This window comes from Primulina tabacum, chromosome 2 (genome assembly GCF_025594145.1).
Source record: "Primulina tabacum isolate GXHZ01 chromosome 2, ASM2559414v2, whole genome shotgun sequence".
NCBI classification, from domain to species: Eukaryota; Viridiplantae; Streptophyta; class Magnoliopsida; order Lamiales; family Gesneriaceae; genus Primulina; species Primulina tabacum.
In genome coordinates, this window is record NC_134551.1 from 28,886,807 (window position 1) to 28,958,895 (window position 72,089).

The following is a 72,089-nucleotide window of genomic DNA, read 5'->3' on the forward strand; positions in this document are numbered from 1 at the left end:
CTGTACTAAATAGAAACTTCGTCCTCATGGCTGCATGCAAACTCTTCCAAAAGGACGATGTAAACCTCGGGTCCCTGTCGGACACAATAGAAACTGGGATCCCGTGCAATCGGACTATCTCCCTGATATAGAGTTCCGCATATTGCGTCATGGAGAAAGTCATCTTTATTGGCAAGAAGTGTACCGACTTATTGAGTTGATCCACTATAACCTAAATAACATTAAATCCTCTGACTGACCTCGGCAAACCAACTACAAAGTCCATGCTGATATTTTCCCACTTCCACTCGAGGATAGGGAGTGGCTTAAGAATTCGTGCTGGCCTCTGATACTCTGCCTTCACCTTCTGACAAGTGAGGCATTCAGACACAAATCGACGGATGTCTCGCTTCATACCTGGCCACCAATACAAAATCTGCAAATCCTTGTACATCTTGGTATCTCCTGGGTGGATAGAATACGGAGATGCATGTGCCTTTGTCAAAATATCCTCTCTGATCGAATCAACACTAGGCACCCACATCCTTCCTCTGTATCTCACAATACCATCGGACACTGTGTAGAGTACACTGCCCTTGGCTTCATTCTTTAGTCTCCATTTCTGCAATTGCTCATCTAAAGACTGACCTGCACGGATTCGGTCAAGCAACGAAGACTGAACTGTCAGATTAGACAGCTTAGGGCTCTGCCCTTAGGATAAAACTCTAACCCAAATCTCTGTATCTCTGACTGAAGAGATCTCTGTGCTGACATATGTGCTACGACTGCAACTTTACGGCTTAAGGCATCTGCCACAACATTAGCTTTCCTCGGAATGGTAGCTAATTTCACAATCGTAGTCTTTCACTAACTCTAACCACCGTCTTTGTCTAATGTTCAATTCTTTCTGTGTGAAGAAATACTTGAGACTCTTGTGATCAGTGAATATCTGGCATTTCTCGTCGTACAAATAGTGTTTCCATATTTTCAACGCAAAGAAAACTGCGGCTAACTCAAGATCGTGAGTCGGATAGTTCTTCTCATGCACCTTCAGCTGCCTGGAAGCATAAGTTATAACCCGACCATGCTGCATCAACACTGCGCCTAACCCGAGCTTAGATGCATCGATGTATAACACAAAATTTCCTTTTCCTGATGGCATGGCTAACACTAGCGCTGAATTGAGAGCTTGCTTCAAAGTGTCAAAGCTCTCTTGACATTCATCAGTCCATACGAATTTAGCATTCTTCTTGGTCAATGAAGTGAGTGGCGCTGCTATCGAAGAAAATCCCTGAATGAATTTCCTGTATTAGCCTGCTAAGCCTAGGAAACTGCGGATCTCTGACGCATTCTTCGGCTCAACCCATTCCTTAACTGCTGCCACTTTGGCTGGATCTACCTCAATACCACTGCTAGATATTATATGACCCAAAAATGCTACCTTCTCCAACCAGAATTCACACTTACTGAATTTGGCAAACAGTTTGCGACTATGCAAGACCTGCAAAACTGTACCCAAATGCTGAACATGTTCCTCATGGCTTTTCGAGTAAACGAGAATATCGTCAATGAACACTATGACGAACTGGTCTAGGTAGGGCTGAAATACTCGATTCATGAGGTCCATGAAAATCGCTGGAGCATTCGTCGGTCCAAACGGCATTACTAAAACCTCGTAATGCCCATATCTGGTTCTGAAGGCTGTCTTATAAATATCTGCATCTTTCACCTTCAGCTGGTGATACCTCGATCGAAGATCTATCTTAGAGAACATTGTAGCTCCCTGCAACTGATCAACAAGTCCTCGATCCTTGGAAGTGGGTATTTATTCTTGATCGTTACCTTGTTCAGTTCTCGGTAATTGATACATAGCCTCATGCTCCCATCTTTCTTCTTTACGAAGAGCACTGGTGCGCCCCATGGTGAGAAAATAAGGAGGATGAATTCTTTGTCTAGGAGCTCCTGAATCTGCTGCTTGAGCTCTAACATCTCAGCTGGAGCTAACTAGTACGATGCCTTAGACATTGGCGCAGTGCCTGGCAAAAGATCAATTGAAAACTCCATCTCTCTCTCTGGTGGAAGGCCTATACGTCATCCGGAAAGACGTAAGGAATTGTCTGACTTCTGGCACATCAGCTATAGACGGAGTGGGTACGTCAGGTGCAGAAACAATGCAGGCCAAGAAATCCCTTACAACCCTTGTGCATAAGTCTCCGCGCCTACATGCAAGAGATCATGCGAGGGAAACTCTTCCATCTCGCTGGATCAAAGAGAAACTGCTCCATGCCCAAAGGTCTTACCAAAACTGACCTTTTCTGGAAATCGATAAGAACTCTGTTCTTCGTCAGCCAGTCCATTCCCAAAATGATATCAAACTCTGGCATTGGCAGCACAATCAAATCGACATACACTAGGTGGCCCTGCAGTTCCAAATCGATGTCTCTGACCATACTAGTAGCTGATAATTCTTCCCCTAATGGGACTATCACTGAATAGCCCACGTCGAGTCCAATAGACTTGACGTCTAGATGATTTGCGAAAGTCTCTGAGATAAAAGAGTGGGTGGCCCCTGAATCTATCAAGGCCTTCGTGGCGACTCTTTTTATGAAAAATGTTTCCTGAGAGACGTTGGTACAACACAAAACTTATATCCCAAAATTCTAATCTTAACCTCAAGCACAGTAGAAAAATCTCTATCCCAAGTCACCAAAATATTAACTAGCACACTAATGATCCCAAATAAAATACAAAACATGCATAGCAAGAATAATGCCCTGCTTAATTAAATAATTTACCGGTCAATAGTGTCGTGTCTTGGTTTGCCTCCTGATCATGCACGGCAAACACTCTTCCCTGGGTCGGCTGCCTCCACTGTGGGCACTCCTTCAACATGTGATCGTTGGCTCCGCACTTAAAGCACTTGCCCGATCCATATAAACGGATGCTGGCGGTGCCACTTCGGGTACACCGGGTACTCACCCGGCCTCTGGGAGCCTTCTGCTGTGGAATAGTACCCTTGCCCTTCGGTGGTCCCCGAAATGGCTTCTTCCCTGGCTGCCCCTGGAATGGCCTCTTGAACTGAGGTCGCTGCTGATGCTGTTGCTGCGGTGCCTGATAGGGCCTCTTGCCCTGCCTGTCGACCTCAATGTCCTTTTGGTCCTGCTCTGCCGCCAAGGCTCTAGATACTGCAACGGCATAAGTAGTCGGACCAGCAACCCTCACATCACGGCGCAAGATCGGCTACAAATCGTCCATGAAATGCCTCAGCTTCCCCTGGGCATCATTAGCTATAAGGGGCACAAAGTGACACCCCCTTTCAAACTTTCTGACAAAGTCTGCCACCCTGCTGTCTCCCTGTCGCAGCGTCATGAACTCCCTTGTCAATCTGGAGCGTACTTTCTCAATGAAGTACTTGGAGTAGAAAACCTCCTTGAACCCGTTCCAAGTCAAAGTTTGCAAATTAACCGACACAGACGCACTGTCCCACCACATTCTAACGTCCCTTGTCAGGAGGAATGTGGCACACCTGACCCTATCTGCATATTGCAGCTCCATAAAAACTAAGATCACTTCGATGGACTTAATCCATCCTTCAGCTATCATCGGGTCAGTAGTGTAGTGTCCAAATTCAGTATACGTAAAACCCATGCATTTATTTAATTGTCAAAATTATTTATTTAAGTTTAATATGTTTTTTGGTGATGCATGATTTATTTAAATTGCATTATTTTAATGTTCACGTGATGCACGTTAAAAGATTTTCTTAAGTTTCATGTTTCAGGCGATTATTCGATGCGGGATCGAAGAAGGAGACCGGTGACGATTTTTGGGTAATTTTAAAATGCGGTATTTTATGTTAAATTCGAAAGGAGCATTTTAAATGATTTATTAGTTTTAACAATTTTAATAGCCTAAATTGTTTATTAAATGAGTTTGAAGTTTCAAAATTTTAAATGTTTAGTGGCTGTGTGTTATTTTAATTGGGGAATAGTGTTGTGAAAATTATTGGGGGAAACTTTTAATTAACTTTTTAGCCATTAGTTAAGCAAAATTCTTTTCCCCTAATTACTACTCAAACACACGCACACACACCACTAACACACACATTTACACACACATTTCAACACACAACACCCACATACACATTCATTTTCATTTTTTTTAAGAGAAGAAAACCTAGTACTCCTTGCAAGAACAGCAGCCGCCCCCTTCCTCTAAATTCCAGCAAGGCTTTGTTGCGTTTTATTCAAAGAAAATCGTTCCACGATCGTCTCGGATCAAGTCTCGCAATCGTTCCGCTTCGGTATCACCAATTCGGTAAAATTTTCATATCAAAGCACGTATATTCTATTTTCCTACGTCGATCTAGTCATATTATGTATTGTGATGTTTTGATGCGTAAAATTCATGTATGATGTGGAAGTTTGAGCTGAAAATTGTTTGGATCAGTTTTGGAATAATTTTTAGATCTGAAATTTCGAATTCTACTGTATTTTGAATTGCTGCGATTTTTCAGTCGAGCTTTTGAGAAAACTTTCAACGTATGAAACGTAGAACTTTTTGATATCTTCGATTTGACATAATATTCGAATTATTTGGATAAAAATTGAGTGAGTTATGATATTTTTCGTGGGACTGCTCAAACTGCGTTTTTATGAAAATGTGTTCTTGACGAATTCTAGAAGTTTATCTATTGCAAGCTTCGTTGGGAACTGTTGATGGATCGCTGCTGCATTTGAGTGTTGTGAGTATGACATTGGGATAAATTTTGGTGCTTAGTCTTGTGTCGGTAGGCACTTGATTGCATTAGAAGTCGTAGGAAGTATTTTGGTGTCAAAATTCATGTTTAGGGATTATGTTGCGTAGTTGTTGTGCGTCATTGTTTTGGGGACATTTGTTTGAGTTGAATCCCTCTCATAGCGTCCTAAGATGAGTCTTGTTGCATCGGTTCGAGTCGTTTGAGCGTGAATTTTAAAAATTGCATCAAAATGTGTTATTTTGGGTTGGTTGTGCGCAGGATTAGCGCCGCAGCGCTCGCCAAGGAGCACCGCAGCGCCCGTTCTGCGCAAGCCTGGCGCCGCGGCGCTGCCCTTGTGGCGCCGCAACGCTCGGCCTACGGCATTACTAGCGTCGCGGCGCTGGTGCCTAGCGCCTGCCGCAGCGCATCACTGTCCAGCGCCTAGGCGCTCGTCCATGACTTTTAAAACACTATTTTAGGCTCATGTCTTCTATGCTTTGGGAAATGTTCACACATCATATTAGGAATTGTTCCGGGTGTTGATGTCATAGTTTAGTACATTGATTAAATGAGGTCAAGTCCCGAGTGATTTTAGACTGTCATAAGAAATTGTCATTTGGGTGGTGAGCAATGACAATTACGTCTAGGCTATGAAATACTAAGTGCATGAAATCATGTTAGTATGTGCAGCGTTAGTTGCAGAACCAATCCTCTCAACTCTTTTCGAAAGAGCGACATATAAATATTTTCAAATAGTTTAAAATACTTTTAAATAGATTTTAACACTATTTTAAAAGTAATAAATTTTAAAAACACAGTTTTCTTCAAATGTTCTTCTTAGAACAACCTGCTCTGATACCAAATGAAGGATCGAGTGTGCTTGTGTCTTGGAAGACATTTCGAACACTATATTCTCCAATGAGCTGCAATAGCTCGTGTTCTAAGAATATTAACACCAATGAATTAAATCGAGTTTGGTTTAAAACCAATCGGAAGAAACTCGAATTAATTCTTCGTGAAGAAGACTATTATATTAGAAAATATTTTATCTTATGTAAACTGAATAACTGAAAAAGGATAGATTACTTTTTGCTTTCATCAGTTCAGTTATGATGACAGCTGAAATGACGGATACTCTAACTGATCCAAACAGTTTGAAAACAGCAGTTAATCATTTTAATACACAAGATTTGTTTATGGATGTTCGGAGACTTCAACTGCTCCTACGTCAGCCCTTCTACCGCCTCGGGTAGGATCCACTAGAAGACTTTGATTTATACAAGACTTTTTACAAACCCACTCAGCTAGAACTTACACTACTGCCTAAACTGAACTCCTAGCTACGACTGAATGCAGCACCTTCCAGCCAACACTTCTCTAACGTCTATGTGTCAAAGACTACATACACAAGTTTAAAGTCTTTGTGCAAGACTATATTTGAGTGGTTGAAAGTCTTTGTGTGTGAGAACTGAATAAGGATGTTCTCACACACTGAGGGAAATAAGCTTCTAAACTAAGCAGATAACACATTAAAGTGTCCATCTGGGCTGATTGCTTCTGAAAGCTGATGTGCAATGTGCGTGCCCTTTCTTTTCTCTCTTGTTTGTGTTGAAGCTTTTTGTGTATTTCTTTTTTTTTTTCCTCTGCTTCAACTACTTCTCTTCTTGTTGAGTCTTCACTGATCTTCTCTTTATATAAGCGGGAAAACTGAACGTACAGTGAGACTCATTTATTGTATCCGTTGCATCTTGAATTCGTTTCTTGAACTTTGTGTCTCGACTTTTTGACTGCCCTTCTGAAACTTTTTGTCTTTAATGCTCTGATGCAAAGTCCATTATTGTCCTTTGACTAGAAAATGGCTTTGTACCTTCACGTACAGCTGGAATCCACTGAAAGAGTTTGTCTTCATCTATAACTGAAAGATTCTGACTGATGCTTCGAAATGGTCAGCTGAACTGTGTTAGAGTAGGTGTCCGTCGAGCCAAGTGTTGGCCGAGGGTTCATGTTGAAACTCTATGTATAAACAATCTTTATTTTAATAATATTTGAAATTATTGTTTTGACACATCTTTATCTGTATACCCATGCTAGTTGTATAGATAAAGTCCTTGAATATACAAATAGTTTAAAGAATATGAGATGCTCATATGATGAGTATCATGAAACTCATATTTGCAATACTGTATATTCTAAACAGTTCCTAGTCGATTCAGCCGCAGCTAAGAAGGATATAGGCCGCTCGAGTTCGAGACTAGTATCTGCGATGTGAGTACCATGTTTCATTGGTAGGGCACATTGTGATGTCCGAACATGCAGATATGTGCTCTTTGTAGAGTGCACTGAACAACCTTCCCTAAAAAACATTCCAAGTGGTTCTCACTTATCGAGTGAAAACGTCCTAGTTTATGGTTGTACACTATTAGTCCTTATGTCCCGGGACAACATTGAGACTCTATATGCTAGCATTGCACTTTGACTTGTTTACCGACTCATATGGGGTCATCAGGTGGCAAGGTTGGGTGTTTTGTCGAAACATATAGAAGTCGATGTAACGGCCCGAAAATTCGAAAGTCCATGCGAACCACATGCATGCAATTATTATATTTCTTGTGTATTTTAATTAAATATTTTAATTTCATTAATTAATTATGTTGTGCATATTGACATGTTTAAAATATACTTTCCTGCATGGTTGCACTAAAATGTATTTTTAAAGGTTATTCGAGTTGTGATCGAGGGTCGGAGACCGAAGGCAGAAAAATAAAAAATGTTTTTATTAAATAATTGTTTTTGATTATTTAAATTATGGGTGATGCTTTTTCTTATTTTTGAAAATAAGGGGTTTTGATGTGATTTTATACACCAAGGCATAAATTTTATCGGTGTTGGTTTTTCAACAAAAATGGAACGTATTAGCAACCCGGCTAATAAATTCACAAACTTTCGTAAACAAAATTATTTTTAAAACCTTAATTAAGCACTAATGGGCCTAATGGCATTCTTAATGGGTCTAATCTTGTTTAAGGGATTAATTAAGTATTTGAAATAATAAAACCCTTTCCCCCACCCACATAATGGACGGCCACACACTTTCAACCATATCAAACTCTCCCCATCACGTAAACTCAGACCACACGAAGGATTTGAGAGAAAAATTATAAGCAAGCTTCAAGGGTTGTCAAGCCTATGTCCTCCGCATCGTCGTTCTTCGTCGTCAACGATTACTCGTGCGTTTAAAACGCAAAGGCACGCATATTTCTTTATTTCAAAACATCATCACACCATAGTATATTTTCACGCATGAAAAGTATGAAAACAAGTGTCACTTTGAATTATTTTCAGATTTATGGCATATGTCAAACTTTTGGCTTGTATTTTCCTTCAAAAATCATGTTTTTGTATGGTTTAAAGGCTGCCATGATATAGGTATTGATCAAACATTGTTTTACATGAATTTAGAGCCCTAGCATATCACATAAACACCGCACACAATCATGAAAATAATCTGAAAAGGAGGTTGCTGTCATGCGAGTTGAAGGGCTTCGGGTTTGTTCTTAAGGGCTCGGCTTGGGCTTGGCTTGGGTCTGGGCTTAGCCAAGGTCAGGGAAGGGTCAAGGGAAGACTCCTAGCCATGCTAGGACTGGAGCTAAGTGGGCTGGGAGAAGTCCTTGTTGGCAAGGACTCCTACCGGAGAGTGGCAAGAGGCATGCGCAGGTTGCAGGTTTGTGTAGGAGTCAAGGGCTCGACCTGGGGTTCAAGGGCTGGGCTAGAGTGCGTCCTGAGGGTCCTAAGTGAGTGCACAACAGGTTGGTTCAGGTGGTGGGCTCTCTGGTAGGGTCCTGGAAACTAGAACAAAGAGTCCGTTCACCATAGAAGTACTCAGCCAACTTATGCTTAGGGTTGAGGGCTTCGGTTTTGTGGTTTGGGTTGGTTCCTAAGGGTTCCAAGGGTCCAGTAGGGTGCCTTAGGGTATTGGTCAGGGTTTGGTTCATCATGGTTTGAGGGTGGCTCGAGGAAATCGAAAGATTGCTCGAGGGGTTCAATAATGGGTCAAGTTAGGGTTTTTAAAGTTAAAAATAATCGAAACACGGCTCACGGGGGTCAAGTCGTGGTTCATAAGGGCTAAAATAATACAAAAAGTATAATTTTTGAATTTAGGAATTTTATATTAAAGTTTGAGATTTTTCGGGATGAAAACGTCTTTCAAACGACAAATCGCGAATTAATTGAAAAGCCTAGTTTTAGGCTAAATAAATTATGGGAATTTTAAGGTAAGCTTAAATAATTATTTGAGACATGTTAGAGTCAATGAAATTAAGAAAATGTCAAAAACGAGAAATGTTACGTCCAGGGGTAAAACGGTCATTTTACGCCTAGAAATTAGTAAACGTCATAGCAATGTCCTGAATGTTGTTTTACATGCTAATATGATTATTTCAAATGTTCACGCGTTTTTATGACATGGAGTTTAAATGTTTACGATTTATTTTGTCAAAATGTTATTTTAAAAGGTTATGATTTAACATGATAAAAATGTGTATTTTAAATGTTTATGATTTAAATGCATATTTTAAATGTGTATGATGTTGGAATTTTGATTTAAAAGATTATGGATTTTATATGTTAAAAGGTTTCTTTTAAAATATTTATGGATTTTTGTGAGGAAACGATAACGTTAAAAGAAATGTTGCATGCTTGTTTTTAAAAAGGAAAAGGATATTAAATGAGTGATTTTTATAAAGTGATGAAAATGTAAAACGTTGAAGGAAGTGAAGCAATTGTGACTATTGAGGATAATATTGGGGATATCTTGAGGGAAAAGGCCCCAGAGGGAGCCCGACGATCGTATTTCCATTCGATGAGGATAGGCGAAGGCTCAGTTGACAAGAGATTGTCGCTGATGTCCCCGCCGCCCAGTACTATGGTTTCATGTAGATGGATCCATCGACAAATGAGGATATGAGGATATGATTGAGGATAGGCCAAGGCTCAGTTGACGATCTTATGTCGCTGATGTCCCCGTCGCCCGGTACTGTGGTTTCTTGTAGATGGATCCATCGAATTTTGAGGATTGAGGAAAGTCACAATTAACGATCTGAATTCAATAAAAAGGAAAAATGTTTATGATCATGATGAAAGGATACATGTTATGATTGAGGAAAAGGAAAATGTTGAGGTTTAAGTTATGCATGTTCATATGAATATGTTGAGGATGATAGGAAAATGTTTATGAAAAGGATATGAAAATAATTATGTTTAAAGTTGATGCATCATTATGAAAATTTTTTTATTTAATGTTTATGCATCATGAAAATGTTTATGAAAAAGGTTATGTTTAAAGTTTATGCATCTTCATGAAAACGATATTTTAAGTACAAGTATATTCACTGTTAAATGAGATATGTATATGTATTACTTGTTATCAAGATTATGGTGTGTTAGGTCTTTAGACTCACTAGGTGTGATTGATGCAGGTGATTAGGATAAAAATGTTACGGAGGTCTTGATGGTTGACTTTGTTGGACTGAAGGTGCACATAACCCGAGGACTGACGCTAGTTTTCCGCACTAGTTATAACTTCATGACTTTAAGTTATGTTAAGGATATTTTTACGACTTTTATTTATGTTATGAGAGATTTTTGAGAGGTTATAGTATGGGCTATACTTTTCAAATAATGTTTTTAGGTAGGTAAAACGTTTGACGATTTCATGTTCTAAAATATTTTCCTTTGGATTTTTAAATGTTAGATGGATTGTTAATTTTTAAAATGGTGTCAAGGTATTTTAAAGTATTTATATATATGTATATTTTGAATTATGGAGAATAAGCATAAAAAAAAATTTCTAGCACGTTTTTAAGCAATAAAAAGGGTAGACATTTCAGTCGATGCATTGTAGTCGGGGATTCATCGCTTACCTTCGGGTATGGATATCCTATGTGTATGTAGTTTGAAATCTCTGATCAGAGTATGGTGAGATTAAGAAAGGGGTTTCTTATACTACACCATCGATGCGACTACAACATGACACATAGTATCGATTCTTTGACAGCTTTCGATATACAATAGTTGTCGAATCGATAGAGATATATGAGATGAAGGGACCGTACTGTATGCTAACCATAATTCAATGGTTCTTGCAGGCACTATCATTTGATATTTAGGGAATCATGTAAGCGATGCTGCTAGGAATTTGACATGATTGGTTGCGTACTATCAGACTTGAGTTATGACTTTCTTATTATCAAGGATTTGATAATTAAGAATGTAGCAATTGGGGTATGCTCAAATAAGGACATGTTTAGTTCGAATCACATTAAGATGTGAACCCACGGCTAGTTGTACCAATAAACCATTGAGGGCCACACAAGTGCTAACTTTCTAAATCCCGTTAAGAAGTAAAAATAGTTCAATTTGTTGAATGGCTTATAAAGGAGTTTATAAGCGCAAAGAAAATTAGAAGTATGACTTCTATAAGGGGATGTGACTTTTAATTTAAGGAAGTGTTCCTAAATAAAAGTTGCCCAAACAAATAATGTATTCGAATATTGTGATTTTCATAAACATTATTATGGACTAAATTAAATTAATTCAAGTGTTGAATTAATTAGAAACTAATGGAACTAGTAGAGTTCAAATAAATAAATTAATTCAAGTGTTGAATTAATTAAACAACATTGGACCTTTTAGAGCCCAATTAGAAATAATTATTCAACTAGTGGGCTTGAGTAAAATCAAGTAAGGTTTAAATGGTCTGAAATATGTTTGAGACATTTAAATAAAAGTCCATAAGCTTTGTAATTGTTACAAGTCCAAATAGAATTGCATGCATGAGAGGTGAATGGTTGAAGGCTACTTTTTCAACATTCAAGACATGGCATGCACATGCTCACTTTTACTTTTTCATACACCAAGTAAAAAACTCCTCCCTCTCTCCTCCAAGGTTTTTGGCCGAAATTTGAAGACATTTTCCCCTCAATTTTGTTCTTCAATTGTTGAAGAAAAACATTCCCTTCTCAAAGAAAAATGCCTTACATTTTCTAGTGCAAGTGTAAGGTGGATCTTTTTTGTTGGTGGTGGGCTTGATTTTGAGCAAGGTGTGCTCTTGAAGCTTGTAGATCAATCTTGCCATTGAAGAGCTTAGTTGTTTGACAACTAAGTCTGAGCCATCATCAATCTTTTAAGATTGATAGGTAAAATCTTAATACCCTATGAATGTCATTTTATGTTTTATTGTATTTGCTACACGCTATAGTTTAGAGTGCTCGATTTTTTGCTAGAAAAATAATTTTGACTTCCGTTGCGCAAGCAAGCACCTTAATCGATCCCTTCAAGTGGTATAATGCGCTATGGTTACTATTTTGTGTAGCATATATATGATATTATATTGAGTCAATTTCTAGCCGCATGAGACAATCAAAACAACTAAAATCAAGGCCGGTTTTGGGCCGTTTGGGCAGAAAGTTGTGCCCGAAACGGACAACAAGGGCATGCCCCTTTGAAAATTTTTTTTTTGTAAGTTGGCCGGAATCCCGCGACGGCGTTGACGACTAGGGTTTCCAAAATTGTTTTGGAATATCAAAGTGTCATGGGCTTTGAATTTGTTGGACCATTAGATGGCTAACATATTTTGATAAATTTAAATGAGCCAAAATATTTTTCGTGAAAAATGATTTTTTGGGCCCTTAAGTTTAAATTTACAAAAGATGTACTTATTTTCTAATAAAACAAATAATTGAAGTTGGACTTTAATTATTTATAGTAAATGGTGATTTACAAGAAATTCGGTTATAAATAAATTAATTAAAAAGTAGACAAAGGAGTTTGTATACTTTGTTGATTTAGTTTATAATCGTGGCGATTAGTAATTGGATCAAGATATATAATATTGGATCAATTGATTATTGTGATAATTAATTGATGGTGTATGATATGTGATATTATGCATGAAGGATGTTCAAAAGCCCAAGCCCAATTTGCTAAGTGTATGCTATGATATTTTTTGTTGAATGATTGTAATAATTGTCAATTTATAAGTGAGCTTAGTTTATAACCCGTTCCCACCCCATGAGATGTATCCCTATTTGCCATGTATATTTATTTGTAAATATTAGTATAATGGAATATCAAGATTGGAAGATGGTGGTCTTGGTGATTATGAAGATCGAAGACATGTAAATATTAGAAGCTTATGTAATAGTTGCATTTGCATCCCTTGCATTTTCCTAGGATTGGACCTAGGCCCGTGCTTAGCTCACACGGGTCATTAGTTTTGGGGCGATTGATCATCTTTGTTTTGTTTACTGTTTATAATATATGCACGATATAACGTACCGTATTTTGAACTGCTTGAAATTTGCGGAAAAATAAAAATTTTCTTACATTAGAAATAAACTCTCAAATTTCGATTTAAAATAAACTATTCATCAAAAAATCATTGCAATAAAAAGATCGTAAATAAAGTTTGCAAAAACACTTGTTTAAACATTGTAACCCAAAACATGAAATCATGGTAATAAAGTTTGTCGTGCGTGAAATTTTAAAAACATTGGGCGGTCCTCGGGTTTAGCCTCCCACTCAGTCCAAGCCAGCTAACTGGTCCACACCCCTCGTCTCCTCAAAGTCATCTTCACTTGCATCGATCAAGTCTAGTGAGTCTAAAGACTCAATGAAACGTCTGCCCTTTTTATTGCTTTAAAAGTACTAGAAATTTTTTTTTTTTATAAACACTCAATTTTCGGCCATACACATAAACCTCATGAAAATATTTTATAAAATATTTTACCCTTTAAAACAAAACATCATCCAACTAGCATTTTAAAAATCAAGTGAAATAGTCATAAAAATGAAATCGTCTACTGTTTTACCAAACCTAAAAAGCAATAAATTTGAAAAGTATAGCCCATACTAAACCTCTCAAAAATCTCTCAAAGCATAAATAAATAGTCTTAAAATCTTTAACTTAAAATCATGAATCATAAATCGTAAATGCGGAAAAAGTAGAAGCGCTGGTCCTCGGATTGTGTGCGCCTTCAGTCCAGTCAAATCATCCGTCAAGCTCACCCTCAACCTCACCTGCATCCATCAAACCTAGTGAGTTTAAAGACTCAACACACCATCATCTTTATAGCAAGTAATACGTAATATAGTCAACATAAAACAGTGAAAAATATTTGTACTTAAAATATCGTTTTCATGAAGATGCATAAAATTCAAACATGAACATTTTCGTAAATATTTTATGATGCATGAACTTTAAATAGAAACATTTTCATAATGATGCATCAACCCTAAGCATAAACATTTTCATGACATGAATAACATAAACCTTAACCTTTTCTTTTTTCCTCAACATGACATGACATAAAACCTTTTTAACATGATCATAAATATTTTTTCTTTTCCTTTTCTTTTTTCTTTGTTGAATTCAGATCGTTAATTGTGACTTTCCTCAACATGACAAGAAAATCGATGGATCCATCTACATGAAACCACAGTACTGGGCGGCGAAGACATCAGCGACGCTCTCACCGGTCAACTTAGCCTTGGCCTAACATGATCGAATAGAAATACGATCGTCAGGGCTCCCTCTGGGGCCTTCTCCCCTCACGATATTCCCATTCTTCCTCAAACCTCATAACCTCATATTCGTAATAATGGAAACACGATCGTCGGGCTCCCACTGAGACCATCACCCTCACGACGTCGCCATTATTAACGAATTAGTCACAATCACTTCACTTCCTTTAACATTTTTCATTCACATCACTTAATAAAAATCATGAATAATATTAGCATTTTCATTTTGAAACCAAGCATGCAACATGTATTTTAAATGTCTTCCCTCAATCATAAAAATCAAATATACATTTAAAAATAATAATTTAATCATGAACATTTTATACACAATTAAAAATGACATTTTAACCTCAAAACATGTATAATAACATTTTTACATATTAAATCATAACCATCTAAAATTCCTTAAACATTTAAAAAATCATTTTAACATATAAAATCTCCATAAACATCCATAACTATAAAACAATAATCATATCAGCACATAAAACAGCATTCAGGGCACTGTCATGACGTTTACTAATTTTTAGGTGTAAAAAGACCGTTTTACCCCTGAACTCGACATTTTTCGTTTTCGACTTTTTTCTTGATTTCATGACTCTAAAATGTCCCAAATAATTATTTAAGCTTACTTGAATTTTTTTCCATAATTTTATTTAGCTTAAATATTAGACTTTCTCTTTGATCTTTACTTAATTGTTTTAACGGTGTTTTAATCCCGAAAAATCCCAAACTTTAATATAAAATTCCTAAATTCTGAATTTAGTCTTTTTACTATTGTTTTAGCCCTTATGGACCACGACTCAACCCCCGTGAGCCGTTTTCCAATTTTCATTAGTTTAAAACTCTATTTTGACACCTAAACTTCGACCCCGAGCCAACTTCCGATTTTCACGAGTTACCCCCGAGCCATGATGATCCAAAACTTGACCAACCTCATAACTTAACCTACTGGACCCTTAGACCACCAAGAACCCAGTCCCAACCGCAAAAACGAGGACCCCTACACAACACCATACTCTGGCCGAGAGTTGCAGATTGCATGGAATCTCGATTCATGCACCTAAGGACCTAGCCGACGCCCCAGCACCCGAACCAACCTCCCAGTGCACTTGCTTAAGACCCTAAAGAAGTACGCTAGCTTGGCCTTTAAACCACGGACCGCGCCCCGAGCCCCTGGAAGCATACCACACCCTGCACATGTGCTGCGCGTTCTCGGGTGGCAGTCCTTGCTTGCAAGGACTCCTCCCTGCACTTCCAGACCGAGTCCTAGCATGGCTAGGATTCTCCCCTGACCCAAGACAGACCCTGGTCGAGCCCTAGCCCAAGCCAAGGCCAAACCAGACCCCTTAACCATGAACCGCTCGCCCCAAATCCTTGACAGCAGGTTCACGGGTTCTTGCATGTTCTTATTTCTTTTTCTTTCTTTGTTTTAGTCAACTTATGTGTGGTGTGTGGGACTCAAAAACGTTTTAAAAACCTTCCTTAACCTTACCCTAAACATGGCAGCCCCTAAACACGAACAGGACATGAAATTTGGGCATAGAAATCAAAATTTCCAAGCATGCGCATGAGAAGTACGAAAATTCTGAATAATAATTCATGTTTTCATGCATACAACAATTCAAACAAATATTATGATATGATGGATGAGAAAAGGGAGATTAAGGTGTGCCTTTGCTTATTATACGCTCGGATAATCGTTGACGACGAAGAACGGAGGGACGACTATGGCTTCTTCTTGCTTGCCTTTCGAAAAATCTCCTTTCAAGTGGTGTGTGTGTGCTGCCGTGAGATTGTAGGGTTGGGGAGAATAGTTTTCAGAAATAAAACTAGGGTAGCCGATGGTTTGCTTTTTAGAATAGGGTTTGTGAATTAATTAACACATTATATATTAATTGATCACTATCTAGAACGTAGGCCTTATAAGCAATTAAATTAGGCTCATTAGTCTAATTAGGATTTAATAAAACATTAAAATAGTTTTCTTTAATTAAATATGTGAATTTTTTAGCCGGATTGCCAAAAAGTTCGTATTTTAGTTGAAAAATCAACACCGATAAAATTTACGTTCCGGCGTATAAAATCACCTCAAAACCCCTTATTTTTAAAAATACTAAAAAGCAACAACCATATTTTAAATAATTAAAAACAATTATTTAATAAAAACATTTTCTATTTTTCAGCCCTCGGTCTCCGTTCCTCGATCGCAACGCGAATAACCTTTTAAAAATACATTTTAATGCAATCATGTAGAAGAATATATTTTAAGCATGCAAATATACACAACATAATTGATTCAAGCAATTAAAACATTTAATTAAAATACAAAAGAATTTAATACTTGCATGCATGCGGTTCGCGTAGTGTTTTAAATTTTCGGGACGTTACAATATTCCACTTTTAAATTGAATTTCGTCCTCGAAATTCACTTATCCTAGATAACCCAAAGTTTAGACTTCAGTTCTAATATCCCAAAAATCCACGCTTCCGCTGCGCTACTCTGATCAAACTTAAGTTCTTAAATGTCCTTATTTTCCTTCTAAATCCTTATTTGTGAATTGCAACTTAAAAAAGATCCATAAGTGTTATTCTATTATATCCTCGAATTTCAATTTTTTCTTAAATTCCCAATATTAAAATATGGATGACCATACTTATCAATATTATTTTCCTTATTTTATACCCAAAATGTTCATCAACCTATTATATTTCAACCTTAAAATCCCAAACACGTTCGCTGACGCTTAGATTTTCAAGCCTAATATTGATTCATCCTTAAAAACCCTTGATTAAAATTTCTTATAATACTAAAACCAAGATATCCCAAGGTTCTGAATATTCTTAAAAGTCTAAATCATCAACATTCTTACCATATAACCCATTCAATTTTCGCTTATTGCTAAATTAGTCCCCAAATTCCTTAATATTTGCAAAGATAATTTCTTAATTTCCTCAAAAATTATCTTAATTGGTCCTTATTTTCGAAAATCTTACGATCAACCCATAAGTTCTTGGCAATCTTAATTTCCTTCTATTGATTTCCCATAACATAATTTCAAAAATTTTAAACTTATTTACCCAAAAATCAATTCGTATAACCAATCTTACCATTCATCAAACTTAAAATCTCAATTTATACATTTCTATACTCCCAATGTCGTTGTAAATCCTCGAATCATTATTACTTATGAGTAATTCCCAAAAATTAATTCAACTAGTAACCATGAATCATAAATATTTTCTTAGAAAATCTACGTAACCCAAAAAGCATTCATAATATTCATGATTAACTTATAGCCCAAAAAGTAAAACGTCAATACTAAAACCCAAAAAATTAACATAGTCCAATTCCACCACAAAACCAACATGCGTTGAAATCAAATAATTTTTCATTTCATATCGTATCACGTATAAAAATTCTGAAGCAAATAAAACATATAAAATCATAATGCTATTAAACATGTGACGTGAAACACATAATTCATATAATTATGCAGGTAGCATCATAAAATCATATAAAGCATGTAAACTTACAATTGAGGCTTGACGACTGATCTTTCCGGCGCTGATGGTGGCACAACCCTTTACAGGAACCATGGCTCTGATACCAACTGAAACGTCTGCCCTTTTTATTGCTTTAAAAGTACTAGAAATTTTTTTTTTATAAACACTCAATTTTCAGTCATAAACATAAACCTCATGAAAATATTTTTATTAAATATTTTACCCTTTAAAACAAAATATCATCCAACTAGCATTTTAAAAATCAAGTGAAATAGTCATAAAAATGAAATCGTCTACTGTTTTACCAAACCTAAAAAGCAATAAATTTGAAAAATATAGCCCATACTAAACCTCTCAAAAATCTCTCAAAGAATAAATAAATAGTCTTAAAATCTTTAACTTAAAATCATGAATCATAAATCGTAAATGCGAAAAAAGTAGAAGCGCTGGCCTCGGGTTGTGTGCGCCTTCAGTCCAGTCAAATCATCCGTCAAGCTCACCCTCAATCTCACCTGCATCCATCACACCTAGTGAGTCTAAAGACTCAACACACCATCATCTTTATAGCAAGTAATACGTAATACAGTCAACATAAAACAGTGAAAAATATTAGTACTTAAAATATCGTTTTCATGAAGATACATAAACTTCAAACATGAACATTTTCGTAAATCTTTGATGATGCATGAACTTTAAATAGAAACATTTTCATAATGATGCATCAACCCTAAGCATAAACATTTTCATGACATGTATAACATAAACCTTAACCTTTTCCTTTTTCCTCAACATGACATGACATAAAACCTTTTTAACATGATCATAAATATTTTTTCTTTTCCTTTTCTTTTTCCTTTGTTGAATTCAGATCGTTAATTGTGACTTTCCTCAATATGACATGAAAATCGATGGATCCATCTACATGAAACCACAGTACTGGGCGGCGGGGACATCAGCGACGCTCTCACCGGTCAACTGAGCCTTGGCCTAAATGATCGAATAGAAATACGATCGTCGGGGCTCCCTCTGGGGCCTTCTCCCCTCATGATATTCCCATTCTTCCTCAAACCTCATAACCTCATATTCGTAATAATGGAAACACGATCGTCGGGCTCCCACTGGGACCATCACCCTCACGACGTCGCCATTATTAACGAATTAGTCACAATCACTTCACTTCCTTCAACATTTTTCATTCACATAACTTTATAAAAATCATGAATAATATTAGCATTTTTCATTTTGAAACCAAGCATGCAACATGTATTTTAAATGTCTTCCCTCAATCATAAAAATCAACTAGACATTTAAAAATCATAATTTAATCATGAACTATTTTATACACAAATAAAAATGACATTTTAACCTCAAAACATGTATAATAACATTTTTACATATTAAATCATAACCATCTAAAATTTCTTAAACATTTAAAATATCATTTTAACATATAAAATCTCCACAAACATCCATAACTATAAAAAAATAATCATATTAGCACATAAAATAGCATTCAGGGCACTGCCATGACGTTTACTAATTTTTAGGTGTAAAAAGACCGTTTTACCCCTGAACTCGACATTTTTCGTTTTCGACTTTTTTCTTGATTTCATCACTCTAACATGTCCCAAATAATTATTTAAGCTTACATGAATTTTTTTCCATAATTTTATTTAGCTTAAATATTAGACTTTCTCATTGATCTTTACTTAATTGTTTTAACGGTGTTTTAATCCCGAAAAATCCCAAACTTTAATAAAAAATTCCTAAATTCTGAATTCAGTCTTTTTATATTGTTTTAGCCCTTATGGACTACGACTCGACCCCCAGTGAGCCGTTTTCCCATTTTCATTAGTTTAAAACCCTATTTTGACACCTAAACTTCGACCCCGAGCCAACTTCCAATTTTCACGAGTTACCCCCAGGCCATGTTGATCCAAAACTTGACCAACCTCCTAACTCAACCTACTGGACCCTTAGACCACCAAGAACGCAGCCCCAACCGCAAAAACGAGGACCCCTACACAACACCATACTCTGGCCGAGAGTTGCAAATTGCATGGACTCTCGATACATGCACCTAAGGACCTAGCCGACGCCCCAGCACCCGAACCAACCCCCAGTGCACTTGCGTAAGACCCTAAAGAAGTACTCTAGCCCGGCCTTTGAGCCACGGACCTGCGCCCCGAGCCCCTGGAAGCATACCACACCCTGCACATGTGCTGCGCGTTCTCGGGTGGGAGTCCTTGCTTGCAAGGACTCCTCCCTGCACTTCCAAACCGAGTCCTAGCATGGCTAGGATTCTCCCCTGACCCAAGACAGACCCTGGTCGAGCCGTAGCCCAAGCCAAGGCCGAACCAAACCCCTTAACCATGAACCGCTCGCCCCAAATCCTTGACAGCAGGTTCACGGGTTAAAAACCTATTTCTTTTTCTTTCTTTGTTTTAGTCGACTTATGTGTGGTGTGTGGGACTCAAAAACGTTTTAAAAACCTTCCTTAACCTTACCCTAAACATGGCAGCCCCTAAACACGAACATGACATGAAATTTGGGCCTAGAAATCAAAAGTTCCAAGCATGCGCATGAGAAATACGAAAATTCTGAATAATAATTCATGTTTTCATGCATACAACAATTCAAACAAATATTATGAAATGATTGTTGGATCTAGTTTTCTACACGCCCAAACGCAGTGGAAGTTTTAAAAATTTTGTTTATTTTGACAATCAAAATATGATTTTCTTTGGATGCTCGTATGATTTTAACAAAAATCATACATAGGATGTTAGAAAAATATACCTTTGGTGAATAAATCACTGCACACCAACTGATCCGGTATTAACGGATTAGCTCTTGTTGATTCTCTACGAACTTTCTTCGATGAAATCCTCCTATCAAGTCCACGACTGAATTGTGTGATCCTCTTCAAATTGCACTAGAAATTTGGAAGATATTTTACGTTGGAGACTAAAAGGAGAGGCGGCTCAACCTTGGAAAGAAAAACAAGGAGGCCGAAATTTTCTTCTCTTTGGAAGTGGGTGTCTCGAAACTTTTGTGGTGGTGGGGCTAGGATTTTGACTTGAATACATTATTTATAGTAAATCCATACCCTAATTACATAATTAACATTAATGGGCTTGATTTAATTAATTGGGCTAGTCTAACTAGTTTAATTAATTTAATCAAAGCCCATTAAAACTTTAATTATTTAATATGTTGGACTTGTACCCCTACAAGCCCATTAAACATATTATCCACCATATTTAATTTATTAATTAATCAACTCAACTTTTGAGCTTAATAAATTAAATACATTATAAATTCAACATTTGAATTTATTATTTAAATTATAAATTCAACTACTTGAATTTTTATCACCTCCAAAATTTAATATTTAATAAACCCCTTGAGTTTAATAAATTAAATTCTCAAATTTTATAAATTCAACTCCTTGAATTTATTCTCTCAAAATTTAATTATCATAAATTCAACTCCTTGAATTTACTATATAATACAAATTCAACTTCTTGAATTTATTCTCTCAACGGGAACAAACAATCCAGTACTTCTGTGACCCTCAATGGTTCAGGGATACAGCTAGCCGTGGGTTCACAACTCTTTGTGATTCAGGACATAATCCTTTATTCGGGCTTACCCTAGTTAGCTTCATTCTTTTCATCAACACCTTGATCAAGAATGTTAGAACTCATTTCTGATTGCACCCATCGGATCATGGTAAGAGCGTCTAGTAGCGTCGCCCCATGATCCCCTAGGTATCACTGATAGTGCCTGCAAGAACCAGTCGATTATGATTAACGCACAGTACGGTCCCTTCATCTCATATATCCCGATCGAATCTGCAACCATTGGTTTATCGAGGGTTGCATATTAATTCGATAACTATGTGATAACTTTAATAGTGGCATCACGTGTACTATTGGAGAACTCTTTCTCCAACGTACATCTTATACTCTGGCTAGAGATTCCATGCACTATTATTATATCATATCACATAGGATATCCACACCCGCAGGTGAGCGGTGAATCCCCGACTACAATGCACTGGTTCCTATATGTGTCACAACTGTACCCAACCTCGCCACCTGATGACTCTCCTGGAGTCGGTAAACGTGTCAAAGCACAGCCCTAGCATATAGAGCCTCAGTGTTGTCCCGGGTCGTAAGGACTAATGGTGTACAATCATAACCACGGACTTATCCTCTCGATGAATGATAACCACTTGGAATGTCCGAGGGAGGGTTGTTCGGTATAATCATCATATGACTACCCATCTGCATGTTTGGACATCTCTATGCCCTTACCAAGAAACGCAGTACACAACATCACAGATGCTAGTCTCGAGCTCAAGCGACCTTTATCCCTGTTTTAGGCGGCTGAATCGACTAGGAACGAATTTAGAATATGCAGTGTTTACAAATGAGTTTCAACATCGAATTACGATTCATTTGTATTAAAGCATAATCAAGGACTTTATCTATGCTGTTTGCATGGGTATACAGATAAAATATAACGAAACCATTAAAAGTTAAATTATATTAAAATAAAGATTGTTTATTACACTTGAGTCAATAAATTCCCTAGCCAACCGTTGGCTTGCAGGGCATCTACTCTAACAATCTCCCACTTGTCCTAGAGCCAACTACCCTTAATCCCATTGCTTCGCGATGCTTTTCAAACAATGGTCCTGGCAAGGGCTTTGTAAGTGGATCAGCAACATTATCTGCAGAGAGGACTCTTTCGACTGATATGTCTCCTCTTCCCACAATCTCCCGTATGATGTGGAACTTCCTCAATACATGTTTGGATCGCTGATGAGACCTTTGTTCCTTTGCTAGTGCAATGACACTAGTGTTGTCCCAGTACAACGGGACTGGATCAACTCCATTAGGAATAACGCCCAACTCTTGGACAAAATTCCTCATCCAAACTACCTCTTTTGTTGCAGCAGATGCAACAATGTATTCAACTTCAGTGGTGGAATCTGCAACGGTGTCTTGCTTGGAACCTTTCCAAGAGACAACCGCACCATGAATATAAAGCCAGAGGTTGATTTCGAATCATCTACGTCACATTGGAAGCTAGAATTAGTGTAGCCTTCCAATTTAAATTCTCCACCCCCTAGACCATGAACAAGTTCTTAGTCCTTCTCAAGTACTTAAGAATATCTTTCACGGCCTTCCAATCCATTGGATCAGGGTTCGCCTGATATCTGCTTGTAACATTCAGAGCGTAAGCAACATCAGGACGTGTCTATATCATACCATACATGATACTACCAATGGTTGACGCATAAGGAATACGTGTCATCATCTCTATCTCTTCATCAGTTTTGGGACACAAAGCTTTAGATAGAGTAACACCATGACATATTTGTAAGTATCCTCTCTTGGACTCTTCCATAGAGAATCGTTTCAAAATGGTATCGATATAAGTGGCTTGGGTGAGTCCTAACATCCTCTTTGATCTATCTCTAGTAGATTTGTATTCCCAATACGTAGGATGTTTCACCCATGTCTTTCATGGAGAATTTACTGGCTAACCATACTTTAGTTGATTGCAATAATCCTACATAATTCCCAATGAGCAGGATATCATCAACATAAAGTACCAGGAATGTCACTGCACTCCCACTAACTTTCTTGTACACGCATGGTTCCTCAGGATTCTTAGCAAAACCAAACTCTTTGATAGTGCTATCAAATCTGAGGTTCCAACTCCTTGACTCCTGCTTGAGACCATATATTGATCTCTGAAGTTTGCATACCTTATGCTCACTTCCCAGTGATGTGTATCCCTCAGGTTGAGATATATAATTTTCTTCTTTGATGTCTCCATTGAGGAATGCAGTCTTTACATCCATTTGTCATATCTCATAGTCATACCATGATGCTATGGCTAGTATTATTCTAATGGACTTAAACATAGCAACTGGTGAAAAAGTTTTCTCACAGACAACTCCTTGCCTTTGAGTATAATCTTTTCCAAGCAGTCTTACTTTGAAGGTCACTACCTTCCCATCCGCCCCAAGCTTTTTTTTTTGTAGATCCATTTGCATCCTATGGGAACAATTCTCTCAGGTGGATCCACTAATGTCCAGACTTGGTTTGAATACATAGAGTCCATTTCTAACTGCATGGCTTCAAGTCATTTGGTTGAATCAGTATCAGATATTGCTTCTTTGAAATTCATTGGATCACATCCAACACAATGCTCATCATGGCTTTGTTCATGAAGAAGCGTATATCTTGCAGGTGGTCTGATAACTCTATCAGACTTTTTAGGAGCTTGTACTTCAACTACTGGTTGTTGGAAATTAGGTTCAACTACTATAGTTGAGAGAGTATCTTGAATTTTTTCAAGTTCTATCATCTTGCCTTTTCTATCTAATAGAAATTCTCTTTCCAAAAAGGTGGCATTTCTAGAAACAAATATTTTGCTTCATTGGGATGATAGAAATTGAAACGACCTCGATATTTTTTTTTCATAAATCATAAATTCTAAATACTAAACTAAATAAAATAATTTAACAATTTAAATCTCAAGTGTATGAAATAAAATCCTAAATCATCGACTAACCAAAAATTCCTAAATCGACATTTGAAAAGATCGGCTAACAATAAAAATAAAGCATAAAATATCTCTAATAAAAATCATTAACAAAATCTTTAAATCATGAATCTATCTAGCTAGTGCGGAAACATAAAGGCCCTCGGCTGTGTACTGCTGCACTCGATCGACTCAATCGTCACCACCTCCAAAAATCATCAAATCCTGCAACATACAAACATAGTGAGTCTAAAGACTCAACACGTTCTAAACATAGATAACAAATAATACATATACATCCACATACATTTAAAAATCATATTTTTATTTAAAATAATCTTTTGAATATAAATAAACCATTAAAATTATTTGAGCATAAAAAAATCATAAATAGTAAAATTCATTTTAAAATAACTTAAGCATAAATAAATCATTTTAAAAATCATTTAAAAATAGCTTTAATCATCATCATAAATCATATATCATAAAAATCATTTTTATCATAAGCTTTCAATCATATATCATTTTGGGTGAAGTTTGATCCTTGAAAGTGACTAGCTTTTATCCTTTGGTCGACTGCAGTCTTAGCTCCACACGGTCCATGGGGGTGTGCACAAGGCTCGACCGTAGAAATACGATCGTTGGGTTCCCTCGGGGGCCTTTTCCCATAGACGGGTTCCCTCGTGGGCCTTTTCCCAAACATGGGTTCCCTCGGGGGCCTTTTCCCGTAAATGGGTTCCCTCTGGGCCTTTTCCCCTCACGTTATCCCCACAAAATCATAAATCATAGATCATATCTTTTGTCACAATCAATTCACATCCTTCAAAATATTTTTCCTTTCCTTTAAAAAATCAAAAAATAAGACAGCTTTACCAAACATAACATTTTAGACATTATAAATTGCACAACTTCATCATAAATAATAAAAATACATATTATCATCAAAATCACCATAATAAATCATAAAATATCATTTTACAAGCATTATGATCCTTCGAGACGCTTCCAAGCGTTTTCGTATTTTCCCAAGTGTAAAAAGACTGTTTTGCCTCTGGACGTAAAAATTCTCAAATTTATCCTTTTCTCACTTTTAATGACATGGGATTATTCTAAATAATTATTTAAGCTTAGATGAATTTTCTCATAATTTTATTTGGCTTAAATCGATGACTTTTAATTTAATCTTCAAATAAGACTTATTAACGCGTTTTAATCCCGAATTTAACCAAACCTTAATATAAAATTCCCAAATTGAAAAATTAGGCTTTTAATAATTATTTAAGCTTAACCTAATTTTTCATAATTTTATGAAGCTTAAAACAAGGCGTTTCAATTAATTCGTTAATTAACGTTTTGTGCAGCGATTAAATCCCGGAAAATTCCAAAACTCGTTATTTTGGTCCCAAATTTTAAACATAATATTTTTAGTATTTATTCTACCCTTCCAAGTCATTAGCCACACACATGGACCCTTAGATTCAATTTTTTGTTCTTTAATTTTCGAAATTGACACATAATCGAACCACCCGGGCCATCTCCCAAAATACTCGAGCCACGCCCCAGCCACCTCGAGCCAAACCCTAGCCAACCCACCTAGGACCCTCCTGAAAAAGCCCAAGCCCCTAAACCTAGCCCTGGCTCGCCCAAACCATGCTGCAACTCGAACCCAAAATCTGCACACATGGTGAATCACGCTCAAGAACTCCTAGCCAAACCTGGACCCTTCCAGCCGAGCCCACATGACCCTCACCATCCCTGGACAACGCTCGGACCCTACCCAGACCAGCCCAAGCCTTGCACCCCGCGCGCGAGCCGCCTGAAGTGGAACAGCAACCTGCGCGCCACCTTTGCTCTCACGATCCCATGCTTCGCTCGAGCCAGCCGCCAGCCCAGCCCCTCCAGCCCTTGGCCCGACTCCTGCCCATGACCCTTGGACCCTGATGGACCTACCCTGAGCCACCCAGCCCCAGCAGCAAGCCCCCTTGGCTGCTGTCCCTCTGCAACCAATCACGCAAGAGTCCTTGCTTTAAAGGACTCCACCTAGGCTGCAACCAAGGAGTCCTAGCCATGATAGGAACCTTCCTGACCATGACCCTGACCCACGTCCCTTAGAACCCAAGCCCCAAACCTGGTCGAACCCCTAAGCCCCATGCAAAGCCACCGTGCAACTTGAACCCCAACAAGTATACACACACTGTTTTTTTCTAAAAGAAACTCTCGGCCCTCTCCTGTAATTCTTCCCCTTCGGTTCCAACTTGTTTTTCTTTTATTTTATCATTTTTTGATTATATTTCAATCATATAACATTCTACCTTGGCAGCGTATCGTTGGATTCAAAAACGTTTTTCATAAAAGCGTAAAAACGACGTATTTTTTTTGAAATAAACGTTTTACCATAAATATTATCGAGTACCTATTTTATTCAAGCATAAACAATTAAATAATGCATAATATGATTTGTATGATGTTAAAAGAGTTTAGAAAACGTGCCTTTGCGTTTATAACGCTCGAATATACGATCTTCGGCGAGGGTGCGACGTTGGACGACGAAGAACTCCTAGCCTTTTTCTTCTCCTTATTATCAAAAAAATTGTGAATGTGTGCAAGGTGTTCTCGGCTGATGGAGGATGAAATATGAGGGTTTGAAGACTAGGTTTAGTTATTTATAAACTTAATTACATATTAATGAGCTTTGATTTTGGGCTTGCATGCTTAAGGGTAATTGGGCCTACTTAAATTAATTAAATTGGGCCCAATAACACTTAATTAAATAAATCATAAAATTTTATAAAATAAATTTCCCAAAAATAATATTTTTGATATTTTAAAACTCCTTATTTGCTCAAAACCGACTTCCCGGGAAAAATCGAGCTCGATTCGAAAAATAATTCGAACTCCAATATTTTTCAAAAATTTAAATCATTTTTTTAAATCATATTAGGAAGCCTTACCACTATTTAAATAAAAATACATATTCTAGTCTTGGTCGTCCCCGGTCTCATTTTTCCTGCCTATTATCGAATATTCGTGCAAAATCCTTATTTTCATGAAATCATGTCATATAATCATTTAATCATGCAATTTTACATTTAATCATATAGTAAACATCATGTTAGCATTTAAAAGTAATTAAATAAAACAATTAAGCAATTAAAATATTTTTGCATGCATGTGGTTTACGTGGACTGATTTTTCGGACGTTACAATTCTCCCCCGCCTTAAATTGAATTTCGTCCTCGAAATTTTTCTTGACTTGACGATTGCAAAGCTTAGATTCTCTTATCCACCTCAAACTTAACATATAACTTAAATCTTATTCTTCGATTCGGTCCTCAAAATCTTGAAAATTGCAATTCTAACCCAAAAATTTCCCAAAGTAGACTCCTAAATCCAGCTCAAGTAGAGCATGCACCCTATTTTTCTAAGTTCTTCGATATATCAAACAATTCCCACTACCCAACATGCATTTAAAATTTTTCATGCAGCATGCAACTAATATTTATATCATGTATCATATAAACATTTAAAAGAATTTTAAACATATAAAATATAAAGCTGTAAAAACTCACATATTGGAGGTGTGACTTCTTGAGCTTCTCGAAGTGACAGCACACAACCCTTTGGGGAAAACCTCGGCTCTGATACCAACTGAAATGACCTCGATATTTTTTTTTTCATAAATCATAAATTCTAAATACTAAACTAAATAAAATAATTTAACAATTTAAATCTCAAGTGCATGAAATAAAATCCTAAATCATCGGCTAACCAAAAATTCCTAAATCGACATTTGAAAAGATCGGCTAACAATAAAAATAAAGCATAAAAATATCTCTAATAAAAATCATTAGCAAAATCTTTAAATCATGAATCTATCTAGCTAGTCGGAAACATAAAGGCCCTCGGGTGTGTACTGCTGCACTCGATCGACTCAATCGTCACCACCTCCAAAAATCATCAAATCCTGCATCATACAAACCTAGTGAGTCTAAAGACTTAACACGTTTTAAACATAGATAACAAATAATACATATCCACATAAATTAAAAATCATATTTTTATTTAAAATAATCTTTTGAATATAAATAAACCATTAAAAATTATTTGAACATAAAAAAATCATAAATAGTAAAATTCATTTTAAAATAACTTAAGCATAAATAAATCATTTTAAAAATCATTTAAAAATAGCTTTAATCATCATCATAAATCATATATCATAAAAATCATTTTTATCATAAGTTTTCAATCATATATCATTTTGGGTGAAATTTGATCCTTGAAAGTAACTAGCTTTTATCCTTTGATCGACTGCAGTCTTAGCTCCACATGGTCCATGGGGGTGTGCACTAGGCTTCCACCGTAGAAATACGATCGTTGGGGTTCCCTCGGGGGCCTTTTCCCAAACATGGGTTCCCTCTGGGCCTTTTTCCGTAAATGGATTCCCTCTGGGGCCTTTTCCCCTCACGTTATCCCAACAAATTCATATATCATAGATCATATCTTTTGTCACAATCAATTCACATCCTTCAAAATATTTTTCATTTTCTTTAAAAAATCATAAAATAAGACAGCTTTCCAAAAATAACATTTTAGACAGTATAAATTGCACAGCTTCATCATAAATCATAAAAATACATATTATCATCAAAATCACCATAATAAATCATAAAATATCATTTTACAAGCATTATGATCCATCGGGACGCTGCCAAGCGTTTTCGTATTTTCCTAAGTATAAAAAGACTGTTTTGCCCCTGGACGTAAAAATTTTCAAATTTATCCTTTTCTCACTTTTAATGACATGGGATTATTCTAAATAATTATTTAAGCTTAGAAGAATTTTCTCATAATTTTATTTGGCTTTAATCGATGACTTTTAATTTAATCTTTAAATAAGACTTATTAACGCGTTTTAATCCCGAATTAAAACAAACCTTAATATAAAATTCCCAAATTGAAAACTTAGGCTTTTAATAATTATTTAAGCTTAAACCTAATTTTTCATAATTTTATGAAGCCTAAAACAAGGCAGTTTCAATTAATTCGTTAATTAACGTTTTGTGCGGCGATTAAATCCCGGAAAATTCCAAAACTCGTTATTTTGGTCCCAAATTTTAAAAATAATATTTTTATTATTTATTCTACCCTTCCAAGTCATTAGCCACACCCGTGGACCCTTAGATTCAATTTTTTGTTCTTTAATTTTCGAAATTGACACATAATCGAACCACCCGAGCCATCTCCTAAAATACTCGAGCCACGCCCAAGCCACCTCGAGCCAAACCCTAGCCAACCCACCTAGGGACCCTCCTGAAAAAGCCCAAGCCCCTAAACCCAGCCCTGGCTCGCCCAAACCATGCTGCAACTCGAACCCAAAATCTGCACACATGGTGAATCACGCTCAAGAACTCCTAGCCAAACCTGGACCCTTCCAACCGAGCCACCACCGAGCCCACACGACCCTCACCATCCTTGGACCACGCTCGGACCCTACCAAGACCAGCCCAAGCTTTGCACCCCGCGCACGAGCCGCCTGAAGTGGAACAGCAACCTACGCGCCACCTTTGCTCTCACGATCCCATGCTTCGCTCGAGCCAGCCACCAGCCCAGCCCCTCCAGCCCTTGGCCCGACCCCTGCCCATGACCCTTGGACCCTGATGGACCTACCCTGAGCCACCCATCCCCAGCAGCAAGCCCCCTTGGCTGCTGTCCCCTGCAACCGATCGCGCGAGAGTCCTTGCTTTAAAGGACTCCACCTAGGCTGCAACCAAGGAGTCCTAGCCATGATAGGAACCTTCCTGACCATGACCCTGACCCACGTCCCTTAGGATCCAAGCCTCAAACCTGTTCGAACCCCTAAGCCCCATGCAAAGCCACCGTGCAACTTGAACCCCAACAAGTATACACACACTGTTTTTTTCTAAAAGAAACTCTCGGCCCTCTCCTGTAATTCTTCCCCTTCGGTTCCAACTTGTTTTTCTTTTATTTTATCATGTTTTGATTATATTTCAATCATATAACATCCTACCTTGGCAGCGTATCGTTGGATTCAAAAACGTTTTTCATAAAAGCGTAAAAACGACGTATTTTTTTTTTGAAATAAACGTTTTACCGTAAAAATTATCTAGTACCTATTTTATTCAAGCATAAACAATTAAATCATGCATAATATGATTTGTATGATGTTAAAAGAGTTTAGGAAACGTGCCTTTGCGTTTATAACGCTCGAATATAGGATCTTCGGCGAGGGTGCGACGTTAGACGACCGGACGACGAAGAACTCCTAGCCTTTTTCTTCTTATTTTCAAAAAAATTGTGAATGTGTGCAAGGTGTTCTGGGCTGATGGAGGCTGAAATATGAGGGTTTGAAGACTAGGTTTAGTTATTTATAAACTTAATTACATATTAATGGTCTTTGGCTTTGGGCTTGCATGCTTAAAGGTAATTGGGCCTTCTTAAATTAATTAAATTGGGCCCAATAACACTTAATTAAATAAATCATAAAATTTAATAAAATAAATTTCCCAAAAATAATATTTTTGATATTTTAAAACTCCTTATTTGCCCAAAACCGGCTTCCCGGGAAAAATCGAGCTCGATTCGAAAAATAATTCGAACTCCAACATTTTCCGAAAATTTAAATCATTTTTTTAATCATATTAGGAAGCCTTACCACTATTTAAATAAAAATACATATTCTTGTCTTGGTCGTCCCGGTCTCATTTCCCCTGCATATTATCGAATATTCGTGCAAAATCCTTATTTTCATGAAATCATGTCATATAATCATTTAATCATGCAATTTTACATTTAATCATATAGTAAACATCATGTTAGCATTTAAAAGCAATTAAATAAAACAATTAAGCAATTAAAATATTTTTGCATGCATGTGGTTTACGTGGACTGATTTTTCGGACGTTACAGAAATAATATCCAACAGAATTCTTTGGATATCCTACAAAGTAGCACAAAGTGGATCTACTATCCAATTTGTCTCCCACTGTCTGCTTCACGTAAGCTGGACATCCTCATATTCTCATGTAAGAATATTTGGGAGTTTTTCCCATCCATATCTTATATGGTGTTTTATCCACTGCTATAGTATGGACATTATTCAACAACAGTGCCACAGTTTCAAGCGCAAAGCCCCAAAACGATGTAGGAAATTCAGTAAATCCCATCATAGATCGAACCATGTCCAACAAGGTTTGATTACGACGTTCAGAAACACCATTCAATTGTGGTGTTGCTTGTAGAGTACACTGTGAGAGAATCTCATTCTCTTTTAAATAATCCAAAATTTAGCACTCAAGTATTCTCCACCTCGATCAGATCGAAATGTCTTAATACTTCTTTTTAGCAGTTTTTCTACTTCAGATCTGAATTCTTTGAACCTTTCAAATGCTTCAGATTTGTGTTTTATCTAATAAACATACCCATACCTCGAATGGTCATCAGTAAGGATAATGAAGTAGGATTGCCCATATTTTGTGCTAACACTTAGCGGGCCACAAATGTCTCTGTGTGGATCAAATCCAGTAGGTCATGTGCACGTTCCACGTTTCCATCGAATGGAGTCTTAGTCGTTTTTCCTTTTAGACAGGACTCACAAGCAGGTAGAGAATTTATGTCTGACAAGTCAAACATGCCTTCTCCCACTAGTTTGTGCATCCTTCTTTGGAAATGTGACATAGTCTAGCGTGTCATATTTGTGTGGGATTTGGATCATCTAACTTTATTTTGTTTGTTGTTGAAATCATGTTAACTTGGACTTTCACTTATCATTTCCAGAACATTTCTGGCACATATAATTTCTTATGTCCGGACTTCTTGCAGTGAAATAAATATGTTCTAACTTATCGGGCTTTGTAGGCCTTTTAAGTGTCTTTCAGAGTTTGCCTCTTATTGAGATTGTTTTTCTTGTGAGGGGCATAACATTTCTTTCCCTTACCTTGTGGGTCATTTTTCGTCCAACGAAAGACCCATTATAAAAACAACAATTTTTCTTATTTTATCAATTAACTCGTTAGGAATCACATATTCCAGGCCCACCACATTCTCAATAAGCACAGTCATATGTACACCATGCTCATGGGCTAGAGCCTCATCTTGCATGTGTGTAGTCATGAGCTCCTTGAAAGTAGTGTGCATCATCGTATAAGTTTCATGCACCATGAAGCTCTTGCACGTGCATTCGAATGTCAGCAGCATTCAAAATTTCCTCAAACTGTCCCTACAGTTCATTTGACATAGAAGCGAGCACATCACACTTTAGCTTGCACATTATGGTCCTACCATCTTGCAAGCTTTGTCAGTTCAGCAGGACTGACATTAGTGTGCATATCATTTTCTCCAAATTTAGAACAATTTTTCCAACCAGTCTTGAAAATTAGATTCGGTTAGCTTGTTAATAACAAAAATGAATTACGTGACGAAATCGAAAATATACTGATATGGAAACAGAATAATGGTTGCTGATTATTTTAAAATAATTTTAAGATATAAAATATGGATTTTTATTTTATAAATTTCCCTCCCACTATTTTGACATTTTCACCATCCTCTGATGAAAAAGAGAAATCGTATTTCCTTAGTGGGCACGTAGAGTCCAATTAGTCAATTATAATCCCGAATAATATCAGCCAATTATAATTTCTAAAAGGTAGAATCCAATTGCATCCCTATGCAACCTCCACGTGTTTTGCCTCACGTTTAATAAGGACCCAATAATATGACACCGTTTATTTTCGCGTGTCAAACCGATCCATCAATATTGAATTGTAGTAGACGGTCGCCATGAGTTCCCTCAATAATATGAGCCGAAGTCATGGGAGTTCCACTCAATTCACATCATATGTCCGGTGGAGTCACAACTTTCCGGCGTACAGGCCTCCCCAATAATATGAGCCAGACACTGTCCGCGGGTAGCGATCAACATGCAACCACGGTTGATGGAAAGCAAGGAAAAATTAAACTCTTTTAATTTTTACTTTTACGGTTTGATATAAATTTTGAAACTTATTCAAAATGAGGGATTTTAATTTCAAAAATTGTCTCATCATTTTAATTTAAATATCGCGTGCCACTAGTTTGTATGTTTGCCGGATTCATGCAACTATATTATTTAATAATATACATACATGCATACTACTATATATCGCATATATCATAATATGACATTCAACAATAAATAAGGATGATCGATTGCCAACACTATTAGATCCATGTGAGCCATACATGGATCAAGGTCCAAACCTAGGTGAATGCAGGGATGCAAATGCAACTATTACAAGAGCTTCCAATATTTTACATGTCTTCATCTCGTTCATCGGGCCCACCATCTTCCAGTCTTGATCTCCGACTATTTCTAATAATTACATTTAAATAGCCATGGCACATAAGGGATACATCTCATGGGGTGGGAACGGGCCATAAACCAGGCCCACTTTAATAATATCAAATATTAATAAAAAAACGAATAAAAAAGTAAAATATCCTAACATACACCTAACACATTGGTCAAGGCTCTCGATCATCCTTCATGCATTTAATATGAAATATTAAAATCAATTTAATTAAATAATTTAATTAATTGATAAATCATATATCTAATAATTATATCACTAACCACCACAATTATTAAAGAATTTAATAAATTAAATAAACTCCTTTATTTAATTTCCAATTAAATCAATAATAATTGATTTATTATAAAAACTCATTTTTACCATAAATAAATAAAATCATATTTTAATTATTTATTTTACAAGAAAATTATTAATTTTTCAAAAATTAATTTTCAAAAAGAAAAATTGAATCAATTTCAAAAATATCAATTTTACCCAAAATTTTGAAAAATCAGAAAATTGTACCATGGGCCCAAACAATTCAAGCTTACCAATCAGAACGCTTCCCGAGACGATCCCGGGCAGTGGCCTCCGCTGCCCGCCCGCTGCCCGAATGTTTCGGGCAATGGCAGCTAACTGTGCGCGCGCCACGCTGCGCCGCGTTGTGCGCCGCGCAGGGCGGCGCACAGCGTGCGGACGTTCCGCACGCTGCGCCGCTCCGCGCGCGCACTCTGCGCGCTTCGGCGCGCAGAGCATTGCGAGCTGTGCGCGCGGCCCTGCTCGCGGTCTGACCGGAACAGTTCCGGGTAGATCGCGAATTTTTTTTTTTTTTTGTTTTTCCGAAAAAATAATTTTATGGCGAATCAATTTTTCTGAAAATTTTCTTGTGTGGTTAGAAACAAATTATTCAATATAATTTAAAATCATACGATTCAGAAAACCTGGCTCTGATACCATTGTTGGATCTAGTTTTCGACACGCCCAAACGCAGCTGAAGTTTTAAAAATTTTATTTATTTTGACAATCAAAATATGATTTGCTTTGGACGCTCGTATGATTTTAACAAAAACATACATAGGATGTTAGAAAAATATACCTTTGGTGAATAAATCACTGGACACCAACTGATCCGGTATTAACGGATTAGCTCTTGTTGATTCCCTACGAACTTTCTTCGATGAAATCCTCCTATCAAGTCCACGACTGAATTGTGTGATCCTCTTCCAAATTGCACTAGAAATTTGGAAGATATTTTACGTTGGAGACTAAAAGGAGAGGCGGCTCAACCTTGGAAAGAAAAACAAGGAGGCCGAATTTTTCTTCTCTTTGGAAGTGGGTGTCTCGAAACTTTTGTGGTGGTGGGGCTAGGGTTTTGACTTGAATACATTATTTATAGTAAATCCATACCCTAATTACATAATTAACATTAATGGGCTTGATTTAATTAATTGGGCTAGTCTAACTAGTTTAATTAATTTAATCAAAGTCCATTAAAACTTTAATTATTTAATATGTTGGACTTGTACCCCTACAAGCCCATTAAACATATTATCCACCATATTTAATTTATTAATTAATCAACTCAACTTTTGAGCTTACTAAATTAAATACATTATAAATTCAACATTTGAATTTATTATTTAAATTAAAAATTCAACTCCTTGAATTTTTATCACCTCCAAAATTTAATATTTAATAAACTCAACAATTGAGTTTAATAAATTAAATTCTCAAATTTTATAAATTCAACTCCTTGAATTTATTCTCTCAAAATTTAATTATCATAAATTCAACTCCTTGAATTTACTATATAATACAAATTCAATTTCTTGAATTTATTCTCTCAACGGGAGCAAACAATCCAGTACTTGTGTAACCCTCAATGGTTCAGGGATACAGCTAGCCGTGGGTTCACAACTCTTTGTGATTCAGGACATAATCCTTTATTCGGGCTTACCCTAGTTAGCCTCATTCTTTTCATCAACACCTTGATCAAGAATGTTAGAACTCATTTCTGATTGCACCAATCGGATCAAGGTAAGAGCGTCTAGTAGCATCGCCCCATGATCTCCTAGGTATCACTGATAGTTCCTGCAAGAACAAGTCGATTATGATTAACACACAGTACGGTCCCTTCATCTCATATATCCCGATCGAATCTGCAACCATTGGTTTATCGAGGGTTGCATATTAATTCGATAACTATGTGATAACTTTAATAGTGGCATCGCGTGTACTATTGGAGAACTCTTTCTCCAACGTACATCTCATACTCTGACCAGAGATTTCATGCACTATTATTACATCATATCACATAGGATATCCACACCCGCAGGTGAGCGGTGAATCCCCGACTACAATGCACTGGCTCCTATATGTGTCGCAACTGTACCCAACCTCGCCACCTGATGACTCTCCTGGAGCCGGTAAACGAGTCAAAGCACAGCCCTAGCATATAGAGCCTCAGTGTTGTCCCGGGTCGTAAGGACTAATGGTGTACAATCATAACCACGGACTTATCCTCTCGATGAATGATTACCACTTGGAAAGTCCGAGGGAGGGTTGTTCGGTATAATCATCATATGACTACCCATCTGCATGTTTGGACATCTCTATGCCCTTACCAAGAAACGCAGTACAAAACATCACAGATGCTAGTCTCGAGCTCAAGCGACCTTTATCCCTGTTTTAGGCGGCTGAATTGACTAGGAACGAATTTAGAATATGCAGTGTTTACAAATGAGTTTCAACATCGAATTACGATTCATTTGTATTAAAGCATAATCAAGGACTTTATCTATGCTGTTTGCATGGGTATACAGATAAAGTATAACGAAACCATTAAAAGTTAAATTATATTAAAATAAAGATTGTTTATTACACTTGAGTCAATAAATTTCCTAGCCAACCGTTGGCTTGCAAGGCATCTACTCTAACAATGATGGATGAGAAAAGAGAGATTAAGGTGTGCCTTTGCGTATTATACGCTCGGATAATCGTTGACGACGAAGAACGGAGGGACGACTATGGCTTCTTCTTGCTTGCCTTTCGAAAATCTCCTTTCAGGTGGTGTGTGTGTGCTGCCGTGAGATTGTAGGGTTGGGGAGAGTAGTTTTCAGAAATAAAACTAGGGTAGCCGATGGTTTGCTTTTTAGAATAGGGTTTGTGAATTAATTAACACATTAAATATTAATTGATCACTATCTAGACCGTAGGCCTGATAAGCCATTAAATTAGGCCCATTAGTCTAATTAGGATTTAATAAAATATTAAAATAGTTTTCTTTAATTAAATATGTGAATTTATTAGCCGGGTTGCCAAAAAGTTCGTATTTTAGTTGAAAAATCAACACCGATAAAATTTTCGTCCCGGCGTATAAAATCACCTCAAAACCCCTTATTTTTAAAAATACTAAAAAGCAACAACCATATTTTAAATAATTAAAAATAATTATTTAATAAAAACATTTTCTATTTTTCAGCCCTCGGTCTCTGTTCCTCGATCGCAACGCGAATAACCTTTTAAAAATACATTTTAATGCAATCATGTAGAAGAATATATTTTAAACATGCAAATATGCACAACATAATTGATTCAAACAATTAAAACATTTAATTAAAATACAAAAGAATTTAATACTTGCTTGCATGCGGTTCGCGTGGTGTTTTAAATTTTCGGGGCGTTACACTCAACATGTATAAACTAGGCATAACAAATATTACGTACTAAAACCCCATACAATCTTTAAAATAGAGCGTACATACTTGAAACTAGAACATGCGTGTAAAAGTTTGAACTTTACGCATGCGAGATGTGGCCTCGGTCCATGAGCATGGCCTAAAGTTGATTGGGCTTGTTGACAAGCTCGTTGGCATGGATCTTACGTCGCCTTCGGAGTTGACCATCGACGTGTTGCTCTTGTCGCTGCCTAGCTCATTTGATCCTTTTGTGGTGAATTTGAACATGAACAAGCTAGAGCCTACCCTTGAGGAGTTGGTGAATATGTTTGTTACGTTTGAAGCCACAATCAAGAAAGAGAAGTCGGTTCTTTATGTGGGCTCTTCATCTGGCACGAAGACCGGTCCACCTGGGAACGGAAAGAAGCGTTCTTTCTAACGTCCCAAGAAGAACGTGCCCTTGAAGAGGCAAGCTCCGAGTCCCGCTGTGGCAGCTACACCAGTTAAAGCTGACAAGACTGTTGACATATGTCATCACTGCAAGAAGCCTGAACATTTGAGGCGTAACTGTAGAGAATATCTTGCCCAGAAGAGTTCTGGAAACGGTATGTTCTATATTGAAGTAAACATTTCAATTAACTCTACTTCTTGGGTATTGGATACCGGCTGTGGCTCACATATCTGTAATGATTTGCAGATGATGGGAAGAAGTAGGAGACTAAGGGAAGGTGAGACCTTCTTGAGGATGGGCAATGGAGCAAGAGTTGCTGCCAAGGCCGTAGAAGATGTTTACTTGCTTTTGAACAATGATTTTAACTTAATTTTAAGAGATGTTTTGTTTGTACCGGATTTGGTGAAAAACATTGTTTCCATTTTTATGCTTGATAAAGATGGATATTCTTGTTTATTTAGCAAATGTGTTTGCAACTATTTACAAGAATAAATGTTTGATTGGTACTGGAGAACTTGAAAACGATCTCTATAACTTAAAATTGAAAGATATTCCACTAAACAATGTCCAAGCAATAACAACAACAAACAAGTGAAAGCAAGATACTTTTAATTCGGCACAATTATGGCATGCTCGATTAGGACATATTTCCCTAAGAAGGATGAACAAGCTAGTGGGAGTGGACATGTTTGATATGTCTGATATTAATTCTCTCCCAACTTGTGAATCCTGTCTAAAAGGAAAGATGACCAAAATACCTTTTAAGGGCCATGTGGAGCAAGCCAAAGGGTTATTGGATTTGATCTATACCGATGTGTGCGGTCCGCTTAGCATCACCACTAAGCATGGACATGCCTACTTTATCACCTTTACCGATGACTTTTCGAGGTATGGGTATGTGTATTTGATGAAATACAAATCTGAGTCCTTTCAAAAGTTCAAAGAATTCAGAAATGAAGTAGAGAAACAGATGGGACGAAGCATGAAGACACTTTGATCAGATCGAGGTGGTGAGTATTTGAGTGCCGAGTTCCAAGAGTATCTTAGGGAGAATGAGATTCTCTCACAGTGGACTTCCGCCGGCTACACCACAGTTGAATCGTATTTCGGAGCGTCGTAACCGGACTTTGATGGACATGGTTCGGTCTATGATGGGGTTCACGGAGTTGCCGCCATCCTTTTGGGGATATGCGCTTGAGACAGAGGCACTGTTGTTGAACAATGTCCATTCGAAGGCAGTTTATAAGGACACCATATGAGATATGGATGGATAAGCCTCCCAAATATTCTTATCTTTGAATATGGGGATGTCCTGCTTATGTGAAGCAGGTAGTGGGAGAAAATTGGATAGTCGATCCATTTTATGTTACTTTGTGGGATATCCAAGGAATTCAGTTGGATATTAATTCTATCGTCCTCAAGAAACAGAGGTGTTTGTTTCTAGGAATGAAAATATTTTGGAAAAAAAATTTCTATTGGATAGAAAAGGGGAGATGATAGAACTCGAACAGGTTCGAGAGACACCCACAATTGCTGGAAAACGGATATACTCAAAGACAAGGAGTTGACATTGAGGAAACATTTTCTCCAGTTGCAATGTTCAAGTTTATAAGGATATTGCTAGCCATAGCTGCATGGTATGACTATGAGATATGACAGATGGATGTCAAGACAGCCTTTCTTAATGGGGATATTAAGGAAGAGATTTACATGTCTCAACCTAAAGGGTTTATATCTGTCGGAAGTGAGCCTATGGTATGCAAACTTCAAAGATCCATTTATTATCTAAAGCAGGCATCTAGGAGTTGGAACCTCAGATTCGATAGTACAATCAAAGAGTTTGGTTTTGCTAAGAATCCTGAGGAACCCTGTGTGTATAAGAAGGTTAGTGGGAGTGCTGTGACATTCCTTGTGCTTTATGTTGATGACATTCTCTTCATTGGGAATGATGTAGGAATGTTGCAATCAACTAAAATATGGTTAGCGAGTAAGTTCTTGATACAGGACTTGGGTGAAGCATCTTTTGTATTGGGAATACAGATCTATAGAGATAGATCAAGAAGATTGCTTGGTGTCACCCAGTCCACATACATTGATACCATCGTGAAGCGGTTCTCGATGGATGAGTCCAAGGGAGGACATCTACCAATGTGTCATGGCGTGTCCCTACCCAAGTCTATGTCTCCCAAGACTGATGCAGAGATAGCGGCGATGACAGGCATTCCTTATGCATCTGCGATTGGTAGCATCATGTAGGAGATGATATCTACACGTCATGACGTGGCTTTTGCACTAAGTGTAGTGAGTAGATTTCAATCGAACCCTGGTCTTCCACACTGGAAAGCTGTGAAAGACATCCTCAAGTATTTGAGAAGGACCAATAAGTTGTTCTTGGTCTATGGGGGTGGAGAACTGAAATTGGAAGGCTATACCGACTCTAGCTTTCAAAGCGATATCGATGACTCGAAGTCAATCTCTGGGTTCGTATTCATGCTCAATGGTTCAGCTGTCTCTTTGAACAGTTCCAAGCAAGATAGTACTGCGGATTCCACTACAGAGGCAGAATACGTTGCTGCATCAGCTGCAGCAAAGGAGGCTGTTTGGATAAGGAATTTCGTCCAAGATTTGGGCGTCATTCCTAATCGAGTTGCTCCTGTCCCGGTGTTTTGTGACAACACGGGAGATATAGCTCAAGCAAAGGAGCCAAGGTCTCATCAGAAATCCAAACACGTATTGAGAAAGTACCACATCCTCCGAGAGATTGTGGAAAGAGGAGAATTATCGATAGACAAAGTCGGCTCCGCAGATAATGTTGCTGATCCGCTAACTAAGCCTTTATCTGGACCATTATTTGAGAAGCATCGCGAATCGATGGGTTTGAAGCATATGGGTAGTTGTTCTAGAGCAAGTGGGAGATTGTTAGAGTTGGTGCCCGTCGAGCCAAGTGTTGGCCGAGGGTTCATGTTGAAACTCTATGTATAAACAATCTTTATTTTAATAATATTTGAAATAATTGTTTCGGCAAATCTTTATCTGTATACCCATGCTACTTGCATAGATAAAGTTATTGAATATAAAAATAGTAGAAAGAATATGAGATGCTCATATGATGAGTATCATGAAACTCATATTTGAAATACTGTATATTCTAAACAGTTCCTAGTCGATTCAGCTGCCGCTAAGAAGGATATAGGCCGCTCGAGTTCGAGACTAGTATCTGCGATGTGAGTACCATGTTTCATTGGTAGGAGACATTGTGATTTCCGAAAATGCAGATATGTGCTCCTTGTAGAGTGCACTGAACAACCCTCCATAAAGGACTTTCCAAGTGCTTCTCATTTATCGAGTGGAAACGTCCTAATTTATGGTTGTTCACCATTAGTCCTTATGAACCGGGACAACATTGAGACTCTATATGCTAGCATTGCACTTTGACTTGTTTACCGACTCATATGGAGTCATCAGGTGGCAAGGTTGGGTGTTTCGTCGAAACATATAGGAGTCGATGCATTGTAGTCGGGGATTCACCGCTTACCTTCGGGTATGGATATCCTATGTGTATGTAGTTTGAAATCTCTGATCAGAGTATGGTGGTAATTAAGAAAAGGGTTTCTTTGATTACACCATCGATGCAACTACGACATGACACATAGTATCGATTCTTTGACAGCTCTCGATATACCAATAGTTGTCGAATCGGTAGGGATATATGAAATGAAGGGACCGTACTGTACGCTAACCATAATTGAATGGTTCTTGCAGGCACTATCATTTGATACCTAGGGAATCATGTAAGCGATGCTGCTAGGCATTTGACATGATTGGTTGGGCACTATCAGACTTATGTTCTGACGTTCTTATTATCAAGGAGTTTATAATTAAGAATGGAACAATTGGAGTATGCTCAAATAAGGACATGTTTAGTCCGAATCACATTAAGATGTCAACCCACGGCTAGTTGTATCAATGAACCATTGAGGGCCACACAAATGTTAACTTTCTAGATCCCGTTGAGAAGTAAAAATAGTTCAATGTGTTGAACGGCTTATAAAGAAGTTTATAAGCGCAAAGAAAATTAGAAGTATGACTTTTATAAGGGGAATGTGACTTTTAATCTGAGGAAGTGTTCCTAAATTAAAAGTTGACCAAACAAATAATGTATTCGAAAATTGTGAATTTCATAAACATTATTATGGACTAAATTAAATTAATTCAAGTGTTGAATTAATTAAACACTAGTGGATCTAGTAGAGTCCAAATAATTAAATTAATTCAAGTGTTGAATTGATTAAACAACATTGGGCCTTGTAGAGCCAAATTAGAAATAATTATTCAACTAGTGGGCTTGAGTAAAATCAAGTAAGGTTTAAATGGTCTCAAATATTTTTGAGACATTTAAATAAAAGTCCATGGGCTTTGTAATTGTTACAAGCCCAAATAGAATTGCATGCATGAGAGGTGAATGGTTGGAGTCTAATTTTTCAACATCCAAGGCATGGCATGCACATGCTCACTTTTACTTTTTCATACAAAAAAAAAAAAAAAAAACACTCCTCCCTCTCTCTTACAAGGTTTTTGGCCGAAATTTGAAGACATTTTCCATCAATTTTGTTCTTCAATTTTTGAAGAAAAACATTCCCTTCTCAAAGAAAAATGCTTTACATTTTATAGTGCAAGTGTAAGGTTGACCTTTCTTGTTGGTGGCGGGCTTGATTTTTAGCAAGGTGTGCTCTTGGAAGCTTGTAGATCAATCTTGCCATTGAATAGCTTGGTTGTTTGACAACTAAGTTGGAGCCATCATCAATCTTTTAAGATTGATAGGTATAATCTTTAAACATCCTATGAATGTCATTTTATGTTTTATTATATTTGCTACACACTATAGTTTAGGGTGCTCGATTTTCTTGCTAGAAAAATAATTTTGAAACTTCCGTTGCGCAAGCAAGCACCTTAATCGATCCTCTTTCAAAATGATCTTAAGCTGGGCTGGTGAAATCAGTTGACTCTTCAGTTGAACTGATTTCACTCTCGTTCAGTTGAACTGATCATCTGGGTTTCTTCATCAGTTGAACACTCATTCAGCTGGCCAGGATTCTGAGGTTATCCTGCTGAACCACCTATCAACTGGACAATCAGCTGGACTGCTCAATTGACGTAACAGTTAGACTGATTCAGTTTGTGCGATCAGTTAAGTCTTCAGCTTGCGATGTAAACAGCTCGTGAGTGATCGTAACTGCTGCACAGTAAGGTAGATTATAATAACAAAAATTAACAAGTTTTGTTATCATCAAAATCAAGATTGGGAACTTGAAAAGTTCCAACAAATCATTTCCAGAAAATCGACCAAAAATTTCGCAGCACTTGTGTGAAGGGCCTAAAACTCCTTTCTTGAAAAGAGTGCGGAAAGTTAAATTTTTTTTTTTTTTTAAAAGAACTTAAATGGCCTCATTCATAAAATCACTGGTGAATCAAGTTCAATGTTTAAAATAATAGCAGCGGAAAAATAAAGTTTTGCCAACAACAACGATTTAAAAATATCCAACGACTGATAAAATTGTTTGCGGAAAAAAATAACAACTGCTGCTCTGAGGTTCTCGGGTGCCACTACTGCCGACCTAAGCTGGCTCACTGGTCCCCGCCCTCGGCCCTGGCCTCATCAGTACCTACAACAATCAAGTCTAGTGAGCCTAAAGACTCAGCATGCATATATCACAGGTAACGAGTAAAAATCTGAATTTAAAATATGCATGAGTTAACCTATCCTGTTCTGAGGCATACTGAAAATAATCTGTACTGAGCAATTATAATACGTGCATAATTGAACTGGAAATCACTGTAAAAATATTTGCTCCTTGGAGCCTGTACTGAAATATCTGGTAAAATTTTCTGTTGAGATTATGTTTTACGCCTGTGGCCACTGCACTAAGCTGAACTGATCGGTAACTGGCTACCAGGGAGGCTGAAACTGAACTGAGCTGGCCGGTCACTGGCGACCGGGTGGTACCATACTGAACTGATCGGTCACTGGCGACCGTATAAAATAACACTCCCACATAGTGAATGAACCACAAGCCATATCGCATAAATCTCAAAAATAATCATTTTCTATTTAATGCACGTAAAATAATTAACTGGCGTAATGAAAATTCCTGTAATTTTACCAACTGGATTGGATTGGATCGTCCCCAGGCTCGCTGCAACCTAACTGTGCCATGAAAGATATGCAATAGCTTAAACTTGACCAACTATGCAATTTACATTCAAAAGATGCGACTATGACGCCTAATGACTTCGCATTTAATCATGACTCCGAACCAACCTGAACCGACACCGAACCGACGTATAGTCATGATTAAAATACGCTGAAAAATCATAAAATAATGCTCCTAAAATGATAGGGTCGAAATCTAGGTGGAATGGAGGCCAAAACACGAAACGCTCTTTCGAGAGTCAATTTGGCACATTGCACCGTAAATTCTCGTACGGCCTCAAAAATGATCCGAATGACAAACGGTCAAAAACATGACCTTCCCAACTCAATGAGGCACTGTCCAGTCCAAGGCCATGGGCTAAAAGCCAACCAAGAACTCAAACGAGCCTTCTAAACGACACAGCAACTTGCTGTAATTTCCAGCAGCTGCGCAACTACAAGACTTGCGTTGGTTTCGAGACTATAGGCCATTAGGGGCGTGAACCACCGACCAGAGACTCTTACCAACATCCCAAGGAATGATTTGAACCATGGCTAAGGGCCCTAGGCCAGCCACAATCCACATCATACCAAAACTCAACCGAAGGGTCCAACCGAGAGCAACGTGCATGCGTGTGTAGTGTTTATGCTATGATCGATGTCTCATGTCATTCCAATGGCCATTTGATTGACCATGGCACGATCTAGACATCTAGGAGCATGATATAAACCGTGGCTAAGGGCCATAGGCCAACCAAGATCCATACCAAGCAACTAAAGAAACGAAACCATATGCTGAAAAATGGAAGGGGCCGAATGGGGAAAGGGGCTGTTGTGACGTTTTGATTAAAAACCGATGAACCATGGACCAAGCCACCAAAATGGAAACTTAGTCACGTCTTAGACATGCTAGGGAAGTGATCCAACCATGGCTATAGGCCCTTGGGGCAGCCAAGATCAGATCCTTCCTCCATGACAACAAACTGAATTTTTCGAACAACATTTCTGCACCTATGGGAACTTGCTGTCATTCTGAATTTCCAGCAAGCATGGGGCTGGTTTGAATGGACCAACATGGTCCTAATGCATCCTACTACATGCATATAAGCCGCCTTGAGAGCCTGGAGTCGATCCAATACCTGAAACTCACAAAACAAAGGAAACCGTGAAGCTTGCCAAGGAATTCGAAAATTCTGCATGTGTTGTTCCAAAATGTTTTGACATGTATCTCGGTTTTTGCTTGAATAAACATGATCATGTACTGAAAAATAAATGATAATATGACTTGATTGAGGTTTGAAAGAAATCTAGACATGCCTGGTTTCGTTTCGAAAGAAAACGAACGAAACGACGACGACGCGGCACGGAGGAGATGGAGCGCTTCTTGTCTACCTTTCTTCCTCTCGATTTTTCTCCCTTTCTCCCTAGCTATTATTCACGTTTTTTCTACTGAAAAGGGGTCTGATTTCACTCTGAATTTTCGAAAAGGAGAGGGGGGGAAAAATGGTTAGGAGGGTGAGGGAAGTGGGTGCAAGATATAAGGAAAGAATCAAGACCAAGTCTTCTCATTTTTGAATTTTAAATTTTGAATTGATATCAAATGAGTTGGTGGATGCTTCTAGGAGGTAGTGGCCGAAATTTTGCTTATTTTCTAGTCTAGGATATGTCCATTAATTAATTAAATTGTGCTCCCAAAAATCCTAGAATTATCCTACTAATTACATGCAAAGAATTGGTCAAAGTTGATGAGTTGGAAAATGAATCTTCTAGCACTAAGGGTGGCCGAAAAATGCATAATAAAATAAAGGGGAATGTTGATTATCTAGTCAACTAATAATCCTTGAAAGCCTTACTAATCCTTTAAATAATTTAGTGAGCTAACCCCTTAATTTAATAACTTAAATGAGTTCATTTCTTAATCACCTCAAATAATTAAATTAAATCCTCAAACCTCCATTTCTAACTTAAATGAACTTGGTTGCTGGCTAAATTAACTTCTGGAAATATTTCTCGAATCTTAAATTCTATCTCAAAACTCCAACTCCGGTCCGGCCTCACTGAAAATACTGAAATGCTAAAAATCAATCTACTGAACTGAAATAATGAAATAATTAACTTCAAACAAATGCATTTAAAATAATCATGCAATGAAGTCAATTAAATTTAAAAATCTAGAATTATGCATGGCTTATACGTCTACTGATTTACGGGTTCTACAACTTGAATTTACACCAGACAACTGTTTTGCGTTCTAAATTTTTTTTTCCATGAGCAGTCACAAGAAAAGGCTATATCTCACTCGTTGCTTGCCAAAAAACTACTAATTTACTGTCAAATCGAAGACAACACGATGTATTACATTTCATATGTTGAAGGTATTACCAGAAAATCAACCAAAAAGTCACAGCACTCGAATTGACAACAAACAACTGTTCTGCGTTCTAAGAGCAAAACTTTCCTTGAGAAGTCATGTAAAAAAGGCTATATCTCACTAGTGCCTTGTCCAAAAATTACGAATTCACTGTCAAATCGAATATAATTCAATGTATTACGATTTTTGTGTTGAAAATATTTTCTGAAAACCAATTGAAATTACACAATACTTGAAATGACATTAAAAACAATTTTTGAGATCTAAAATTTGTTCGAAATCGTTTCAAAACATATTTGCTCAAACTTTACACATAATAACCTGAATTTTCACGCATAACATACATCGAAATATCTATTATGACAAGATCAATGCATTGAATAAAATATTATACATGCCTTTGATCTTTAAAGTTACCGAAACGACGATACCGAAGCGGAACGAGTGCGAGGGTTGATCCGGAATGATTTGCGACTCGATTTCTTGCTTCAATCTGAATGTAAAGTTGCTCGGAAAATTCGAAGAGGGAGGGGCTGCTGGGGTAAAGCTTGGAACCCTAGAAATTCTTCAAAAGAAAAGGAGTGGAAGCCAAAGAGTTTTTGGGTGTGTGTGTGATTTCTTCAAAAGAAAAGGAGTGGAAGCCAAAGAGTTTTTTTGGGTGTGTGTGTCGTGTAAGTGTAAGCCCAAAATCACTACACGTAAAACCATGCATTTATTTAATTGTTAAATTCAAGTTTAAAATTATTTTGAGATGCATGATTTATGAAATTACATTATTTTAAATTATTTATGTTTGTATGACTTTAAAGTTTTAAAAGATTTGTCACTTGTACATTTTATTTTAAATTAAGATATGCTATTTAAAGTTAGAGAAAGGTTAGTATTTTAATTAGTTGTTAATTATTAGTTAAGCACAATTTTATCCCCTAATTATTAAAAACATACGCACACACACTTACACACAACACATACACGTTAAAACATACATACACATTTCCTTGCCTCTTCATTTCCATTTGTTTTGAAGAAAAGCTAGGGTTCTAAGAACCAAGTGCAGCCGCCCTTCCCTCTCCAATTTTCCAGCAAGTTTTCATCACTTTTCTTCAAGTTAATCGAGCCACTAATCGTTCCGGATCAACCCTCGCATCTCTCCCGCTATGGTATCGTCGGTTTGATAATTTTAAATACCAAAAGGCATGTATATTCTTTCGTTTTTGCATCGATCTTGTCATATTAATAATTTTGATGTTTATTGTATGAAAAACATGTGAATGTTATGCAAAAGTTTGAAAAAAAATAGTTGGATCGATTTTGAAACATTTTTGGATCTTAAAACTCAAAGTTTGCTGTCATTTTAAATACTGCGACTTTTCGATCGACGTTTTTGAAAAACTTTCAAAATATAAAACATTGAAATTTTTGATACATTCGATTTGATAGTAAATTCGAAATATTTGGATAAGAAGTGAGTGAGTTATGATAATTTTTGTGGGACTGCTCAAACTGCGATTTTCTGAAAATGCGTTCTTGACCTGTTCTTGAAGTTTGTTTGTTGCAGGCTTCGTTGGGAATCGCCGATTGTTCACTGCTGCATCTAAGTATGTCAAGTGTCATGTTTAGACGATATTTGGTGCTTCGCTTCGTGTCGTTAGGAGCGTGGTTTCATTGAAGTCGTACGAGGCATTTTGTGTCAATTTTTGGGTTTATGGGTTATGTTGCGTTGCTTATGATCCGTCGTTTTGGAGACGTTTGGGACGTTTTGTGGAGTCGAGTCAGTGCCATAGTGTCCTAGGATGAGTCTCAAGGCATTGTTCACTGTCCATTTAATTGAATTTGGAGATATTAAGCTTCTAAGTCCCGGAGTCCAGTGCACTCGGCGCCCGAGCGGTAATGTTTTACCGCCCGAGCGCCACTCTTTCTGTCCGAGTGTAGGTTTCCAGAAGACCTGGCGCTCGAGCGGTAATATGTTACTGCCCGAGCGTGGCCCCATCTGGAATAATGTTTGGTTTCCACTTATTTTCAAGTTCAAATAGTGAGTTCATGTCTTTTATTGTTGGAAATGTTCACACATCATTTTAGAGATTGTTCGGGGTTTGATGTCATGGGTTAGTACGATGATTAAACGAGGTCAAGTCCCGAGCGATCTAGAATGTCATAAGCTATTTATTTACTTCGGTGGTGAGCGCGATTACCTAAATCTAAGTTATGAAAGTTAAGTACTTGAAATGTGTTAGTAGGTGCAGCAGTGGCCCCAAGAGAGATCCAACGAATCCCTCAAGGCCAAGTAAGTATGTTCGATGTGCAAAAGAAAATACTTTTAAGTTTTTGAGGTATGCAAAATGTCTTGTGACCAAATTATGAACGAGTTTAGAAGTCGGTGAACGTGGCCGAGGACCTCTCCACCCCGGTAAAGCATGACCGGGTTTAGATCAGGATTGGAAAGCGGTAAAACATGACCAGGGACCAATCCACTCGGTAAAGCATGACCGGGGATCTCATGTATGTGGCATTGGATTTTTCCTGTCAGCCCAGTATTGTGGTTTAGTCTGATCAGGCACATTTATGTATGGGTCACTTGCTTTGAAACATATCTCTATGCAAAATGATGAAGTTTATGTATGTTCAGGTATGTATGAAGCAAGCATGTTTATGAAAAGTTTTATGATGATGGCACGTCTATGTCTAAGCTACTACGTTCAAGTTTCAAGTATGTTTATGCTATTACATTCAAGTTTCAAGTATGTAGACTCTACTTTAAAGTTTCATGTGGTTTTATTACGTATTACTTGTTATATCCAGTTTATACGTGTTGAGTCTTTAGACTCACTAGACTTGATCGATGCAGGTGAGGATGAATTTGAGGAGACGAGGGGTAGGGACCAATGAGCCGACTTTGATTGATCAGGAGGCTAAACCCGAGGACCGCCCATGTTTTTAAGAAATTATGCTGTTTCAAATACTCTGATTTCACGTTATTGTTTACGATATTTAAACAAGTATTTTTAGCAAACTTTATTTGCGATCTTTTCGTTGTAAATATTTTGAATGATCAGCTTATCGTTATCAAAATTTGAAGGTTTATATTTAATTAAGAAAATTTTTAATTTTCCACAAATTTTAAAGTAGTTTAAAAGTACGGTACGTTACAGTTGGTATCAGAGCGGTGTTCCTATAAAGGGTTATGCCTACTGCCAGCTGCGAGAAGTTCACGAAGTCACACCTCAAATCTGTAAGTTTTAAAGTTTTAAATTATTTCATGTAGTAAGCATTAAGTTATTATTTAATCAAGTACATGTTTAAAGTTTAAATTAAGTGCATCTTATGATATTGATATGATGTTCGTGCATGTTGGGTAAATGTTGGAACAGTATGCCTCCTAGACGTATGGTTAACCGTGAAGCAAGGGAGGAGGACAGAGAGGCTCGAGATGAAGAGAGGGTCACTCCCCCTCGCCCAACTCCTAAAATGCAAGCACAAATGCTTGTAGGTATGACTCAGTTCTTCGCACAGTTTGTGGGGAACCAGGCTGTAGTGGACACAGGGGCGAGGCCCAGACCAGAGGCTGTGTATGAGAGGTTCAGGAGGATGGACCCAAAGGAGTTTTCGGGAACCACTGACCCGATGATAGCCGAGGGATGGATTAAATCCATCGAGGTGATTTTTGCATTTATTGAGTTGCAAGATGTAGATAGGGTCAGGTGTGCCACATTCCTTCTGACAGGGGACGCCAGACTGTAGTGGGAAAGTGCATCAGTGTTAGTGAACTTGCAAACACTGACGTGGAATGGGTTTAAGGACGTATTCTACTTCAAGTACTTCACTGAAGAAGTACGCTCCCGTCTGACCAAGGAGTTCATGTCGCTGCGACAGGGAGACATCAGCGTGGCAGACTTCGTCAGGAAGTTTGAGAGGGGATGTCACTTTGCGCCCTTAATTGCAAATGATGCCCGGGAGAAGCTGAGGCATTTTATGGATGGGTTGCGCCCGATCTTGCGCCGTGATGTTCGCGTTGCTTGTCCTACGAGTTAAGAAAGTGCCATGTCGAGAGCTTTGGCGGAAGAGCAGGACCAGAGGGACATCGAGGTCGATAGGCAGGGCAAGAGGCCCTATCAGGCACCTCAGCAGCCGCAACAGCAGCGACCTCAGTTGTGGGGACCCGAACCTAATTTGTCTTCTTAATCATCATTATGATCAATTAATTAATCTGGGTCTAAATTTTTTTTTCTTTAAATTACATAAGTGTGGAACATATGATAATCAATCTGATATACATATCAACAGTAAAGTACAAGTCTTGTGCAAAGTAAATTTATCTCAAACTACGATTTACAACTAAACATCAAGTGTTGTAAACCAAAATCTACTTCTAAGTCCGGATCTCCACGCTAATCTTGATTTCTCATCCTCTTGTGACCCTGATCCTGTCCCACCAGTTGTCATGCATACATACAAACACAACAACAGCCGGATAACTCCGGTGAGAAATACATTCTCAGTATAAACAACGTATACATGCAATCATATAAACAAATATAAAAGCATGAAACAGATATCAATAACATGTATCAAAATCTGAAAGACATGAATCGCTATAAAGCTGTAAATAACATCTTGACTCGTCATCTCAGACTCGACTCATCTCTAATTTAGGGATCCCGGTCCTGGACATTGGCACACATATCGTATATCAGCAATAGAAGTCGATATGCTCCTAAGCAACATCGATATAAACCAAACATCCAGTGTCTTGGCACATCCGCCAAAGACTTGGCATTTCCGCCAATGACTAGGCACATCCGCCCATGACTCAATACAAGCTTTGCTATAAATCCATAGACTAAGCATATCAATCTCATGAATTGCAAACATCAATGCAATAACATAAAGTATGTGATTTGGGGAAACTCAAGTCAGATCTAACTCGAGTTGTATCTTCCCGGTTCAACATTGATTTGTACCTTTCTCTTGTCGATATGACGAAGTCGAAGTCTCGAATTCGAATCTGTCAATACTCAATCTGGCAATGACAATATCGAGGAGTACAATATCAATATACAACCCAATCAATAGTGGATATAATCAGAATTCAATCTAATTCTATTTCAACCGCATAACGGCACAATCTTGATATACCCAGTAATAAATAGATATCAATCTCAACAACTCATAATCGATAACAAACTCAATCTGATATCAAATCTGTATAATCTCAATCAAATTCAATATGAAAAATCATAACAATTTCATACGGTATCCGTTCTTCGATCTGATTTCAATTATACGATGATTAATTTCTCAGGAACACATAATATAGATCAAATTATGATTCCTTCAACATCTCAATTTCAAACCAGGCAGGAATTGAATAAAACTTACATCTTGTTAAAGCTCTTGGCACGAGGAGTACGGTACTGAACTCAGATTAAAATTCTACCGGACGGATCTTGTAAAATCTCAATTCTTATGCTTTAAAGAACTTCGAAGATTCTTAGGAGCTTTTCTCGTTTTGGTTGAGTTCGTCTGAGGAGGAATGAAGAATTTTTAAACAACTTGCATAGAAAAGAAATATGGCTTCATCTTTGTATTGCACGTCTCGCACATATGCGCGACCTTCCTCGGCGCATATGCGCGAGACCGATTGGTCTCAGTATCCTTCACGTCCTCAGCTCGCGCATACACACGTCCCCTTCCGGCGCATATGCGCGAGGTTCTCTGCCATACACATGAAAGGGGATCGGTTTTAGGTGTTCTAAAGCGCAACGGAAGTTCAAAATTTATTTTGTAGCAAGAAAACCGAACACCTCATGTACTAGGATGTGTAGCAAATACAAAAATACAAAATATGACCTTCATAGAGTGTTTAGAAGATATACCTATCAATCACAAAGGCTTGATGATGGCTCCAACCAAGTTGTAAACAACTTGGCTCTTGAAAGGATGAATTTCTACAAGCTTTCCTTGAGCACACCTTGCTCAAAATCAAGCCCACCACCAACTAGGTAGATCCCCTCATATTTTACACTAGAAAAATAGTAGGATTTTTCTTTGAGAAGTAAGTGTTTTCTCCAACAATTGAAGAACAAAATGAGGGAGAATTTTTGCACATTATTTCGGCCAAAGGGGGTGGGGAGGAAGAGTGAATGAGTTGTCTTGGTGTGTGAGAAAGTTAAGACCACCTTTTGCATGCCTTGCAATTTTTTAATAAAAAATATTCCCAAACTCTTCACCTCCCAAGCATGCAATGTAAGTGGGCTTGTAACATTTACAAAGCCCATGGACTTTTATTTAGAAGTCCCAAACATATTTGAGATCATTTAACATTTACTTGATTTTATTCAAGTCCACTAGTTTAATAATTATTTCTAATTAGGCTCCACAAGGCCCAATGTTATTTAATTAATCCAACACTTGAATTAATATAATTATTTGGACTCTACTAGGTCCACTAGTGTTTAATTAATTCAACACTTTAATTAATTTAATTTAGTCCATAATAATGTTTATGAAAATCACAATTTTCAAATACATTATTTATTTGGTCAACTTTTAATTTAGGAACAATTCCACAAATTAAAAGTTACATTTCTCTCATAGAAGTCATACTTCTATTTTTCCTTACGCTTATAAACTCCTTTATAAGCCGTTCAACACATTGAACTATTTTACTTTTCAACGGGATCTAGAAAGCTAGTACTTGTGTGGCCCTCAATGGTTCATTGATACAACTAGCCATGAGTTCACATCTCCATGTGATTCGGACTAAACATGTCCTTATTCGAGCATACCACAATTGCTCCATTCTTAATTATCAACTCCTTGATAACAAGAACGTCATAACTCAAGTCAGATAGTACCCAACCAATCATGTTAAACTCCTAGCAGCATCACTTACATGATTCCCTAGGTATTAAATGATAGTGCCTGCAAGAACCATTCAATTATGGTTAGCGTACAGTACGGTCCCTTCAACTCATATATCCCGACCGATTCGACAACCATTGGTATATCGAGAGTTGTCAATGAATCGATACTATGTGTCATGTCGTAGTTGCATCGATGGTGTAATATAGGAAACACCTTTCTTAATTACCACCATACCCTGATCAGAGATTTCAAACTACATACACATGAGATCACATAGAATATCCATACCCGAAGGTAAGCGGTGAATCCCCGTTTACAATGCATCGACTCCTATATGTTTCGACAAAACACCTAACCTTGCCACCTAATGACCTTATGAGAGTCGGTAAACAAGACAAAGTGTAATGCTAGCACATAGAGTCTCAATGTTGTCCCGGGTCATAAGGAATAATGGTGTACAACCATAAACTAGGACGTTTCCACTCGATAAGTGAGAACCACTTGGAAAGTCCTTTATGGAGGGTTGTTCAGTGCACTCTACAAGGAACACCTATCTGAATGTTTGGACATCACAATGTCCCCTACCAATCAAACATGGTACTCACATCGCAGATACTAGTCTCGAACTCGAGCGGCCTATATCCTTCTTAGCGGCGGCTGAATCGACTAGGAACTGTTTAGAATATACAGTATTCCAAATATGAGTTTCATGATACTCATCATATGAGCATCTCATATTCTTTCTACTATTTGTATATTCAAGGGCTTTATCTATGCAACTAGCATGGGTATACAGATAAAGAAGTGCCAAAACTATAATTTCAAATATTATTAAAATAAAGATTGTTTATACATAGAGTTTAAACATGAACTCTCGGCCAACACTTGGCTCGACGTTAACCTACTCTAACAATCTCCCACTTGCACTAGAGCCAACTACCCATATGCTTTAAACCCATCGATTCGCGATGCTTCTCGAATAATGGTCCAGGTAAAGGCTTAGTAAGCGGATCAGCAACATTATTTGCGGAGCCGACTTTGTCAATCGAGACATCTCCTCTTTCCACAATCTCTCGGAGGATGTGGTACTTTCTCAATACATGTTTGGACTTCTGATGAGACCTTGGCTCCTTTGCTTGAGCAATGGCTCCCGTGTTGTCACAAAACACCGGGACAGAAGCAACTCTGTCAGGCCCAGGGCCGAAGAGGGCGGGGGGTAATCGCCGGTGCCATGAGGTTGCACGGACAATGAGCGGCTCCTGGCAGGATTCTAGGTGGAGGGAACATGAATGAACCGACCCACACGGGAATGAGAGGGATTCCGAGACTGTTCAATGTAATGGACTGTACAGTTGAAGAGGGCTTAAAAAGATTTGATGTGTACTACTCATATCACGAAGGTGCATCTTCTTTTCGGTAGCTCATCACATAAGAACTCCAAAGTTAAGCGTGCTTGACTTGGGGCAATTTTGGGTTGGATGACCTCCTGGGAAGTTTCCTAGGGTGCGTGTGAGTGAGGACATAAGCACGCTGTAAAGACTCGTCTTGATATAGTGAGGACAGTCGTCGAATCTGGGACGTTACAAGTGGTATCAGAGCCGACCTCTCTTAGTACGGTGTGGTTTGGGGACGAACCAAGCGGAAGCTGGTGGGCATGTGAGGCCCGGGGCCGAAGAGGGCGGGGGGTGATCGCCGGTGCCATCAGTTGCAAGGACAATGAGCGGCTCCTGGCAGGCTTCTAGGTGGAGGGAACATGAATGAACCGACCCACACGGGAATGAGAGGGATTCCGAGACTGTTCAATGTAATGGACTGTACAGTTGAAGAGGGCTTAAAAGATTCGATTTGTACTACTCATATCAGGAAGATGCATCTTCTTTTCGGTAGCTCATCACTTAGGAACTTCAAAGTTAAGCGTGCTTGACTTGGGGCAATTTTGGGATGGGTGACCTCCTGGGAAGTTTCCTAGGGTGCGTGTGAGTGAGGACATAAGCATGCTGAAAAGACTCGTCTTGATACAGTGAGGACGGTCGTCGAATCTGTGACGTTACAAACTCCATTAGAAATGACACCCAACTCTTGGACGAAATTCCTTATCCAAACAACCTTCTTTGCTGCAGCTGATGCAGCAATGTATTTTGCCTCAGTGGTGGAATCCGCTGTACTGTCTTGCTTGGAACTCTTCCAAGAGACAGCAGCACCATTGAGCATTAATATAAACCCAGAGGTTGACTTCGAGTCATCGATATCGCTTTGGAAGCTAGAGTCGGTATAGCCTTCCAATTTAAGTTCTCCACTCCCATTGACCAAGAACAATTTATTGGTCCTTCTCAAATACTTGAGGATTTCTTTCACAGCTTTCCAATGTGGAAGACCAGGGTTCGATTGATATCTACTCACTACACTTAGTGCGAAAGCCACGTTAGGACGTGTAGATATTGTGAAGGACCTAAAACTCCTTTCTTGAAAATTTGCGGAAAAATTAAAAATTTTCTTTTTAAAAGAACTTAAATGGCCTCATTCATAAAATCACTGGTGAATCAAGTCCAATATTTCAAAATATTGCAGCGGAAGAAAATCAAAGTTTTGCCAACAACAACGATTTAAAAATATCCAACAACTAATAAAAATTGTTTGCGAAGAAAATAACAACTGCTGCTCTGAGGTCCTCGGGTGCCACTACTGCCGACCCAAGCTGGCTCACTGGTCCCCGCCCTCGGCCCTGGCCTCATCAGTACCTACAACAATCAAGTCTAGTGAGCCTAAAGACTCAGCATGCATAAATCGCAGGTAACGAGTAAAAATCTGAATTTAAAATATGCATGTGATAAAATATCCTGTCCTGAGGCATACTGAAAATAATCTGTACTGAGCAATTATAATACGTGCATAACTGAACTGGAAAATCACTGTAAAAATATTTGCTCCTTGGAGCCTGTACTGAAATATCTGGTAAAATTTTCTGTTGAGATTATGTTTTACGCCTGTGGCCACTGCACTAAGCTGAACTGATCGGTAACTGGCTACCGGGGAGGCTGAAACTGATCTGAGCTGGCCGGTCACTGGCGACCGGGTGGTACCATACTGAACTGATCGGTCACTGGCGACCGTATAAAATAACACTCCCACATAGTGAATGAACCACAAGCCATATCGCATAAATCTCAAAAAAAATAATCATTTTCTATTTAATGCACGTAAAATAATTAACTGGCATAATGAAAATTCCTGTAATTTTACCAACTGGAGTGGATTGGATCGTTCCCAGGCTCGCTGCAACCTAACTGTGCCATGAAAAATATGCAATAGCTTAAACTTAACCAACTATGCAATTTACGTTCAAAAGATGCGACTATGACGCCTAATGACTTCGCATTTAATCATGACTCCGAGCCAACCTGAACCGACACTGAACCGACATATAGTCATGATTAAAATACGCTGAAAAATCATAAAATAATGTTCCTAAAATGATAGGGTCGAAATCTAGGTGGAATGGAGGCCAAAACACGAAACGCTCTTTCGAGAGTCAATTTGGCACATTGCACCGTAAATTCTCGTACGACCTCAAAAATGATCCAAATGACGAACGGTCGAAAACATGACCTTCCCAACTCAATGAGGCACTGTCCAGTCCAAGGCCATGGGCTAAAAGCCAACCAAGAACTCAAACGACGCTTCTGAACAGCAGCATACTTGCTGTCAAAAAAATACAGCAGCTGCGCACTACAAGACTTGCATTGGTTTCGAGACTATCGGCCATTAGGGGCGTGAACCACCGACCAGAGACTCTTACCAACATCCCAAGGAATGATTTGAACCATGGCTAAGGGCCCTAGGCCAGCCACAATCCGCATCACACCAAATCTTAACCGAAGGGTCCAACCGAGAGCAACGTACATGCGTGTGTAGTGTTTATGCTATGATCGATGTCTTGCGTCGTTCCAGTGGCCATTTGATTGACCATGGCACGATCTAGACATCTAGGAGCATGATATGAACCGTGGCTAAGGGCCATAGGCCAACCAAGATCCACACCAAGCCACAAAAGAAACGAACCATATGCTGAAAAATGGAAGGGCCGAATGGGGAAAGGGGCTGTTCTTGTTGATTATTTAAAAACCGATGAGCCATGGACCAAGCCACCAAAAGGGCAACTTAGTCACGTCTTAGACATGCTAGGGAAGTGATCCAACCATGGCTATAGGCCCTTGGGGCAGCCAAGATCAGATCCACAACCCTTGACACAAAACTGAAATTTCGAATCACATTTCTGCACTTATGGGGAACTTGCTGTCATTTCGGTTTTCCAGCAAGTATGGGGCTGGTTTGAATGGACCAACATGGTCCTAATGCATCCTACTACATGTATACAAGTCGCCTTGGGAGCCTGGAGTCGATCCAATACCTGAAACCATCAAAACTCAGAAAAACGTGAAGCTTGCCATGAAGAGCCGAAATTCTGCATGTGTGTTCCAAAATATTTTGACATGTATCTCGGTTTTTGCTTGCTAAAACATGATCATGTACTGAAAAATAAATGATAATATGACTTGATTGAGGTTTGAAAGAAATCTAGACATGCCTGGTTTCGTTTCGAAAGAAAACGAAAAGAAGAGACGAGACGGCGCGGAGGAGACGGAGTGGCTTGCTTCTCTACCTTTCTTGGCTCTCGATTTTTCTCCCTTTCTCCCTAGCTGCTATCCACGTTTTTTCTACTGAAAAGGGGTCTTATTTTCGGTGGAGGTGGAGGGGGGAGTGATGGTTATGAAGGTGAGGAGAAGGGTGCACAAAAATAGGATCATATCAAGACCAAGTCCACTCCCCTTTGAATTTGAATTTTGAATTGATATCAAATGAGTTGGTGGATGCTTCTAGGAGGTGGTGGCCTGAAATTTAGCTTGATTCTAGACTAGGATATGTCCATTTATTTAATTAAATTGTGCTCCCAAAAATCCTAGAATTATCCTACTAATTACATGCAAAGAATTGGTCAAAGTTGGTGAGTTGGAAAATGAATCTTCTAGCACTAAGGGTGGCCGAAAAATGCATGATAAAATAAAGGGAAATGTTGATTATCTAGTCAACTAATAATCCTTGAAAGCCTTACTAATCCTTTAAATAATTTAGTGAGCTAACCCCTTAATTTAATAACTTAAATGAGTTCATTTCTTAATCACCTCAAATAATTAAATTAAATCTTCAAACCTTCCTTTCTAACTTAAATGAACTTAGTTACTAGCTAAATTAACTTCTGGAAATATTTCTCAAAACTTAAATTCTATCTCAAAACTCCAACTCCGGTCCGGCCTCACTGAAAATACTGAAATGCTAAAAAATCAATCTACTGAACTGAAATAATGAAATAATTAACTTCAAACAAATGCATTTAAAATAATCATGCAATGAAGTCAATTAAATTTAAAAATCTAGAATTATGCATGGCTTATACGTCTACTGATTACGGGTTCTACAATCCTTCCCCCCTTAAAATAAATTTCGTCCTCGAAATTAGAACTCACCGAATAACTCAGGGTATCGACTTCTCATCTCCGGCTCAGACTCCCACGTAGCTTCCTCTTCTGAATGGTTGAGCCATTTGACTTTGACTCGCTTAACCAACTTGTTCCGAAGTTTCTTCTCCTGTCTGTCTAAGATCTGCACGGGTCTCTCCACATAAGATAAGTTCGGAGTAAGCTGCAACGGCTCGAAATTCAGCACATGCGAAGGATTTGCCATATACTTCCTCAGCATGGAGACGTGAAAGACATTGTGTACTCCGGCCAAATTCGGCGGAAGAGCCACACGATACGCTAGCGTCCCAACTCTGTCGAGGATCTCAAACGGTCCAATGAATCTCGGACTGAGCTTCCCTTTCTTGCCAAATCTCATGACACCCTTCATAGGTGCCACTTTCACGAAGACATGATCGCCCACTGCAAACTCTAACTCTCTCCTCCGCTGATCGGCATAACTCTTCTGTCGGCTCTGGGCAGTCCTCATCCTATCACGGATCTTGACTACTACATCTGCTGCCTGCTGAACAATCTCTGGACCCAACTCTGCTCTCTCTCCTACTTCATCCCAATGAACAGGAGATCTACACTTGCGACCATACAGCGCTTCATACGGAGCCATACCTATAGACGACTGGAAACTGTTGTTATAGGTGAACTCTACCAATGGTAAGTTCGACTCCCAACTCCCAGAGAAATCAATGACGCAAGCACGGAGAAGATCCTCTAAGATCTGAATAACTCGCTCCGACTGTCCATCTGTCTGCGGATGGAAAGCTGTGCTAAACAGCAACTTCGTACCCAAAGTCGAATGCAAACTCTTCCAAAACGAGGAAGTGAATCTGGGATCTCTGTCGGATACGATAGAAACTAGGAATACCGTGGAGTCGGACTATCTCTCGGATATACAGCTCTGCATACTGAACCATGGTGAAAGTCGTCTTAATAGGCAAGAAGTGCGCTGATTTGGTAAGACGATCTACAATCACCCAAATAGCATTCGATCCTCTGGCTGACCTCGGCAATCCGGTCACAAAGTCCATGGTAACATTCTCCCACTTCCACTCGGGAATAGGGAGAGGCTTGAGCAAACCTGCTGGTCTCTGATGCTCGGCCTTCACTAACTGGCAAGTCAGGCACTCGGATACAAAACGCCTGATGTCCTTCTTCATCCCTGGCCACCAATACAGTAGCTGCAGATCTTTGTACATCTTCGTACTCCAGGGTGAATGGAGTACGGGGACGTATGGGCCTCTGATAAGATGTCTGCTCGGATAGAATCACTGCTAGGAACCCATATCCTATCTCGGTATCTCACAATACCGTCGCTGACTGAATACAAAACACTGCCCTTAGCTTCATCTCTCTTCTTCCACTGTGCCAACTGCTCATCTGCTGCCTGACCGCTGCGAATACGGTCAATAAGAGAGGACTGGATAGTCAAGGTAGATAAACGAGGAACTCTACCTCGAGGGTAAGTCTCAAGATCAAACCTCTGCATCTCGATCTGAAGAGGTTTCTGCATCGTCAAATGAGCCATCACTGCGACTTTCCTGCTCAAAGCATCAGCAACTACATTAGCTTTACCCGGGTGGTAGCTAATGTCACAATCGTAGTCTTTCACAAGCTCCAACCAACGCCTCTGACGCATGTTCAGCTCCTTCTGCGTAAAGAAATACTTGAGGCTTTTGTGGTCGGTAAAGATCTGACATTTCTCTCCATACAGATAGTGCCTCCAAATCTTCAAAGCAAAAACTACGGCCGCTAACTCCAGATCATGGGTGGGGTAGTTTTTCTCGTGGATTTTCAGCTGCCGAGAAGCATACGCTATCACTCTCCCATGTTGCATCAAAACTGCACCTAAACCAAGCTTCGAAGCATCGGTATAAAGGACAAACTCACCAGATCCTGACGGTACAGCCAAAACGGGTGCTGAGATAAGAGCTTGCTTCAAAGTATCGAAGCTCTTCTGGCACTCCTCGCTCCACACAAACTTCACATTTTTCTTTGTCAGTGCTGTGAGTGGAACGGCGATAGGGGAAAATCCTTGGATGAATTTCCTGTAATATCCTGCTAGCCCAAGGAAACTGCGGATCTCGGATGCATTCTGAGGCACAACCCAATCTCTGACTGCTACAACTTTTGCGGGGTCTACCTCAATACCACTGCTAGAAACAATGTGGCCCAAGAACGCCACCTTCTCTAACCAGAATTCGCACTTACTGAACTTTGCGAATAGTTTATGTTTCTGCAATGTCTGCAACACTGTGGTCAGATGCCTGCTGTGCTCCTCCCGACTCTTGGAGTAGACGAGAATGTCATCTATGAACACTATCACAAACTGGTCGAGGTACGGCTGAAATACGCGATTCATGAGATCCATGAAGATCGCTGGTGCATTCGTCAGACCGAACGGCATCACTAGGAACTCGTAGTGGCCATAACGAGTCCTGAAAGCTGTCTTCGAGACATCAGCATCTCTCACCCTCAACTGGTGATAACCAGAACGCAGATCTATCTTGGAGAAAATCGAAGCTCCCTGCAACTGGTCAAACAGATCCTCAATCCTCGGCAGTGGGTATTTATTCTTCACTGTAACCCTGTTCAACTCCCTGTAGTCAATGCAAAGCCTCATCGAGCCATCCTTCTTTTTCACAAATAAGACCGGCGCGCCCCATGGAGAAAAGCTCGGGCGAATGAACTCCTTGTCGAGAAGTTCCTGGATCTGCTTCTTAAGCTCTGCCATCTCTGTCGGTGCTAGACGGTACGGTGCTTTGGATATCGGAGCCGTACCTGGCATAAGCTCAACGGAAAACTCCACCTCTCTCTCTGGTGGCATACCAGAGACGTCTTCGGGAAAAACGTCTAAGAAATCTCTAACAATCGGAACATCTGAGGCTGACTGGCTGGGTTCCTCGGGGACAGATAAAAGGGTTGCTAGAAATGCCCGACACCCTCTATGCATGAGCTTCCTAGCCTGAACATAAGGAATAATGCGCGGTAAAGGAAAGTACCTGTCCGGCTCAAATAAGAACTGCTCCATTCCAGGCGGTCGGACAAGAACGGATCTCCGCTGGAAGTCTATCAACACTCTGTTCCTCAATAGCCAGTCCATCCCTAGGATGATGTCAAATTCCGGCATCGGTAGCACAATCAGATCCGCATAAACAAGATTACCGTGCAGCTCAAGGTCTATATCTCGGATAACATTGGTGGCTGCCATCTCCTCGCCTGACGGCAACACTACTGAAAAGGCTGTATCTAGCCCAATGGTCTGGATCTTGAGAAAGTTTGCAAAGACATCCGAAATAAATGAGTGAGTGGCCCCTGAATCTATCAAGGCCTTGGTAGCGGAACCAGATATAAAAATTCTCCCTGAAAGAGCGGAGCTCTAAGTTGAATCCCACTACAAGATCTAAGCTTATAGACATGCAAAGGTCTAGGTTCCTCTAGCTTAATTTCCCCGAAATAAATCTAAGTAGAGCATGCAATCCTATAACAGTTCTAAGTTCAAAATCTAAATCCGATTCCCAAAATGTTGAAAGTCGAAGAATAACTTAAAGTTTAAAGGTACCTGTCAACAACATAGTCTCCGGGTTGGCTTCCGCGGCATGGAGATCAAAAACTCTGCCTTGGGTAGGCAGATTCCTCTGAGGGCACTGCAGCAACATGTGGTCTGGACTGCCACACTTAAAACACTTTCCTGAGCCAGCCATACATGCTCCAGGATGGCGACGTGAGCACCTGGGACAGACTGGGTGCTCCTGAGTCCTCGGGGCTGGGCGTCCCCGCTGCTGCTGCTGCTGGCCTCTGTTCCTGGGCGGTCCATGGAAAGGCCTCTTATTCTGCTGCTGATGCTGAAGAGGAGGAGGGCGGTGCGGTGCCTGGACTGGGCGCTTGCCCTGGCGATCCCTCTCGATATCCCGCAGATTCTGCTCTGCGGCTAAGGCCTTGGAGACGGCAACCTCATATGTAGCAGGGTCAGATACCCTAACATCCCGGCGCAAGATCGGCCGTAAACCCACCAGGAAGTGCATCAGCTTGGCTTTGGCATCATTCGCTATCAGGGGCACAAAGTGACAGCCCCTCTCGAACTTACGGATAAACTCCGTAACCGACATATCCCCCTGTCTCAGGCTCATGAACTCGGTGGTCAGCCTGGTGCGAACCTCCTCAGCAAAATACTTGGAGTAGAAAACCTCCGTAAAGCGGGTCCAAGAAAGTGTAGCCAATGTCAGGGCTACCGAAGCTCCTTCCCACCATAAGCGGGCGTCTCCAGTAAACAAGTAGGTGGCACATCGGACTCGATCTGCATCTCCCAGCTCCATAAAATCGAAGATAACCTCGAGGGATTTGATCCATCCCTCGGCAACCATGGGGTCAGATGCCCCAGAGAATTCCTTCGGGCGCATCTTCATGAATCGCTCATACACTGCCTCGGGCCCTGTCGGCCTGGCTGCGGCTGCGGCTACGGCTGCGGCATTGCCCCCCGCAAACTGTGCGAAGAACTGTGCCATCCCAGCTAACATCTGGGCACTCATGTCCGGTGGGGGCGGTGGAGGAGGTGGTAGGTCTCCCTCCGGTCTATGCTCCTCTCTGTCCTCTCGGCGAGGCTCCACCTCTCTGTTGCGCTCTAAAATGCGTCTAGGGGGCATACTGTTCCAACATAACCCATACGTAACTAACATGCATAATTCCATACTTTATTTTAAATGAACTCTGAAATACTGAAAATCTGGAAGCATGCTGACAAAATAATTCATGCTATAACTGAAATGCTGAACAAAATGCTGAACTGAAAAACTTACAGACCAAAGGCGTGGCTTCGTGAGCTTCTCGCGGTCAGTAGTAGTGAAACCCTATACAGAACCACCGCTCTGATACCAACTGTGAAGGACCTAAAACTCCTTTCTTGAAAATTTGCGGAAAAATTAAAAATTTTCTTTTTAAAAGAACTTAAATGGCCTCATTCATAAAATCACTGGTGAATCAAGTCCAATATTTCAAAATATTGCAGCGGAAGAAAATCAAAGTTTTGCCAACAACAACGATTTAAAAATATCCAACAACTAATAAAAATTGTTTGCGAAGAAAATAACAACTGCTGCTCTGAGGTCCTCGGGTGCCACTACTGCCTGACCCAAGCTGGCTCACTGGTCCCCGCCCTCGGCCCTGGCCTCATCAGTACCTACAACAATCAAGTCTAGTGAGCCTAAAGACTCAGCATGCATAAATCGCAGGTAACGAGTAAAAATCTGAATTTAAAATATGCATGTGATAAAATATCCTGTCCTGAGGCATACTGAAAATAATCTGTACTGAGCAATTATAATACGTGCATAACTGAACTGGAAAATCACTGTAAAAATATTTGCTCCTTGGAGCCTGTACTGAAATATCTGGTAAAATTTTCTGTTGAGATTATGTTTTACGCCTGTGGCCACTGCACTAAGCTGAACTGATCGGTAACTGGCTACCGGGGAGGCTGAAACTGATCTGAGCTGGCCGGTCACTGGCGACCGGGTGGTACCATACTGAACTGATCGGTCACTGGCGACCGTATAAAATAACACTCCCACATAGTGAATGAACCACAAGCCATATCGCATAAATCTCAAAAAAAATAATCATTTTCTATTTAATGCACGTAAAATAATTAACTGGCATAATGAAAATTCCTGTAATTTTACCAACTGGAGTGGATTGGATCGTTCCCAGGCTCGCTGCAACCTAACTGTGCCATGAAAAATATGCAATAGCTTAAACTTAACCAACTATGCAATTTACGTTCAAAAGATGCGACTATGACGCCTAATGACTTCGCATTTAATCATGACTCCGAGCCAACCTGAACCGACACTGAACCGACATATAGTCATGATTAAAATACGCTGAAAAATCATAAAATAATGTTCCTAAAATGATAGGGTCGAAATCTAGGTGGAATGGAGGCCAAAACACGAAACGCTCTTTCGAGAGTCAATTTGGCACATTGCACCGTAAATTCTCGTACGACCTCAAAAATGATCCAAATGACGAACGGTCGAAAACATGACCTTCCCAACTCAATGAGGCACTGTCCAGTCCAAGGCCATGGGCTAAAAGCCAACCAAGAACTCAAACGACGCTTCTGAACAGCAGCATACTTGCTGTCAAAAAAATACAGCAGCTGCGCACTACAAGACTTGCATTGGTTTCGAGACTATCGGCCATTAGGGGCGTGAACCACCGACCAGAGACTCTTACCAACATCCCAAGGAATGATTTGAACCATGGCTAAGGGCCCTAGGCCAGCCACAATCCGCATCACACCAAATCTTAACCGAAGGGTCCAACCGAGAGCAACGTACATGCGTGTGTAGTGTTTATGCTATGATCGATGTCTTGCGTCGTTCCAGTGGCCATTTGATTGACCATGGCACGATCTAGACATCTAGGAGCATGATATGAACCGTGGCTAAGGGCCATAGGCCAACCAAGATCCACACCAAGCCACAAAAGAAACGAACCATATGCTGAAAAATGGAAGGGCCGAATGGGGAAAGGGGCTGTTCTTGTTGATTATTTAAAAACCGATGAGCCATGGACCAAGCCACCAAAAGGGCAACTTAGTCACGTCTTAGACATGCTAGGGAAGTGATCCAACCATGGCTATAGGCCCTTGGGGCAGCCAAGATCAGATCCACAACCCTTGACACAAAACTGAAATTTCGAATCACATTTCTGCACTTATGGGGAACTTGCTGTCATTTCGGTTTTCCAGCAAGTATGGGGCTGGTTTGAATGGACCAACATGGTCCTAATGCATCCTACTACATGTATACAAGCCGCCTTGGGAGCCTGGAGTCGATCCAATACCTGAAACCATCAAAACTCAGAAAAACGTGAAGCTTGCCATGAAGAGCCGAAATTCTGCATGTGTGTTCCAAAATATTTTGACATGTATCTCGGTTTTTGCTTGCTAAAACATGATCATGTACTGAAAAATAAATGATAATATGACTTGATTGAGGTTTGAAAGAAATCTAGACATGCCTGGTTTCGTTTCGAAAGAAAACGAAAAGAAGAGACGAGACGGCGCGGAGGAGACGGAGTGGCTTGCTTCTCTACCTTTCTTGGCTCTCGATTTTTCTCCCTTTCTCCCTAGCTGCTATCCACGTTTTTTCTACTGAAAAGGGGTCTTATTTTCGGTGGAGGTGGAGGGGGGAGTGATGGTTATGAAGGTGAGGAGAAGGGTGCACAAAAATAGGATCATATCAAGACCAAGTCCACTCCCCTTTGAATTTGAATTTTGAATTGATATCAAATGAGTTGGTGGATGCTTCTAGGAGGTGGTGGCCGAAATTTAGCTTGATTCTAGACTAGGATATGTCCATTTATTTAATTAAATTGTGCTCCCAAAAATCCTAGAATTATCCTACTAATTACATGCAAAGAATTGGTCAAAGTTGGTGAGTTGGAAAATGAATCTTCTAGCACTAAGGGTGGCCGAAAAATGCATGATAAAATAAAGGGAAATGTTGATTATCTAGTCAACTAATAATCCTTGAAAGCCTTACTAATCCTTTAAATAATTTAGTGAGCTAACCCCTTAATTTAATAACTTAAATGAGTTCATTTCTTAATCACCTCAAATAATTAAATTAAATCTTCAAACCTTCCTTTCTAACTTAAATGAACTTAGTTACTAGCTAAATTAACTTCTGGAAATATTTCTCAAAACTTAAATTCTATCTCAAAACTCCAACTCCGGTCCGGCCTCACTGAAAATACTGAAATGCTAAAAAATCAATCTACTGAACTGAAATAATGAAATAATTAACTTCAAACAAATGCATTTAAAATAATCATGCAATGAAGTCAATTAAATTTAAAAATCTAGAATTATGCATGGCTTATACGTCTACTGATTACGGGTTCTACAGATATCATCCCATACATGATGCTACCAATCGCAGATGCATATGGAATGCGTGTCATCGCCTCTATCTCTGCATCAGTCTTGGGAGACATAGACTTGGATAGGGACACGCCATGACACATTGGTAGATGTCCTCTCTTGGACTCATCCATCGAGCACCTCTTCACGATGGTATCAATGTATGTGGACTGGGTGAGACCAAGAAATCTTCTTGATCTATCACTATAGATCTGTATTCCCAATACAAAAGATGCTTCACCCAAGTCCTGCATCGAGAACTTACTCGCTAACCATATCTTAGTTGATTGCAACATTCCTACATCATTCCAAATGAGTAGAATGTCATCAACATAATGCACCAGGAATGTCACAGCACTCCCACTGACCTTCTTATACACGCAGGGTTCCTCAGGATTCTTAGTAAAACCAAACTCTTTGATTGTACTATCGAATCTAAGGTTCCAACTCCTAGATGCCTGCTTTAGACCATAAATAGATTTCTGAAGTTTGGATACCATATGCTCACTTCCGACAAATGTAAACCCTTCAGGTCGAGACATGTAAATCTCTTCCTTAATATCCCCATTAAGAAAGGCTGTCTTGACATCCATCTGCCATATCTCATAGTCATACCATGCAGCTATGGCTAGCAATATCCTTATGGACTTGAACATTGCAACTGGAGAAAAGGTTTCCTCAAAGTCAACTCCTTGTCTTTGAGTATATCCTTTTGCTACCAATCGCGCTTTGAAGGTCAATACCTTCCCATCCGCCCCAAGTTTCCTCTTGTAAATCCATTTACACCCTATGGGAACAATTCCCTCAGGTGGATCCACGAGATTCCACACTTGGTTCGAATGCATGTAATTCATCTCAGATTCCATTGCTTCAAGCCATTTGGATGAATCGGCATCAGATAACGCTTCTTTGAAGGTCCTCGGATCATATCCATGGTGAGGCTCATCATGGCCCTCTTCAAGAAGCAGACCATACCTCATAGGTGGTCTCGAGACTCTCTCGGATCTTCTAGGAGCTTGTATCTCCTCTCTTGGCTCTTCGGGCGTGGGTTCTATAATTGTGGATGTCTCTCGAACCTCTTCGAGTTCTATCATCTCCCCTTTTCTATCCAATAGAAATTTCTTTTCCAAAAAGGTTGCACTCCTAGAAACAAACACCTTTGTTTCTTGGGGATTATAGAAGTAGTATCCAACTGAATTCCTTGGATATCCCACAAAGTAACATAAAATGGATCGATTATCCAATTTATCTCCCCCTACCTGCTTCACATAAGTAGGGCACCCCCATATTCTAAGATAAGAATACTTGGGAGGCTTACCCATCCATATCTCATATGGTGTCTTATCAACTGCCTTTGAATGGACATTGTTCAACAACAGTGCCGCTGTCTCAAGCGCATATCCCCAAAAGGATGGCGGCAACTCCGTGAACCCCATCATGGACCGAACCATGTCCATCAAGGTCCGGTTACGACGCTCCGAAACACCATTCAACTGCGGTGTAGCAGGCGGAGTCCACTGCGAGAGAATCCCATTCTCCCTAAGATACTCTTGGAACTCGGCACTCAAGTACTCACCACCTCGATCTGACCGAAGTGTCTTGATGCTTCGTCCCAACTGCTTCTCTACTTCACATCTGAATTATTTGAACCTTTCAAAGGCTTCAGACTTGTATTTCATCAAATACACATACCCATACCTCGAAAAGTCATCGGTAAAGGTGATGAAGTAGGCATGTTCATTCTTAGTGGTGATGCTAAGCGGACCGCACACATCGGTATGCATAAAATCCAATAACCCTTTGGCTCGCTCCACATGGCCCTTAAAGGGAATTTTGGTCATCTTTCCTTTCAGACATGATTCACAAGTCGTGAGAGCATTAATATCAGACATATCAAACATGCCTACTCCCACTAGCTTGTTCATCATTCTTATGGAAATATGTCCTAATCGAGCATGCCATAATTGTGCCGAATTTAGAGTATCTTGTTTTCGCTTGTTTGTTGTTGTTATTACTTGGACATTGTTTATTGGAATATCTTTGTATTTTAAGATGTAGAGATCGTTTTCAAGTTCTCCAGTACCAATTAAACATTCATTTTTGTAAATGTTGCAAACACCTTTGGTAAATAAACAAGAAAATCCATCTTTATCAAGCATAGAAATGGAAATAATGTTTTTCACCAAATCTGGTACAAACAAAACATCTCTCAAAATTAACTTAAAATCATTGTTCAAAAGCAAGTAAACATCTATTATGGCCTTGGAACCAACTCTTGCTCCATTGCCCATCCTCAAGAAGGTCTCACCTTCCCTGAGCCTCCTACTTCTTCCCATCACATGCAAATCATTACAGAGATGTGAGCCACAGCCGGTATCCAATACCCAAGAAGTAGAGTTAATTGAAATGTTTGCTTCAATATAGAACATACCGTTTCCAGAACTCTTCTGGGCAAGATATTCCCTGCAATTACGCCTCCAATGTCCAGGCTTCTTGCAGTGATGACAGATGTCAACAGTCTTTTCAGCCTTAACTGGTGTGGCTTCCACAGCGGGAATCGGAGTCTGCCTCTTCAAAGGCACGTTCTTCTTGGGACGTTCGAAAGAACGCTTCTTTCCCTTCCCACGTGGATCGGTCTTCGTACCAGATGAAGAACCCACATAAGAACCGGCTTCTCTTTCTTGATGGTGGACTCAAAGGTCACAAGCATGTTCACCAACTCCTCAAGAGTTGGCTCCATCTTGTTCATATTGAAATTCACCACAAAAGGATCAATTGAGCTAGGCAGTGAAAACAGCAACATGTCGGTGGTCAGCTCCGAAGGCAACATCAAATTCATGCCAACGAGCTTGTCCACGAGCCAATCATCTTCAGGCCATGCTCATGGACCGAGGCCTCATCTCGCATGCGCAAAGTGATCAGCTCCTTGACGGTAGCATGCCTAAGAGGCCGCGTCTGCTCACCAAAGAGCTCCTTGAGATGCAAATGAATGTCTGCAGCATTCTTTGCATTCCCAAAACGCCTCTGCAGCTCATCATTCATATAAGCCTGCATATAACACCTGGATTTCAAGTCATGGTCACACCATTCCTTGTAAGTCTGCAATTCCTCAGGAGTTCAGCTAGTCGGAGCCTCAACAGGGGGCGACTCAATCAGTGTATATGCAATCTTTTTCGAGTTCAAGACGATTTTCAAGTTTCTTAGCCAAGTGAGGTAATTAGGTCCGGTTAATACGTGTTTTTCGAGTATAGCAGACAGCGGATTGCGAATCGAAGACATTGTCAAAAATTGTACTGAAAAGTAAACAGATAAATGTTAATGACTATTTTAAAATATTTAGTAAGATATAAAGTATGGACTTTTACTTTATAAATTTTCGCTCCCACTGTTTTGATATTTTCACTACACTCTAGTGAAAACGGGAAACTCTTTTCCTCAGTAGGTACTCAAGGTCCAATTAGCAAATTATGATCCCGAATAATATCAGCCAATCACAATTCCTAAAAGGTAGTTTCCAATTGCATCACCATGCAACCCTCTACGTAAACTTATGTCTCACGTTTGATTAGGACCCAATAATATGACGTCGTTCATCTTTACATGTCAAGCCTTACCCATCGATGTTGAACCTTAATGGACGGTCGCCATGAGTTCCCTCAATAATATGAGCCGAAATCATGGGAGTTCCCATAGTTCACATCATCATGTCAATGGATGTCACAGCTTTCCGGCACCCAGGGCCCCCCAATAATATGAGCCGAGCCTCGAGCACGGGTAGCGTTCATCATGCACCCATTGTCGATGGAAGACATGGAAATTATAAACAAATTTATAATTCCCCTTTTCGGGCTTGATATTAATTTTGAATCTTATTCAAAATGAGGGTTTTTAATTTTGAAAGGTCTCATCATTAATTTTATTTAAAAGCTCGCCATGTTTGATCGTATGTTTGCCGGATTCATGTAACTTTGTTATTATCATAATAATAACGAACATACTCATTATTTATAACATATCATGCATATATTATAAACAGTAAACAAAACAAGGATGATGAATCTCTCCAAAACTAATGGTACCTTTGAGCTAAGGACGGGCCTAGGTCCAATCCCAGGGAAATGCAAGGTATGCAAATGCAACTATTACATAAGCTTCTAATATTTACATGTCTTCGATCTTCATAATCATCAAGGCCACCATTGTGAAGGGCCTAAAACTCCTTTCTTGAAAATTTGCGGAAAATTAAAAATTTTCTCTTTAAAAGAACTTAAATGGCCTCATTCATAAAATCACTGGTGAATCAAGTTCAATATTTCAAAATATTGCAGCGGAAGAAAATTAAAGTTTTGCCAACAACAACGATTTAAAAATATCCAACGACTGATAAAATTGTTTGCGGAAAAAAATAACAACTGCTGCTCTGAGGTCCTCGGGTGCCACTACTGCCGACCTAAGCTGGCTCACTGGTCCCCGCCCTCGGCCCTGGCCTCATCAGTACCTACAACAATCAAGTCTAGTGAGCCTAAAGACTCAGCATGCATATATCACAGGTAACGAGTAAAAATCTGAATTAAAATATGCATGAGTTAACATATCCTGTCCTGAGGCATACTGAAAATAATCTGTATTGAGCAATTATAATACGTGCATAATTGAACTGGAAATCACTGTAAAAATATTTGCTCCTTGGAGCCTGTACTGAAATATCTGGTAAAATTTTCTGTTGAGATCATGTTTTACGCCTGTGGCCACTGCACTAAGCTGAACTGATCGGTAACTGGCTACCGGGGAGGCTGAAACTGAACTGAGCTTGCCGGTCACTGGCGACCGGGTGGTACCATACTGAACTGATCGGTCACTGGCGACCGTATAAAATAACACTCCCACATAGTGAATGAACCACAAGCCATATCGCATAAATCTCAAAAATAATCATTTTCTATTTAATGCACGTAAAATAATTAACTGGCATAATGAAAATGTCCCGTAATTTTACCAACTGGATTGGATTGGATCGTTCCCAGGCTCGCTGCAACCTAACTATGCCATGAAAATTATGCAATAGCTTAAACTTGACCAACTATGCAATTTACGTTCAAAAGATGCGACTATGACGCCTAATGACTTCGCATTTAATCATGACTCCGAGCCAACCTGAACCGACACTGAACCGACGTATAGTCATGATTAAAATACGCTGAAAAATCATAAAATAATGTTCCTAAAATGATAGGGTCGAAATCTAGGTGGAATGGAGGCCAAAACACGAAACGCTCTTTCGAGAGTAAATTTGGCACATTGCACCGTAAATTCTCGTACGACCTCAAAAATGATCCAAATGACGAACGGTCAAAAACA